Here is a 51,364-nt window from a genome sequence, read left to right as displayed (position 1 = left end):
CAGGGGATGGGATGCCGGTTGGGAGAGTTGAGAGACGCTGCTGAGGAGAGGGGTGTGGGGTAGGAGAGGAGGGGAATGAACCCACAGGCGCCTGTGATAAGGGCACACTATCAGACGATCCTGGTGACCTACTTCAGTGTATCTTCTTCTAAGACTCTCAGGGAAAGGTGGAAGTATTAAAGGCTCCCCACCCTTATTCCTTTTCCCTCCCTGTCCCTCTGGCCCTCATTCTTCACTTCCTGGGCCTCCACGTAAAGCTTCCATGGACTCCTTCTCAACACCAGGCTTATGAATGGACAGACTCCCATTTTTCCTGACCATCGGGTGTCCCTTACTTTCCAAAGACTTGTGCCTGTGTGGCAAAAAATGAGGACGCTGTCACCTCTCCACTAGAGAGGGCTAGTTTGTGACAAACTAAAAGAGTAAAATGAAAACATAATTAAGAACACATAATTAGGATACTATCTCACAATCTAAAATAAACAACCCTACTTCTACCCAGACAGCTAATGAGAGCAAAGGGGAGAGCCGTGAGGTGTGCAGACCATTATGAAATCCTTTCCTTAGACAACAGGTGGAGCTGAGCAGTTGCACAGTTGAGTTCCAGCCCGTCAACCCCACGCAGAGCGCCCATCCAGCTTCCTAGCCCACCTCACTGCCCACAGCAGCATCAGAGCCACCTACCCTCACTAAAGGAGGTCTGTAGATTGTGACCATCTCCTCACACCTTTGTAAGAGAAGTCCCATTTGCCCTAGGATATCAAGGTGATCCCCCACCGCCCATCACTTTCTGGGTACCTAGTAAAACCTAGAAATAATAGCACCTGCTGCATAGGTAATTGGGGAGTGAACCAGAAGGCAGAGCTCAAGACAACTGAAGCAGTGGACAGAAAACCCTGCATCTGCGGTCAGATGGAAATGCATGACCCTGGGCAATGCACGACCCTGGGCGGCAGGGCTGCACTGCTCCCTTGTCCCAACCTGGCCCCAAGGAGAAGGTGAGAGGAACCAGGTTCGTTGCTAATTCCCGTGATGCCCTAGGAAAGGCAGAATAACCTCTCAGATAAAATCCTGACTCCAGCAAAACCAAGTGGACAGACCTGGCTTACTAACTGTGAGGCCTCAGTCAGGCTACTTCTCCTCTCTGGAGCTTCCTCATCTCTATCAAAGTGTCCAGCCTCAAAAGGCTTTAACCAGGATGCAGGAGTCCGAGCTCCAGCTAAGACTTAGTCAAGCCCCTTGGATCCTGGGTAAACCATAGAACAACTTCTGAAATAGTTTCCCCTTCTGAACATGCAAAGGAACACAGAATCTTAAGAGTGCTCTTTAGGTGATGAAGAATCTTACTTATAAAGGCAAAGAATAAGGATTATTTTGTCCAGAGAAAATACTTGGGACCCCTTAGATTCATGTAGAGCTTTGATAAACAGATTGATTCTTTTCATCGTTTGTCACACTTGGGCTAGAATCCCCAGAAGGACAGTTGACCCAGAGATCTCGGGGATCCTGCTTTGGGGTCACTGGAGTAGGAGAATAGATGGTGGAGGTAAATTGTGGCCTCTATGGGGCCTGGTGAGCAAAGGCAGCTTGAGATGGAGTTTTAAACTTCTAGCTATGACTCTGGACAAAACGCATCAGCAAATGCAATCCTTAGCATACAGCAGGTGCTCAATAAATAACGTTTTTGGAATGAGTAAATGAACAAATGGAGATTTCAACCAGGTGACATGGTGTAAGTAGTTTGAGAACAAGAAAGAGGTCACAGTAAGGCCAAGCCAGAAGCCACAGAGAAGAGAGCTCTCTGGCGAAGCCTCATCTCCAAGAAACACATTCTTCCCAAATCTCAGTTCACCAGAATGACAATGGTGACATCAGTGACCCGTAAGTCAACCACTTCCCTTTTCTATTTTGGTGTTGCAGAGGGCAAATTCCATGCATTTGCTGAAGAATTGACAGATAATATGATACAACTATGCAAAGCATCCCCAGGTGCTGTTTGGGATGCTAAAAATATAAAGAAGTATGAGAATTCACAGCAATATGAGATCAGACACTGCTGTATGTTTAAAAAATGTAAGCGCTGTCATCTGAATATCACAGCTGGATTTAAAGGTCATATTGAGAAGAAATGCTATTGAGGCACATGGCCACAAAAAATTATTCAAAACTGGAGTACCAATATGAGTAGCTTCTTCAAAATTATGAAAAACACGCTAGAGGCTCCAGTATTTAGAAAATGGGACAACTACAGAGAAAATGTAGCAATGTGAACATCTTCATGTGTGCAGGGCAATGTTCTCAGAACTGGTACATCGCGGCTTGCATACAAGTCGTGTTCCATCCTGAATACACAGAACAGTCATTGCTATCACGTACCTACAGACCCTTAAAGGGTCCAGTGTAACGCTGAAACTCAGCTTTCAATCCCCAGCTTTTGGGTTACTTAATCGTGGTCAATATCAGCCAAGTAGTCATGAAATTTAGCCTTAGTTTGAAGATTCGGGGTGCAAAAAGCAACAAGCAAATATTGAAAATCAAGCTATGGGAATGGGGACAAAAACTAATACAGACCCCCTGTGTTGCTGTTCCCGAGGCCACCAGTGCTGGGGAAGGAGCTGGAGCCCACTCAGTCGAGTTCTGAAACCTGATCACTCAAGCTTTCCAACTAGATTCCCTGCCATCGTGGGGCTGTAGTCCACTTGGTGGAGGCCGAGACGGTGGAGACAGTTCAACAAACTTTCAGCTTCAAACCAGGTCCTCTTCATCAGCACTACAGCCAGGGAAGCAGCTTCTCATTCCTCAGGCATCTCTGCCCTACCTCTCGCAACCTCCAGGGGGCACTGATTGCTCTTTTCTGGAACAGCCATAGTGCAGCCTATCACCACTAGAGGTAGAGAAGGAAGGAACGCTGCTTTGACAGGAGGCTGCTTTCTGTGACAGGAGCTCACGTGACAGCACAATCAGGGATCCTTCCCTTCCATCCTGTGCTGACCCACTCAAGCAGCAACTACTCTATGGTCCCCCAGGCATCCAGGCAATCAGAGGAGACACAGATGAATCAAAAGCAGGGTTTATTTTTCTACCAAATCCCCAATCCATGTTCCAGCCAATGGATGAAGGGTAAATCAAAGCCCATAAAGGTTCTTGGTAAAAACAAGTGTAACTCTCTACAGGAAAAAGTTTGCTTTTTTTTTCAAAGTTCCTAGGCATTTGGGAACACATGAAAAAACTTCATACGCTGAACGGTCTGTGCTTGCTTCTACTATATATTCAAACGTTCCCTCCCCACTGCCTCTCCTGGGCAGATGAGGCCCCGATGACAGTTCTGGAGCTGCACTAACTGTCCTGTCTCCATGTCACTCTGTGGTCTGATAACCTAGAACCACAGTATGATTTCAATTTATAACGGCCCAAGAACAGCTGAAAAGATCTGAATTACATTCTTCAAACCTTCTTGGAGTGCCTATTAATTTGCTGGGCATATGGCCAGGCACTGGGCAGTGATTCTGCTGGTTCTCAGAAACAGAAATGGTGCTACAGAGAGGAGTTTTCCTCCCAAGTGGTAGGAGGATGTTTGCTGGGGATAAAAAGAACCAATTTCTCCTCTCCTTCTACCACCTGCGATAGGTATGGAACTCAGGTCCAGGGGGAACAGAAGCTGTGTTTCTCCTCACAGGTGCTGCCATGGAAGAACAAAGAGAACTTTCTAAACAGCTGTAGAATTTGCTCCACAATCCACATAGTGATGGGTCTCCAAGGAGCTCTGGGTCACATGGCCAATGTATGAAATCTTCACTGAAGTTCTACGCAAAAGAAACCAAGAAGAATTAATTCTGGTTTTTAGATGAAAAAAGTAAGAAAAATTACCCACATAATTTCTTGCAAGCTCAGGCAACAAAATCCAAGGTCCCAGATGCATATCTTTATGGTTATGTAACCAGGGGGCCAGAGGATCTTTCCACATCCACAGAGCTGCTATGGCATGAGGCGACCTTCTGAATAACTGATTCTCAACAGGGGACTTCTAGCAACACCTGGAGACATTTTGAGTTGTTACAACTGAGGGGGAAGGAGGTGGTGAGTGTTACTGGCATCTAGTGGATAGAGGCCAGAGAGGCTGTTAAATATCCTACAATGCACAGCACAGCCCCAACAACTAAGAAGTGTCTGGCCTAAAACGTCCATAGAGGCGAGGCTGAGAGACCCTGCTGTAAACTCTCATATTTCAAATATCTGCAGCAGACCCTGATCACTTGCAAATTTAACAGTCACGGTTCTAGGAATAACCCAGAAGTTCCGTGACATGGTAATTTGTGTGGATAGAGCGCAAATCTGGCCAAATGCCCAGTACTTACGACTTGAGAAAGCTTTTCTGTTCTTTACTAGCCTCATTAGGATTCTTAAGGGGTCACAAAATTAGACCCCATTTCACGGAGAAAATTATATGCCTAGCTGTTCACTGTGAAACTGATGATTTGTGAAAGGGACTCGGACACTGCATCTAGAGGACACCAAGGGTCCTCTGTGTCTGTGCCTGGAAGGCATCGGGCATCCCCTCTTTGGCTAGGTGCCTCCGCCTTGTGGGTCACACAAGATCTTCAAGCAAAGGTGGCGAGCTCACACAGCCTGACGGTCCAGGCTCAAACACAAAGGCCATGGGGACAGGGAGAAGTGTGACGTACCGCATGAAGATCACTATGTTGTGAATCAGGATATCCGGCAATGTGCAGAAGAAGCTACCAAACAGCAAATATGGAAACGGTCAGTGTGATTTAAAAAACGAAGCATCAGCAGAAGAGTCCTGAGCTACACTGTCACATTGAAGAGCAGTCAGCCCTGTTTGGGGGCCTCCCCTCCCCCAGATCTACCTTCTGATCTTAGTTCTGCCATGGCTCACTAGTTCCCTGTCCCCACACATGTCCTTTCACCCTCCCACATCATGATACTTTGGGTTTTTGTTTTTTCTTTTTTTTTGCTGAGGAAGATTCACCCTGAGCTAACATCTGCTGCTGATCTTCCTCTTTTTGTATGTGAGCTGCCACCACAGCATGGCCACTGACAGAGGAGTGGTATAGGTCTGCACCTGGGAACTGAACCCAGGCCACCAAAGCAGAATGCACTAAACTTAACCACAAGGCCAACAGGGCTGGCCCAATACTTTTGTTTTTTCATACACATCATATAAATGCTGGAGTGTGGAAATGGAAATGTTTCCAGTGACCCGAGGTTCTCTTTTAGAAATTCCAGCATTTCAGTTCCACATCAAACAACACATCCTCCAAATAAACCTCTAGACAGCCAAAGCCAGGGAACCTACAGGCCAAAGCCTGGGACTTGGGGCAGGACCAGCCCCAATCAATTGAGTATAATTCTGAATCCCTTTCACCCAGAGGAGAGCACACATATAAAGAATATTGTCCTTACTACACATAGGAATACGGTCCTCCCATCTCAGCCTTCACAGTAAAATTCACCTGAAAATAAGACACCAGAGTCAGTCTGTGACCAAGCGGGCTTGACATAGAACACTACTATCATTAGCAACCCAAAGACCTGGGAGCATTCTTCCATCACATATAAAATATTTCCCCAAGACTGTCCACCGTAGACTATGAGCTGCTAACAAATGCGTCCAGGCTCTCCCCTTTTGAGAGGCCAACGGACCTGAGACTATCATATTGCCTCTTCTTGATTTGCAGCAAATTGTTTCTCTTAGAAATTCTCTTGTTCACTTAATACTTAAATGCTAGCTGATTTTTTTCCCCAATTTTTCATAATTACAGAGCCCGTCAGGTCTTCCTCATCAACTAGTTCCTACAAATAGAAATGAGGAGAGGAAAAGGAAAGTAACGAGGTTCTGGCATCCCCACCACCCCTTCTCTGAGGCCTGTGGGGCAAGGATCCTAAAGGAACGGTATACCAGGTGCTCGCTCCGAGGTGGAATAAGGGAGACATTTGCTGTCACATATGACCCAACCACGGTGTTCATGTACTGAACCTGGGTGGACAGGCTGGTCACGGCCACAGAGTAGAAGTTGGAGTTCCTGATTTTCAGGGTGGCCTGGATCAGGGCAAAAGAGGAAACAAGTGGTAAGTGTCCTGGGTCTGAGACTTGCAGGTGCACAACCTGGGAAGGGAGGCCCAAAGTCTTACCGTGATGGCGAGGATCACCAGGGAGTCCTGCTTATTAAACGTGACTTTCACCACTTTGATGCCATCGTCATCCACAAGGACTGAATGTGGAAAGAGGAAGAAAACCACCAACCCAGATGCCAGGAGACACAGCAAGACAGACAGGAGTACATATTGCTTACTGCAAAGGACACAGTACATGAACGACCCAGGCAGTCAGATATCAAGGTCCAATCCGTCAAGATTAAGTGCAAAACCAGGAAGGATGGGGGAGGGACAGGAAAGTACAAAGAGCCAGGAATCACAGCCTATGCGGAATGAGTGGAGTGGGCGAAGCCTCTTAAACCCATGTGAATGCCGTTTTCAATGTGGGATGAGAAGCTGAAGACAGGAGTTGTGTGGACAGAAACACTTCACCTCCCAGGCCACCCCTTTTCTCCAGTTCCTTCCAATTCAATTCCTTCACCTCAGAATGTTTCCAGCTTCAAGTCTTCTTCCCCAGATTGCGATGGGGGCAGAGACATCTTGCTTGAGCAAATAGTATTAAAGGAAATAGGGAATTTACAAGACTAGAGTTTTCAAAAAGTTAACGGGCATTTGTAAGTAGAAAGAGACTAGGGACAGGTGTAGGTATTAACAGGAGAGAGGCAGGTGACTCACGTTCTCTGAGGGCGCAACCTCTGATCACTGTGTGGGATCAAAGCCACCAATTCATTTACTTGCTCTAGAAAAGAACCAAACAATTATCTTGGTAAAATAAATCCCAAGTGTTGGTAGCACTTCCCTCCACATCGCACACCATCCTGCCACAATATGCACGTCTGGAATTAGGCACTTCTAAGATACTAGCTTCACATTTTGGGTCTAATGAACAAGGAACAAGTAACTCAATAAAGAGTGTCAGACATGATGTGCCAGAGCAGTGACAAGGACGCTGAGAAATCCTGGAATTTGTCTGGCTTTACTGCATTGCCTTGGGGAGGTCATTCCCTCCCTAGGCCACTATCTCCTCATCTGTAACACAGATTCAGACTACATGGTTTCTAAGGTTCTTACCAGCGCTAAACCTCTGTGGCTCTTCATCGAAACTGTTAAGACTTTCTGAGAGACAACTTAGTAACAGACGATCCTGCGCCTAATCCAGGCTCCACTCCTGAGCAGTTGGTTTTTCTCTTCCCACTTGATATATTTTTCAGACCTTAGGTTGTTAATGATTCACAATCTGCTTCCTTGAAAAGACGCTTCCAAGATGGTTCCCACCACCCCCAAAGCCGTGCCAGGCCTGAACAAGTGAGAACAATAAACAAACGTGCCTGTCAACAAACCCCACAAAGAGAGCAAACCAAATGTTCCAAGCCGAGGAAACAAAGAACAAAAGAGTAGAAGTGAAGAAAAGAAAGGCTTTCAAATATAAGGAAATCAAGAGAAGTTGTGGAACCTGCCCACGTTTATCAAGTCAGCTGAGCCGGCTCCTGTTCAGGGCATGGTCTATGATTATGGTATTGCTGCCTAGAAGAAAACTCTGTCTAGAAAACAAGAGAAGCCCTGCGGTACCTTGGGATTCTCATTGGGGAATCATCCTTCCCCTGATCACCAAAGATTCTCACCTGTTGGAATGTAGCCGGTCCCTTGGCACGTGAGACAGGTGATGCTATCTCGACCGGTGAACTCCACATACGGAAACTGAGCGATGGCTTCTTCCTGCTCCCGTTCAGCCAGAAAATCCTCCCTGTCATCTTTCTTTCGCCTGCAGGAAGAGGGGCGAGCAGAGGCGGAATGCTGGGACCCCATGTCCGGGATGTGCCACTTGTGTCATGTCCTAGGATGCAAAGAGGAAGTGAGGGCCCGTTAGTGGCCACGCTGTGCCAAGAGAAAAAAAACTGCATCCTTCTACGAGAAAAGTGAGAACACAATCACGATCAAATTGCCAGCCTGCGTGTGATCCCAAACACCTGCACAATTTCTACCAGGACCCTCATTTTGTTCCAGTGCTCCCCACCCGCCTCCTACCCGCTACATACAGCTGGAGAAACAGGGCCCGCTTTCGCCAACCTGCCCAGCCTGGCTGCTTCCTGTCCACTACTTGCAAACTCTGTGCTTTCCTCGAGAAAACCTTCCTGGGCAAACCACCTGCACCAAACGGGTTAACAGGCCTTAGAGGTCCCCATCCCCCTCCACTCACAGCCCCGGGAGGCGGGCTCAAGTCACGCCCCCTGACAAAAAGCGACGCTCGGAGCCCACCAGAGTTGCCCAGGCGGGAGCGAACGCCGGACTCGCCGGACCTGCAGGGCGCGAACTCCCGGCAGCTTCTCGGCCCCCGCCACCTGTCCGCTTCGGCGGCTTTACCTGCCTCTTCGGTCCTCGGAGCTGCAGGCACTCGGTGCGCACGCGCCGAATGGCAAGCTGGCCGAGGTGGGGGGAGGGGGGACACGCCGGCGTGCGCTCGCGCGTGCGCTCTTCGCAGCCCAGCTGTCTGCGCCGGTAGAGGGCGGCAGAGAGCAGAGGAGACCTGGACCCCGCGCGGCTTGTGGGAGGGGGGCTCGGGAGAGAGGGTGATGCTCCGTGGTTCCCCAGAAACGCTGGGAAAGGCTCCAATCAAGTGTCCGAAGCAGAATGTCTCTCCGCCAAGGTGGGGAAGTGGGGAGGTGTGGCGGGGTTGGCGGGGGGAAGGAGCTGCCAGCGACCGAAGCCATTCTCAACAATTCTTTGAGCGCAGGGGCTGTGTAGACGCTCAGGGGACAAAGATGCAGAAGACAGAACCTGCCCTCATCCTGCTTCAAGGCCTCCCCTTCCCCAACACTACACACACACACACACACAATTAGAGATTAGAGAACTCTTTTAAAAGCGTGGGTTTCTTTGTACAGACTGCCAGGTTGAGCTTCGCCTGCAGCAGAAGGAAGTGCGGCAGACATTAAGCAGGTGAAGTTACTAAAGATGATGTTGGAGGCCGGCCGGTGGCATTGTGGTTAAGTCCGGCGCGCTCCGCTTCGGTGGCCGTGGTTCCAGGCGGGCGGCGGGCGGCGGCGGGGGCGGCGCGTATACCCACACCACTCATCAAGCCATGCTGTGGAGGCCTCGCACATACAAAATAGAGGAAGATTGGCACAGAGGTTAGCTCAGGCTAATCTCCCTCAAGCAGAAAAAAAAAAAGAGGCTTGGCAACAGATGTTGGCTCCGACAAAGACAAACCAAAAAAGATGATGCTGGGCGGGGGGGGGGGCGGGGGGTGGGGGGGAGTGGGGGGGAGGAGAGAGGAGAGATTCTTAACTGGGTGAGTGAGGGGCCTGCCTGGCAGGGCAGAGTGAGGTTGGCAATCTCAGAGGTCTCTCTCTCCTCATTCTCCTGTGGGAAAGGCTGGTGCCCCTGCAGCTGTCTAGCCACCCGCCCAACTGCTGGTCAACCCACTGAGCCTTTACAATAGAAAATGTTGAAGAGAAAAATATCGAATGACAGTTGTTGAAAATTGTAAGGAAGACTCTGTTCAAGGGGGCCATGTTAATAGTTGTAGGGACCAGGGCGATGGGGTCTTTGCAGTGAGAGAGAGAGATTGGGCTCAACTCTGAATACAGCATGAGCAACTGGGAATTTATAGCCAAGGGTAAGGGTCAGTGGACGGAAAATTACTAAGAGGAAACATCAGGGGTGAGGGGAATTCTGGCTAAACTGACCTAACAGGATTCTTGCTGAAGACAGGCCAGGCTGATCAGATATCACCTGGGGGGTGGTGGAGGATGAGGGACCCAATCAGATACGGAGGGTGACGATCAGATATGGAGGGTCGGGGGTTCTTGCTAAAACTGGATTTTACAAAGAAGCATGCAGATGGGCCTAGGAGAAGATTCAGGCGCCTGACTAAAGTTTGGTCAAGCAAAGAATCTTCGTGAGAAGCAACAAGGAGCCGTTGCTCCTCTTTTCCACCTCCACCCCACACCTTCTCCTTCCTGAAATCTAGTCTTCATCTCGCTCCACGCAAACTCTATACCAGTTTATATTCCTTACTAAAACAAATCTGCTTTTCTTGGGGACAGCAATATGCTCAATTAAAGACACTTCCCAGCCTTTCTTACCATGTGACACACTTCAAGCCAGTGAGAGGTAAGCAGAGATTGTATGGGACTTCCAGGAAAGCTCTGTAAAAGAGACGGAGACTTAATTGGTACTTTGACCTTCCTCTTCTTGTTTGGAATTTGGTCTTGATGTTGGAGATGGGACAGCCATCTTGTGCCCATGAGGCAAGAAGTGCATGCTAACTAAGGAAGGCTGGGTGGAAGGATGAAAAGGAGCCTGGGTCTCTGATGGCATTTGGAGCCACATGCAAGACCTGGATTACCTCGCTTCTGACTTCTCATTACATGAGAAAAATAACCACCCCCCAAAAATGTGGGGGTTTTAAGTGCCTCTTTTTCACAGTGGGGTGCAATCCCAGAAGATACAGACACAGAGCTAGAGAAGGGGAAAGCCTGGATTTTAACACCAGGAGTCTGACTGCTTTTACCGCACGCTGTGTAGGCCACACTTAGGTTTCTGTCCTCTTCTAACGTCTGCCCTTAGGGCACACACCCTTAGAGAGAGGGGGGGCCCTTTCCTGTCCGAGGCCTGTCTTCCAAGTTCGACTGGCTTGTCTGAGGGGAAGTCACTGGGAAATCTGGGGGCTGAGCCCATCCTTCAGTCACAGGGGTGTCACCTCACTTTGTGGCCTCTGTTGGAACCCTGCCAAGGACGGAGGGCATTAAGCTAATGTCTACACTACAGGTGGACATTACAGAGGGTTGTCCAGGCTGTTGCAGAAGCGGGGAAGGTGAGGAGGCAGCAGCCTGATTCATTCCACCCTAACAGGAAGAGGAGGCCCGAGGAGACTGAGGGCTGTGGGTGCTTTGGAAAGGACAGGAAACCCGCTAAGGGCTTTGGCCTGTGGTGAGGAAAAGACAGGACTTCGCCTGGCGGGGACTGTAAAGGGGGCCTGGGGCTTAGCCAGCAGAATCCTTGAGGCCTTCTGACAGCCTGCTTCCCGAAGTGTGTCTGGGACAGTAGACTGTTCTCTCCAGTGTGGCTCTTGTTCCTCCTCGTCTCCCCAGCACCCGGCTCCTGGTCTGGTGCATAGTAGGCCCTTGATAAATGCCCGCAGAACGACTCAGCCTGGAGGCGGGCCAGCACTGTGTGGGGGTGTAGTCCCAGCATCCGCCTGAGCCCTCCACCCGCCTGAGCTCTCCATCCGGGAGGCAGTTTTAATTGGGCAGCACATTCCTGAGGAGACACCCATCACTTCTCGCCCGTGCCTGCCTTCCAGGTTTGTCTCAGCATCCTGGTTATGAGCCGTGGGGTTGCTGCAGCCATGAGCTCACTGGGGCTCTCCAGATAGGCTGGGGAAGAGGGGGGCCAACTGGGGACCCCTGCACTCCCAGCCTCCTCAGTTTTTCTCCATAGGCATTGTGTACCCCTGGACCCTCAGACTGAGGGGAGTAGAGGCCCTGAAGGAAGGCCTGTGGTCCTGAAAGGCCCTGAGGGGTGGGGGATGGTCAGGGATGAGCTCTGCTCTGTACCCTGCCCCCTCACGCACAGGACAGGGCTGTGCAGGGGGATTTAGGACTGAGGAGACCTCCCTCTGCACTGACAGGGAGGCTGAGGGCTTAGATTGGAAATGTTCTTCATGCTCTTCATTCTGCCTCCTTTCTTTACTCCACAGTTGGGAAAACTTGCTTGAGGTTAAATGACACCTGGTAAGTGAAAGAATCGGGATCAGAACCAAACCCGCCACTTCCTTGTTTGGTATACTTTCCAAAGTGATGGGGAGACTTGCGAGAGCTCGGGGACAGTCCGAGGCTGAGCCAGGTCCCAGCCCCATTGCTGCAGCCTCTGTGACACACAGCTGGCGTGGAGGGGCACACGACCCTCTTTATTTAATAGATTCTATGTCTATTCTAATGTGAATCTGAGATCTCAGTGTGCAAAGCTCTGGCTCATGTGTTGTCCAGATAAACAGGAAACAGTCCCTCCCTCTGAAGTTCCAGGGCCAGGTCTCTAAAGGGGGCAGGGGCAGTCGGTCCCTTGCATTGAGAACCTCTCACAGCACTGGAGCCATTCGCCTCTCCCCATGGCCTCTCCCTGGTGCTTCCTTTCATGCGAAGCAGCTGTTATTTCCATTTCACACTGAGACCCAGGGAAGCTGATTGCCCCGGCTCTAGTGGTCAGGTAAGAACGGCATCATGGGTTTTCTGCTCCCAAGTCCTGTCTCTTTGTACTTTACTGTGCTGTGAAGAGTGGTAGTGGGAAGAAAGTTTACAGACCTGTTCTAGGAAAAGGAGAGGCACAGGGGCTGCTTATATACAAAAGGGGTCTAGGCACGGGCTGCACCTGTGGGCTGTGCCTACAGTGTTGGCGGCGGGGAGCTTTGCTCAGAGAGGTCATCTATGATGGGGAGACACAGTGAGGGTGCAGAGGCTTGTGTATCCAAGGAACTGACAGTCCACCACGACCTGGTAAAGGGGAACCCTGAAGCTACAGTCAACCAAGGTGGTCCACAAGGCCAGGCTTGCTTCAGCTCCTTCCCTTAGGGTTGTAGAGGCTGATGGTGGGGCTCACATTCACCTGGCTCAGGGATGCATCCTGGAACAGCCAACAAAGTGTTCTGAGTGCGGGCTGCAGTAGAAGGTATGAATCTTCCTCCATAAACCCAGGTGGACAAAAAGATGTCCTATTTGAAAAAACATTGTGACCAACCTAGCTCCAACTCAGAGCCCCATGCTGACTGGTTGGCAGGAAATTTAATCCCCTCTGTTACTGAGCTGCCTTCCCTTTCCCAAGGTCCCACAAGTGTCCTAGACACTTGCTCCTAGAGCCCAGGAAGCAGGAGAAGGAAGGAGCTCTCACACTCAGCCAATCGTGTCACGCTCTCTCCTCCTCGTCCAGGGCCCACAGGCCTCTGATTTGGGTGATGTTGATGCTTCCTTAGGGCTCAGGAATCCTTGCCCAGGCTGACAGTATTGGTGTCCAGGGTCGGACATGCCCAGTGCCTGGTGCAGCCACTTCCCACGGAGATGCCAGGGCCAGGGTTTCAAAACCTCACAGACCCGCCAGCAGGCTCGACCACAGAGGTCCCTTCCCCGCCTGGTACAGGCCCCGTCTCCCCCTGCTCTCACCTGGTTTTCCTTTCTCTCCTCGTGGCACCTCAGGAATACCCAATATCATCTCTCCAATGAGCTGAACCATCCATGGAAGATAGTTCAAGGGGTGGCCTCAAAGCAATCTTGAAGAGATATTTCTACCCTACAGAAATCAAAGAAAGCAAACCAAAGGGCTAGTATCTCCTTGGAACAGGGGACAGAAATACAGGGAAAACCAAAACACAAACTAACACCTTAAAACAAACCCCTGAACCAGACTCTCTGGTGTAGGGACTTGCAGCCAAGGATACTACTGCCTGGCCCCTGACTAGTGACAACAGTCCCCAGGATCCATGTGATGGCTGTGGGGGCCTTGGTCCTTAATAGTTGCCCAAAGTCCCTCCACAGCTGGCAACCTCAGATGAACACATGTTCTAAGTGGCACCCACAGGCTGCTATACACATGTAATGCAAACTGCGTGGCCTCCTCCCCTCCCAGGATTGCCAACCTTGAGCACCCCCGCCCAGAAGTTCTGGACGACGCTGTGAGTGGGATCTGTGTGAGGAGCTGGTGCCCTCGAGGCAGGTGAGGGAGGAAGGCTGCTGGGCTGGAGAATGTGGGAAGCCGTGCCTGAGGGCTCGGCCAGGGGGGCCTGCTGGATTTTTGCTCTGCAGTGAGCATTTGATGAAACCAGGAAGAGTCAGCCAGCCTTCCTGGTGGTCCCAGCCCTGCCTTTCTCACCCCCTCTGTCAGCTTCTGGGACAAACCTGGTGGCTGAGCACATCCACATCTGATTGTTGTCAGGAACCGCCATTAAACTTCTGTGTCTGCTGCTGACCTGGGCCTCATGCCTGGGGCCTCAGCCAGCAGAGCCTCTGCCCAAGCAGCTTCTGCTGAGACCCAGCCAGACAAATGAGGGGGGACAAGCATGGAACGAGTGAACACCCTGTGCAGAGCAGGCGGCAAGATGCACGGGACGATGATAGGAATGAGGAGCTGTGGGGCAGAGCCTGAGGACTGAAGGCAGAGATGAACTCCAGGGGGCTTTAGAAAAACAAAGTCCATACTCAACTCCATCCCCAAAGTCAACTGTCTGAACTAGCTCCTGGTGTCTTCTCCTCCCCACCCACAGTCAGCAGTTGAATTCAGGCCCTCTACATCTTTTGCCCAGGCAATTGCAATAGCCTTCTTAGTAGGCTTTCTGGCTCAAAAAAATTATAATTCACTGAGTATCTTTTATGTGTCTATTATGTGTGTTTGATGGATGAGGCGTCTGTGGCTCAGAGAAATGGAGTGGTTTGCCCTGGTATCACCCAACTGGAATACAATTGCCACACCATCTCTGGCCGCTTGCCCTTTGGCCCTTCCTCCACACTCCACTGGTCTAGTGGTCTGTCTAGTGGTCCTTTCCTAAAATGCAGATGTGGTCATATCACACTGTTTCTTAAAAACTTTGGTGGCTCCTCACAGGCTGCAGGAAAAGACCCGAACCCTTTCCACAGCTTGCGAGGCCCTTTCCACTCTCCTGCTACCCTCTTCCCGCTAACCACACACTCCGGCCACAGAAGACTATTTGTAGCTCCCTAAACATGCCAGTACTTCATGTTCTCGCTCGTTCTGTCCTCTCTGTGTAGGATATTCTTTTCTCCCTGCCCCACCCCACTCCACACCCCATTTCCTGCACCCAGAGAGATCCTACCCAACCATCAGACCAGCCCAGATGTTGCTCTGGAATCTTCCCTCAAACCCATCTCCTGCCACCCCTACACACACACACTGCTCAGTGTCGCTACAGCTGTTCCCACATCTGTCTCCTCTGTTGGACTCTCCTCTGGCACCTGTGCTTTTCCACTATATTATAATTGTCTGTGAACCAGCCTGAATGCCCTGTTAGACTGTAAACTCCCTGAGGACAGGGATGGCATTCCTGGTGCCTAGAGGAGAGCCTGGCAGACAGTCAAACTCCATAAATGTTTGTTGATTGAGTTGAGTGAATGAATGGGAAGCACCTCAGGACAGGGACAGTGTCACAGTCGTAGGACACAGTCTGTGTCCTCATCTCATGGCATGTGCCTGGCACCCAGTGGACGTGCAGTCAGGGTAAATGAATACAGGCGAGAGAGGATGGAGAGGAGGAGGGGAAGGGAAGGCTGGATTCAGAGGCAGTACAGGCACGGACACAGCTCTGTTCCTTCCGCCAGGGGGCGCGGGAGGCCCGGGATCTGGGGCCTCCAGACTGGAAGTTCTCTTCTCCCTGAGGCTCAGCTTTAAAACCTGCGGAGGTTTGGGTTGTTCACCTCTGCAGAAAGGATCTGAGGGAAGGAGCCTATCCCAAGTTGGGTTAGCGCAGCAGCAAGCCCAGGACTGGCCTGGCCTGCCCGTGCCTGGTGGGACAGGAAGGAGCCAGCTGTCCATCCTGGGATCTGGATGCACCTGGGCAAGGCTCACCTTGGGACAGGTAGGTGCTTGCAGCTGGAACCTATGGCTGGAGTTGAGTTGGTCCAGAGCTGGGAAGGCCTCAGAGCCCTTCACATTGTGGGTCTCGGGGGAGGTAGTTTGCACAAATTCCTGGACATTAGCAACCCATTGGAACTCAAGCTTTGTCTCCCCACCACTCCATGCCAGTCGAGGCCAACCCAGTCCCCCAGGGAGTCAGGGCGGGAGACAGTAACGAGCAGGACATAGTCCCTGCCTTCTAGATGCTTCCTCTGGATTGAAGCCCCCATGTTCTTCCAGTGGCGGCTGGAGATAGGCTGCCTGCGTGGGAATCCTGCCTCAGCCCCTCACTTACTGTGTGACCTTGGGCATCATCCTTAACTCTTTCTGTGCCTCGGTTTCCTCATATGTAGCATTGTTGAAATGAGGTAATAAGTTATTCCATGAGAGCCTCTGAGAATCGTGCCTGTGAGGGCATAAGTATTCAATCTGTGGCAGTTGAGATCATGGTGATGCTTCTCTAGCAACAGGCCCTTAGAAGCTTGCAGTTGAAGGCACACAGGAGACCGGCCAGGCCTGCGTCCTGGCAGTATTGCCACCATCTTTAGATCAGCCTCGAGCATCCACCCAGCTGGTCGTTCTTTGGCAAGTCGTTAGGCATGGAGAAGAGGACTGAGTACTCTGAGCTCACAGGGCTTTCAGACCTGAAAGAGAGCACCCCAAACTGATCCAGAGAGAGAACTGAGGCCCACAGATGCCAAGTGACCTGGAAAAGATCACAGAGACAAGTGGAGGGAGGGCAGGGAGAAGATGGGTCAGGTCCACATGGCTGTGTGGCCGCCTCCTGGGCCATCCATCCCAACCAGGACAGCCTGGTGATTTCTGTCTAAATTAGATGCTACCAAACATTTGTATTACAAAGAGTTTTTAGAGTGCTGTGACTTTTGTCTTTCCCTCATCCTCATGAGCAGGTTTGCAAGGGACCAGTACAAACAGAGGGAGAGACTTGAGCAGGCAGGGAGATGTCGGAGGCGGCTGAGAAAGCAGCCCGGGGTGCTAGATGGATGGACCGTGAATCTGAGTCACTGTCCACAATGGCTGAGCCTGGCCTGGCTGCTCATCCTTCCCCTCTGCTGGGCTACTGTGAGGACAGCCTCTCGAGTGATGGTGGTCACATGTTGGGAGCTGGGCCTCCTGGGTCCTGTTTTTGCCTCTGCTCCTGCCTCAGCTTTCTCTGCTATATGCCTTCTGGCCCTGGCCCTGAGCATAGGCACAAAATCCCCAAATTGCTTCCAGAAGCAGCACATATGTTACTTCCTCCGTGAAGCACTCCTAGATTCTGACCCTCTGTCAGAGACCATCTCTCCCTTCTTTGAATTCTCGTTAATTTGTTTATACTTCTCTCCTGGGGGATTGGCCCCCCTTGCATGATCCTACAGTGGCGGCATAGCACAGTGGCTGAGAACATGAATTCTGGCCTCCCTGGGCCCAGAGCCTGACTCCACCACTTACCAGCTGGATGATGGGGTAAGAATTTTGTAACTTCTATGTGCCTCAGTTTCCCCCTCTATAAATGGGGAGAACAATAGTACCTTCTTTATAGAGTTGATAGGGCTTTACATGAGTTCCTGCATGTAAAGTGCTTAGGCAGGGACCTCGTACTGTCTAGGAAATCCTCTAAGTGTATGCTGTTGTCGTTGGCATGTTTGTGTCTGTGCCTTACCTCCTCACTAGGCCTGCAGCTCCTTGAGGAGAGGGTCTGTCTCTTTAAGCCAATTTGTGTCCCCGCAGGGTCCCAGCACAGGGCCTGGCCACAGTGGGTCCTCACTGACTGTTTGTGGAGTGATGATGGGGTCCGGGTGCCCTCTCCCCTGGCCTGCTGTCTCCCGCGGGCCCCTGCAGAGCAATGCTGTCTCCGTGGCTGAGGCCCTTCCTCCCACAGCCCCGCCTGAGCTCCTTCAATTTTCCCTGGCAGCTCCCACGTTCTGGACTAACTTTAGGGTTGGTTTCCAGCTGTGGTTGGATTTTTCTGTTTGAAAAATATTTTAAGCAGCTGGTGGGGAAGGGGTGGAGAGGTGGGAAAAGAATAATAAATAAGCTTGTGAAAGGAAGATTGTCTAAATGGCTTGGAGCCACCACTGCCTGCAACTTGGTCTCTGGGTCGTGCCCAGGACTGGGGAGCTATCAGGTGGTTGGGGGTGGGGAGGGGGCACCCTGGTGGCTTCACAGGCTGAGGAGAAAGACTCACCGCCCCTCACAAGCACCTCTTGGACATGCTTTCACTTTATGCCCCGCATGAATTCTGAAAATGCAAGAAATAGACGGGAAAGAGTGGTTCTGCAGCAGCCAGGATTGAGGTTAGACACTGAAAAAAACTGACTGTCAGAACTATCCCTGAAGCCCCCCTTTATTTCACCCAAGACTGATGTTTCTCCAGAACTCAGCTTCCTTCTTGGCTCCTATAATGAGACCTCACATAGCCTCCCACCCACCCCAGCTGCTCTTCATTCCCTGACAACATCCTCTGCTCCTGAACTTCCCTAAAGGGAGGGTCCCTCCTCCTGCGCCCCAGTTTTCATCAGCTTCCTCTAAGACCCTTTTGGCTCTGCTCTACCACTGAGGCCCTCAGGCTCTTTTCTGAAATCTTCACCTCCATCGCCTCCCTGGGTCGAGGTGGAGAGACCTCCTGAGCGGGCAGAGGCTCAGGCCCCCCCAGAGGCAGATGGAAGGTTCGTGCTACCCCTGTGCTGGCTGGGGAGGATGGTAGAGACAGAGACCCACAGAAAATCAGAGATGGGAAAGAAACTAAATCATAGAGTCGAACAGAAGCCAAGTCAGAAAGCGAGTCAGATGTGGGGATAGGGAGTTGACAGTCACCAGGCAGTGCCCCTGGCCAGGCCTGCATGGAAATTCCTGTGGACTCTGATGGCAGGATGGGCTCAGCCCTGAGGGCTGCCTGGTGCCATCGTGTGCTGGGGCCCAGGGGTCTCGGGCCTGGGCGGCAGGGAGGCCCTGCCCTCCTTACCCAGTTCTGCTGAGGACTCCCTCCACCTGAGTCAGAGGGGAAAGTGGGTGATGCGCTTGTGCAGACGGGGCTCTGGAGCCTCGGGGAGCTATTGGTGGCAGAGCATCTCACTTAGAAGTAGGCGGCTGAGCTTCCAGGGGTAAGGCAGGAGGCCAGTGGAGCCGGGAAGTGCTGGGCCTGAGGACTGAGGATGGGGCTGTGCTGTTGAGGAATAAGGAGTGATGGGTGAGGGTGGAAGGGAGCCCGTCTGGGGATCAGGGAGCTTTGTGGGGGCGAGGACTGCCCCCACCAGGAAGTCTGGGTGGGGAGCTGTGCCTACAGTCCTCAGCAGCCTGCAGTGGGGAGGAACCCTGGGGAAGGGCAGGCTCCGTTTTGACTGGATTGAGAGCTTTCTTCAAGGTCTCCCCAGTAGCGATCCACACCCCTTCCTCCCCTCTGCCCTCCTAGGTTTCCCCCAGCAAGGAGGACAACATGGGTCTAAATCTATCACTGACATCTCTGCTTATTAGCTGATCCTTGCCACCTGGCTAACTCCGACCACAGCAAAACTGAGAGTTCCGAGGGCTTCTCAGAGGGTATGAGAATGGGGGTTGTACTTCCTAATACTACTTTTGCTTATGCTGAATGTGAAACTTTCCAAAGCGTTTTTTTCTTACTATGAAACATACCAGACATATATTAAATATAGATGTCCAGTTTAGTAAATAATTATAAATCACACATCTGTGTTTCCACAGCCCAGGTCAAGAAATAGACTACTGTCAGCACCCCAGAAGTCCCGTGTCCTTCCCTGATCACAGCCCCATCCTTCCGCCCTGAAGGGAACCAGTGTCCTGACTTTTGTGATCCTCATTTCCTTGTTTGTCTTCCAAAGCATTTAGTCTCTTAGATGTTATCATCTTTGAGTTTCACAATAACCTTCTTATTCCCATTTTACAGATGAAGAAACTGAGGCTCAGAAAGGTTAAATAATTAGTCCAAGGCCACCCAGCAAGTAAGTGGTAAAACCAGGATCATATTTGGATTGGCTGATGCCCAGGGCAGTTTCTTAGTCAAACCAGAATCCACAGGAAACTCTGAGACAACCTTGGTGTTGGAGCCCGACACCCCTGTGCCCCTGAGAAGGGGAGGCCACCTTCACAGCCTGCCCAGGTGCTCCCCTCCCAGATGTGTTGACTCACGTGACTCCGCAGGGTCCTGCTGTATGAGTACCTGGCAGGATGTGATAGAGCCCATTGGAAGTTGGGAGAGCAAGAGGAGCTGGGGGCTGATCTGGGACGGGACCGATGCCTAGAGAGAGCTTTGGGCCCTGCCTGACACATGCCCAGGGAACCCGGGACTGAGAGGATGTGCCTGAACCAGGTGTGTGCCCAAGTTTTTGCCAGAATTACCAGGTGCGCCCTCCTTGGTGGGCCAGGTGTGCTTGGTGTGAGCATGCAAGTGTGTTGTGCACCTGGCATGTCCGTGTGCATGCCCAGCTCTAGCTACACACTTGGATTGCTCTGAACCATTTTCCCCATCCTCATCTTTTTTCTGTTAATTATAAAATTATATGTGCTTCTTATAAAAAGTTCAAATGTAAAGTCTCTCCTCTTCTCTAATTCTAATCCAAATGATCCTAGACTTAATTTCTTTGAACAATTTGGCATTTATCCTTCTTTCTAAGCACATTCAAATATATAGTTATTTAGAAAGCCACATCCAAATGCAGTAGTTTTAGGTTTAATTATTTTTAACAAAATAGTATCAGAATCTACAGATTGTTTTTCACCTTTTTTTTTCACTTCGATTCCTTGGTCGTCTTCCCTGTCACTGTGTATGGATTTACTTCACTGTTTTTAACAGCTGAAGAATATTCCAGTAAATGGATGTTCCATCGTTCATTTACCTGGGTGGACCCCTCTGTGTCCTGACTCCCCTGTTCTCCCAGAAGCTGAGAGAGTAGGTGTAAGAGGAAGGGGAGGACAAGGAGACTGGCCCTGCCCTGGGAGGCAGCCCATCCCAGCTGCCCTTTGACCTCCTGCAAGTGGATTCCCTTACAACCCCCCCACCCCAAGTCCTCATCTCCCTCCCCTGTCTCCTGTCTCCGGTCCCCTTCCTTCTCCCTCCTGGCCCTTGACCTCTGTGCAGTGCTGCAGGTCTGCGCAGTGCTGCGCAGTACTGGGCGAGTTCCTGGCCTCTGAGAGGGTCTGATCTCTGAGGACTGGGAGGAATTTGGCTTGGGGGACCCAGAGTTCAGGAGGTTCTGCACAGCCAGCCTGCAGGACAGGGAGCGTGCCTCTTGTCAACGCTGCCCCTGGAGAGGGCACCATGCTGAAGGTGAGACTGGCACTGCCCCCTGCCCAGATGGCAGCTTCCTGCTTCCCAGAGGGCATGGGTGATGGGAACTGTGCCAGATAGGCATGGTGCCCCCACCCTGCACGAGAGTCATGGAAAATCCAGAGCCTTGATCTTTGCTCTTGATCACTCCTCCCCAGTTTTTACAACTGGAAACTTGCGGCCTCTTTGTTCAGGTCAGCTTGAGAGGGAGGTATTGGGCGGGGAGGTGGTTGAGTCAGCAGCGGGGGATACAGAACTTGGTGCTTCTGAGGACCAGCCACGACCCTTCTGTCACTCACATTCCAGTTTACCTGTAAACAGATGGCACTTCTGGGCACTTCTGTGCTGGGAGCAGAGGGGGCAGGGATGGGCACAGCTTCTGTGTCCTTGCTGGGGGAGTGGTCTCCTCTCATCCAGCATCGGACCCCCAGCTGTACAGAGCCATGATCCCCTCTGCTCCAAACACTGCTAATTCCTCCGACGTCCTGGTGGCACGTGGTTCCCGGCCCTCCTCATTCCTCAGGGCAGGTCCAGTGTGTCTGTTTGCCATGAGATCCTATTAGAAGTTTATGGTAAGGAAACCACTTTACGAGGTTGCTTTCTTCCTCCTGCGCCTTGCTCGGCTCCTGCTGCCCTCTCCCCCCACTTCTCCCTCATAGCCAGAGTTCATGGAAACTTCTCAGGTCACTGATTCTCACCTTCCTTTCCTCCTCAGGAGAGAGGGCCCAACCCCCTTCTCTGGGGCCTGCCAGCTTCTTTCCCCCAAGCCCTGCTCTTCTTGGGGGGATGGCATGCCCTCGGGGCTGGGGGGCTGAACCTAGAGCAGAGCGGTGCCCTCGGCCTTACCCTATCTTCCAGCATTGTCTGCTGGATGAGCACATGTGTCTCTTGCTTCCTGTGATCTTAGAGGGGACCCTGGGGAGGGGGAGGTGAAGCAGAGAGTTGTGGCAGCCTTCACCCTGAGGTGAGGGGGGACAGGGGTGCTGAAGCAGAAAGGGAGGTGGCCCAGATCCTCACTCGGCAGCTTCTGCCCTCAAAACCGACCCATCACTCAATCAGTTCACTGATGCTGTTAGATCAGCACCCCCTCTGAGGAACCTGTAATCCAGCGGTGTGTATAGGTGTGGTGGGGGGACATGTGGCACAAGCTTGTGGACCTCCGAAGAGGGAGATCTGAGAGAGGCTGGAGCAGTCAAGGAGGGCACGAAAGTGGGCTATGACTTCCAGCTGGTGTGGTCACCGAGGGGTGGTAAGTGGGGTTGAGGGAGGTGGTGCTGCTTATCTGGAACCCTCTGCTTAGGCCTTCCCTGCCTGGCTGGGGCTTGGTGGGGCTCTGCTCTGTCTGTCTGGGTGGTACGCTCACCTGGAGTCCAGAGCAGGCAGTGCAGGGCAGGGGCAACCGAGCTCCACAGGCCTGGGCTCTGAGTGCATGGCCTTAACTTGATGTTCTGTCTACGGGGAACCTAGGCTCCAGGCCTGGCCGGAGCAAGACTGAGAAGAGCACTACTCACCCCTGCAGGCCAGGGAGGGGCACTGGGGGCTGAGGGACCACAGGCCGGGCCTCTCCACCCCCCACATCCGATCCACCTGGCTGCCCAAGCGGGACAGATTATTTTTGCTCCTTCAGACTCTGCCGGTGCCTTTGCCCCCTTTCCAGGAGTTACTCAGTTACCAGTGTTGGTTTTCTATTTCCAGAACAAGGCAGGGCCTCTCCTCCCAGCTTCCTCCACCCTGGGCCTCGACATTTCCCCTCCATCCAGCCTGGGGAGGAGCCCTGTGCCTGTGTCCAGGCCCAAGGGCAGGGACTCCCTCCTCTCTGATGGGGAAGGCAGGGGAGTGAGGGAGGGTTCACCCCCCTCCCTCCTTTGTACCCCCCTCTCCTGCTTCCTCCCAGACCATTCCCATCGGCCAACGTGCTCTCTCTCTCTCTCTCCCAAGACCCTGGCCCCTCCAGCCACAGTCCCACTGCTCAACTCCTTTTGCAGCCACTCTCCTCACAAGAATGGTGGACACTTGCTGCCTCTGCTCCCTCTCCAGCCTAGCTTCTGCCCCACCACCCACTCCGCCGCCCCTGTTCATTCTAGATTCACCAAACCCGAGGAGTGCTTCTCGCCTCCCTCCCTCCCTCTGTCAGCAGCGTTAGCTCAGCCGACCCCCACCCCTGCCGCCGCCGTCGCCTCTCTGCCTGTCTGCACTCAGGGCTCTCCTGGTTTCCTTCCTGCCCACTGGTGGCTCCTCCTCGGCTTCTTCTCAGGTTCCTCTTCAGAGTGACCTGCTGCGAGTGCCCTTGGTCCTCTCTCCACGTCTCCGTGGCTGTAGACACCACCCGTGGTGGCAGCCTGCGTTTCTGAGTCTAGCCCAATCCTCCTCTTTGGGTGCCGACCTCCAAAAGCTGTGCCCCCCTGACATTTCTGCCTGGGGTCTCCTGGACCTTTTGAACTCAGCCCGTCCAGACAGAACCCTTGATTTGCCCCTGTGACCCCTAGGTTTCTATCACCTCCACCTTCCTATAGTTACTAAGGACTGATCCCTGAGTCCTCCTCTTCTTTCACAGCCAGTTTATCCTCAAGTCTAGCAAATTCTACCTCCAAAGTCTACTTCTAATTCCACCATTTCTTTCAATTGCCACCATCACCGTTTTTTTCTAAACTACCATCATCTCTTACCTGGATTCTGCGGTGGCCTTGTAACAGGTGGTCTGCCTGCTTCCAACTTGAGGATCCTTCATTGCAACCTCCACGAAGCATTAAGAATTGTCAGGTTAAATGTCATTCAGCCTTTTAGTGTGCGCGTGCATGTGTGCACGCATGTGTGTGCGTTCATGCGTGTGTGCATGTATGTGTGGGTGCATGCGTGTATTCGGAACGTTCCTATAGTCTATTAGGCCCTGAGTGATTCTGGACCTTTCCCATTTCCCCAGCTTCATCCTATGCCCTCCCCACCCGCCAGGCACTCCTTCTTCTTTCAGTCAAATTTCTTTACCTCCCTCACAGCCTAGAATTCCTCCCCTGATCCATAGCCAGCCCCCTTCTCATTCTTCAGGTTGGCTGGGGTGTCATCTCCCGAGAGAGATTTTCCTCACTGTCCTGTCCAAACCAGCCCTCTCCTTTTCAACAGTCCATTTAGTTTATTTTCATAATAGCACTTGTTACATTTGTAATCATTTCATTTATTTGTTCACTTACTTTTATTTTATTTTATTTTTTTTGGTGAGGAAGATTGTCCCTGAGCTAACATCTGTTGCCAATCTTCCTCTTTTTGCTGGAGAAAAGTTGTCCCTGAGCTAACATCCATGCCAATCTTCTTCTATTTTGTATGTGGGATGCCCACCAGTGTGGCTTTATGAGCTGTGTGTAGATCCGTGCCCAGGATCCAAACCTGTGAACCCCAGGCTGCTGAAGCAGAAGGAGTGAACTTAACCACTGCACCACTGGGCCGGCCCCCTCACTTACTTTTACTTTTGTCAATGACTAGAATGTAAGCCCCATAAGGGCAGGGACTATGACAGTTTCACCATTGTACCCACGTTGTACCCCAATGTTTAGCGGAGGGCTTAGTGCTCAGTAGACATGCAATACAAGTTTGTTGAATGAGTGAATGAATACATGAATGAGTGGTCTCAGCTGTTCAACTCAGTTAGGTTCTGGTGGGGCTGGAAGAGAGGTATGGAAGAAGGGAAGGCTATGGCTGGTAGAAAGATACTCCCTAGGTGGCATGGCCAGATTTAGTAAGTAGGATGCCCAGTGAAATTTGAATTTCAGATAAACAATCAATCCTTTTCTCTCTCCCTTTTTTTTTTTTTTGCTGAGGAAGATTCACCCTGAGCTAACATTTGTTGCCAATCTGCCTCCTTTTTTGCTTGAGGAAGATTGTCCCTCAGTTAATATCTGTACCAGGCTTCCTCTATTTTGTATGTGGAACACTGCCACAGCATGGCTAGTGAGTGGAATAGATCTGCACCCTGGATCTGAACCCACAAACCTGGGCCACTGAAACAGAACATGCAGAACTTTAACCACTCGGCCATGGGGCCAGGCCCAACAAATCATTTTTGTATAAGTATGTCCAAAATTAAAATTTAATTGGGCATGCTGTATTTTATCTGGTAACAAAGTGAGTGAGGAGAGTAGGGCGGGAGGGGGCTCAGAGCCTGATGGTATAATGGGGCTGAGGGACAGTATGCAGGGAGACTGGAGTTGGCTGGAGCTGTCCTGAGACCTAATCAGGTAGGAACAGAGCACGTCAACAGCACACCGGTGTGCAGGCCCTCAAGACGAGGGGAAGAGACAGCTCTGCGAGACACCGACTGAGACCTGGGCGGGCGTAGGGGAGCTGGTCCTGGGCTGGTGGTGGGGATTCAGGTCCTTGCCCTTCTAGGGTCACGGGCAGAACCTGGCAGACCCTCCCTTTTCCATGACCTTCTGACTGGTTCTCAAATTTAGTTCGTTTCCACACAGGTTTGCTGGATACCCTAGGGCATGCTGGGCACCGCGCAGGTGTTGAGGGCACAAGGATGGGTAAGACTTGCCCCTGCCCTCCGCTGTTCGCTGCCTGAGCTCAGGACAGCATGGTCCGGCTCCGGGAGGACAGCCACGACCAGCACCCACTGTTCCCAGACTCAAGGCTGGGCGCCCTCCATGCTTTATCTCATTTAACCCTCCAAACACCCCCGCAAGGTAAGGTGTTACTGCTGCCATTTCCTAAACAAGGAAATAAATGTTCAGGTGATTCTGTGACTTAGCAAAGGAAGGGAGCGATGCGGCTGGATACAAACTTGGTTTTCTATTCCTTGGAGAAGAACTCATCCGTCGTGGAGGGTCTCAGCTGTCAGAGCCAGGGCAGAGTTTGGTGGGGCTGGAGGAGGCGAGTGGAGGGAGGACGCGCCCGGACAGACCACTGCTGTCCTGCAACAAGGGGCAGAGCACAAACTTCCTAATGGCCTCTTTACACGCAGGCCCAGCAGAGCTGCTGGACACTTGATAAGGCAGCACACATCCCCTGGTGTCCTGGTCTCACTGGCCTCTCCTAGTGACATTAAACGTGTTGTCTAGTGACCTCAGTACCCTTGAGGCTTCTAAGCCTGTGGAGGAGAAGCAATATAGGGGAAGGCGCTGGTGAAATGCTAACCGCACCCGACCCTTCCCACCCCAAGGGCCCGCATCCCTTCTGCCTCTGGGGCTACAGCTGAGCTCACATTCCTTTGCTTGGAAATCCCATGTCTCATGGACTGTCGGATCAGGTGGGGCTCTGAGAGGGCTCCCTTGCCCTTCTCCCTCCAGGAAGGCCAGGCCCTTCCCCACTTTGACAGGTAGGCTATGGTTCGCAGAGATCCCTGTGAAGGAGAGGCCGCACAGCCCATCTTGCTCGTCCTTCCCAGGGTCTTCTGTGCCTAAGGAGTCGAAACTTCTAACCAGCTTTGTCCCTCCCACTGGTATTTGTGGCAACTTACAAAGCCCAGATCTCTGAGAATCTCGATGACCTTGGAAATTGCCGTTCAACGAATTCTTTTTCTTTAAAATTATTTTATTGAGGTCATATCAGTTTATAGCATTATGTAATTTCAGGTTTACATTATTATACATCAGTTTCTCTATAGACTACATTGTTCTCACCACCAATAGTCTAGTTTTTATCTGTTACCATATATGTGTGCCCCTTTACCCCTTTCTCCCACCCTCTACCCTCTTCTCCTCTGGTAACTGCTAGTCTGTTCTCTTTGTCCATGTGTTTGTTTATCTTCCACATATGAGTAAAATTGTACAGTGTTTGTCTTTCTCTGTGTGGCTCACTTCGCTTAACATAATACCTTCAAGGTCCATCCATGTTGTTGCAAATGGAACCATTTTGTCTTTTTATGGCTGAGTAGCAGTCCATTGTTTTATATACCCATCTTCTTTATCCAATCATCAGTTGATGGGCACTTGGGTTGCTTCCATGTCTTGGCTATTGTGAATAATGCTGCAATAAACATAAGGGAGCACGGGTCTCTTTGTATCATTGATTTCAAGTTCTTTGGATAAATACCCAGTAGTGGTATAGCTAGATCATATGATATTTCTACTTTTTATTATTATTTTTTAAAGATTGGCACCCGAGCTAACATCTATTCCCAATCTTCTTTTTCTTTTTCTTCTCCTTCTTCTCCCCAAAGCCCGGCAGTACATAGTTGCATATTCTAGTTGTAGATCCTTCTGGCTCTGCTATGTGGAACGCTGCCTCAGCATGGCCTGATGAGCAGAGCTAGGTCCTCTCCCAGGATCCAAACCGGTGAAACCCTGGGCCACTGAAGCGGAGTGTGTGAACTTAACCGCTGGGTCACAGGGCCAGCCCCTCTATTTTTAATTTTTTGAGAAATCTCCATACTGTTTTCTATAGTGGCTGCACTAGTTTGCATTCCCACCAGCAGTGTATGAGGGTTCCCTTTGTTCCACATCCTCACCAATATTTGTTATGTTTTGTCTTGTTAATTATAGCTATTCTGACAAGTGCAACATGATAGCTCATTGTAGTTTTGACTTGCATTTCCCTAATAATTAGTGACGTTAAACATCTTTTCATGTGGATGTTGAATATCTGTATATCTTATTTGGAAAAATGTCTGTTCATATCCTCTGCCCATTTTTTTGATTGGGTTGTTTGTTGTTGTTCAGTTGTATGAGTTCTTCATATATTTTGGAAATTAACCCCTTGTCAGATATATGATTTGCAATTATTTTCTCCCAGTTGGTGGGCTGTCTTTTCGTGTTGTTCATGGTTTCCTTTGCCTTGTAGTCTGATGTGTCTCATTGTTTATTTTTTCTCTTGTTTCCCTTGCCCAAGTAGACATGGTATTTGAAAAGATGCTGCTAAGATGCTAAGACCAATGTCAAAGAGTGTACTGTCTATATTTTCTTCTAGGAATTTTACGGTTTCAGGTCTTACATTCATTTAAGCCATTTTGAGTTAATTGTTGTGCATGGTATAAGATAATGGTCTACTTTCATTCTTTTGCATATGGCTGTCCAGTTTTCCCAACACCATTTATTGAAGACACTTTCCTTTCTCCGTTGTACGTTCTTGGCTCCTTTGTTGAAGATTAACTGTCCATAGATGTGTGGTTTTATTTGTAGGCTCTCGGTTCTTTTCCATTGATCCGTGTGTCTGTTTTTGTGCCAGGATCATGCTGTTTTGATGACTGTAACTTTGTAGTATATTTTGAAGTCATGGATTGTGATGCCTCCATCTTTGTTCTTTTTTCTCAGGATTGCTTTTGCTTTTTGGGGTCTTTTGTTGTTGCATATAAATTTTAGGATTCTTTGTTCTGTTTCCATGAAGAATGTCATTGGGATTCTGATTGGGGTTGCATTGAATCTATAGATTGCTTTAGGCCATATGGACATTTTAACTATGTTTATTCTTCCAATCCATGAGCATGGAAAATCTTTCCATTTCTTTATGTCTTCTTCAATTTCTTTCAATAATGTCTTATAGTTTTCAGTGTATAGGTCTTTCACCTCCTTGGTTAAATTTATTCCCAGATATTTTATTCTTTTCGTTGCAATCGAAATGAGATTGTATTCTTGAGTTCTCTTTCTGCTAGTTTGTTATTAGTGTATAGAAATGCAACTGATTTTTGTAAGTTGATTTTGTAGCCTGCAACTTTGCTGTAGTTGTTGATTATTTCTGGTTTTCTGGTGGATTCTTTAGCGTTTTCTCTATAAAAATTCATGTCGTCTGTACAGTGAGAGTTTTACTTCTTCCCTTCCAATTTAGATACCTTTTATTTCACTTTCTTGCCTAATTGCTGTGTCCCAAACATCCAGTACTACGTTGAATAGGAATAGTGAGAGTGGGAGCCCTTGTCTTGTTCCTGTTCTCAGAGGGTTGGCTTTCAGTTTTTCACTGTTAAATATGATGTTGGCTGTGGGTTTGTCACATATGGCCTTTATTGTGTTGAGGTACTTTCCTTCTATACCCATTTTATTGGGAGTTTTTATCATAAATGGATGTTGGATCTTGTCAAATGCTTTCTCTGCATCTATTGAAATGATCATATGATTTTAATTCCTCATTTTGTTAATGTGGTCTATCACATTGATTGATTTGCAGGTGTTGAACCATCCCTGCATCCCTGGTATAAATCCCAAATGGTCATTGTGTATGATCCTTTTAATGTATTACTGGATTTGATTTGCCAATATTTTGCTGAGATTTTGCATCTATGTTCATTAGCAATATTGACCTGTAATTTTCCTTCCTTGTGTCATCCTCCTCTGGTTTTGGGATCAGGGTAATTTTGGCCTCATAGAATAAGTTAGGGAGCCTTCTGTCTTCTTCAATTTTTCAGGATATTTTGAGAAAGATGAATATTTACTTTCCTATGAGTGTTGGGTAGAATTCTCCAGAGAAGCCATCTTGTCCTGGACTTTTGTTTTTTGCGAGGTTTTTGATTGCTGTTTCAGTCTCTGTACTTGTGATTGGTCTGTTCAGATTCTCTGTTTCTTCTCGATTCAGTTTTGGAAGGTTGTATGAATCTAAGAACTTATCCATTTCTTCTAGGTTATCCACTTTGTTGGCATATAGTTTTTTATAGTATTCTCTTATAATCCTTTGTATTTCTATGGTATCCATTGTAATTTATCCTCTTTCATTTTTAATTTCATTTATTTGTGCCTTCTCTCTTTTTTTCTTAGTGCATCTTGCTAAGAGTTTGTCAATTTTGTTTATCTTCTCAAAGAAACTGCTCTTATTTTCATTGATCCTTTCTACTGTTTTTTAATGTCTCTTTCATTTATTTCTGCTCTAATTTTTACTATTTCCCTCCTTCTGGTGACTTTGGGCTTTGTTTGTTCTTTTTCTAGTTCTGTTAGGTGTAGTTTAAGATTACTTGTTTGAGATTTTTCTTGTTTGTTGAGGGAAGCCTGTATTGCTATAAATTTCCCTCTTAGTACTACTTTTGCTGCATCCCATAATAGTTGGTATGTTATGTTTTCATTTTCATTTGTCTCCAGGTATTTTTTGATTTCTTCATTCATCCATTGGTTGTTCAGTAGCATACTGTTTAATCTCCACATATTTTTGCCTTTCCCAGCTTTTTCCTCATAGTTGATTTCTAGTCTTATAGCATTGTGGTGAGAAAAGATGCTTGATATAATTTCAATCTTCTTAAATTTATTGAGAGTTGCCTTGTTTCCTAACATATGGTCTATCTTTGAGAATGTTCCATGTGCACTTGAGAAGAATGTGTATTCTGCTGTTTTTGGATGGAATGTTCTATAGATCTTTTTTCTTTTTTTGAGGAGGATTAGCCCTGAGCTAACTGCCACCAATCCTCCTCTTTTTGCTGAGGAAGACTGGCCCTGAGCTAACATCCGGGCCCATCTTCCTCTACTTTATATGTGGGATGCCTACCACAGCATGGCTTGTCAAGCAGTGCCATGTCCGTACCCAGGATACGAACCAGTGAACCCCAGGCTGCCAAAGTGGAACATGCACACTTAACCACTGTGCCACCAGGCCAGCCCTAAGTCCATCTTGTCTAGTATTTAATTTAAGGCCCATGTTTCCTTGTTGACTTTCCGTCTGGATGATCTCTCCATTGATGTAAGTGGGATATTGAAGTTCCCTATTATTTTGTGCTGCTGTCAGTTTCTCCCTTTAGGTATATTAGTAGTTGGTTTATATACTTTGGTGCTCCTGTGTTAGATGCATATATATTCATGAGTGTTATGTCCTCTTGGTGGAATGTCCCATTTATCATTATATACTGCCCATCTTTGACTCTCATCGTCTTTTTTATCTTGAAATCTGCTTTCCGATATAAGTACGGCAGCACCTGCTTTCTTTTGCTTATCACTTGCTTGGAGTATCATCTCCCATCCCTTCACTCTGAGCCTACGTTTGTCTTTAGAGCTCAGATTTGTCTTCTGGAGGCAGCATATTGTTGGATCTTGTTTTTTAATCCATCCAGCTACTCTGTGTCTTTTGATTGTAGAATTCAATCCATTTATATTTAGAATGACTATTGATATATGAGGGCTTAATAGTGCCATTTTATCTCTTGTTTTCAGGTTGTTCTATATTTCCATTGTTTCTTTTCCCTTGTATTTCTGACTGCCATTTCAGTTTGGTGGTTTTCTGTGATGCTTTTCTCAGTTTTCTCCTTATCTATGATTTGTGGCTCTGCTCTGGTTTTCTGTTTTGTGGTTACCATCAGGTTGGCATAAAAGATCTCATAGATGAGATAGTCCATTTTCTCATAGCCTTTTATCTCCATTAGCCTTAGCAGGTTCCATCCCTAGCCTCTTCCCCTTCTGAGTTTTTGTCTTCGCAAATTCTTTTTGTTTTGTGAGTTTGTGACTAAATTGAAGTGTTTATACTTATTTATTTATTTTTTGCTGAGGAGTATTTGCCTTGAGCTAACACCTGTTTCCAATCTTCCTCTTTTTTTGCTTGAGGAAGATTAGCCCTGAGTTAACATCTGTGCCACTCCTCCTCTATTTGATATGTAGGTCTCTGCCATGGCATGGCTGATGAGAGGTGTAGGTGCACACCCAGGATCTGAACCTGTGAACCCCCAGGCCACCAAAGTGGAGTGCACCGAACTTAACCACCAGGCCCTGGGGCTGGCTCCTCTAGTTATTTCTGATGCTTTACTTCCCTTTATGTTTTATGTTATAATTAAGTGTTTGCTAACCTGTCCTGATAGAGAGCTATGGTTTTCCTATTTTGTCTGTCTATTTATCTCCTTGCTTAAACCTTTGTAGACCTTTGCCTTTTTGTTTCAGGTATGAGGGCATCCTTCATCATTTCTTGTAAAGTATGTCTGGTAGTGATGAGCTCCCTCAGCTTTTGTTTATCTGGGAAAGCTTTTATTTCTCCATTGTATCTGAGGGATAATTCCACTGGATAGAGTATTCTTGGCTGAAAGCTTTTTTCTTCAGTATTTTCAATATATCATTCTATCTCTCCTAGCCTGTAAGGTTTCTGCTGAGAAATCAGCTGAAAACCTGATAGGGGTTCCTTTGTAGCTTATTTTCTTCTTCCTTACTGCCCTTAATATTTTTTCTGTGTTGTTGACTTTTGCCAGGTTTAAAAATTATATGCCTTGGAGAAGGTCCTTTTGCATTGATGTAGTTAGGAGTTCTATTGGCTTCATGTACTTGTAAGTCCAGTTCTTCCCCCGGGTTTGGGAAGTTCTCAGCTATTATTTCTCTGAGCAAGCTCTCTGCTCCTTTCTTCCCCCTTCTCCCTCTAGAATACTATAACCCTTAGGTTGCATTTCCTAATTGAGTAGGATATTTCTAGAAGAATTTCTTCATTTAAAAAGAATCTTAGTTCTCTCTCTTCCTCCACCTGAAGCATTTCTCTATTTCTATTCTTTAATTCATTAATTCTATCTTGCATGATGTCAGCTCTATTTTTTTTTTTTTTTTTTGAGGAAGGTTAGCCCTGAGCTAACATCTGCCACCAATACTCCTCTTTTTGCTGAGGAAGACTGGCCCTGAGCTAACATCCATGCCTTCTTCCTCTACTTTATATGTGGGATGCCTGCCACAGCATGGCTTGACAAGCAGTGCATAGGTCTGTATCCGAGGTCTGAGCTGGCAAACCCCAGGCTGGTGAAGTGGAACATGCGAGCTTAACCACTGCACCACCGGGCCAGCCCCTGTCAGCTCTATTTTTTATGGTTTTTAGATGATTTTTTATCTCATTAATTGTGTTGTCATATCCAGAGTTTTGTTTGGTTTTTTTTAGAGCTTCATTCTCTTTGGTGAAGTATTCCTTCTGCTCATTAATTTTATTCCTGAGCTCACTGAACTGTCTTTCTGAGTTTTCTTATAACTTGCTGAGTTTCTTTATGACAACTATTTTGAATTCTCTTTCATTTAGATTGTATACTTCTGTGACTTCAGGATTGGTTTCTGGAGACTTGTCATTTTCCTTCTCCTCTGAAGTGTTACTATAGCTCTTCATGGTGTCCGATGAATTGAGCCTTTGCTGGTGCATTTGTGATAGTGTCAGATCGCAGATTCCACCTGCCACTGTTGAGGGGGCAGGAGCTGTGTTTTTTGATTCCACCCTGTCTGCTGCAGTTGTGCCACTAGGGCCACTCTGCATTTGCACAGACTGGCCACAGTCACTTGGCAGGTTGCATTCACATAGGTAGGGCCTCTGCACTTGGTGGGTGGGTTGTGCACTGCAGGCGGGAACTCTGTTCTTGGCAGGCAGGTCGCTCTTGTGGCGGGGGGGGGGGTGCCATCTGCACAGGTGGGCCCACTGCACTCAGCAGGGGACCAGCTGAGCTGCAGCACTTGGCAGGAAGGGTGCTTTGCAGTGACAGAGCAGCTGCCACTCAGTGGGGAGCGTTCCCGTGGGTGGGGCCACTGTGGCATGATGGGCGCTCATGTGGGCTAGGCTATCCCTCCAAAAGCATTCATGCATGGCCTGTCTGCCCCACTCTCCACTTACAGTTGCTCCAGGCCACTGTGTGAGGATCCAAGACCTGGATTGCTGCTGCTGGGGAGTCAGGTGGGTGCACTCACCTAGTTGCACCACTTCCTGGGGATCCAGTCCACCCACCTTCAGATGTATGGCTGTGTGGATCTCTCAGCTGTCCTTGTTGTGCTGTGTAGGGAATTTTCTGTTATTTAATGGATGTCTGTTTAGTTTTAACTTGGAGAGGAGAGACAAAGGGAAAAACTCATTCCGCCATGATGCTGAGATCACTTCTCCAAATAATTCTTTTTCTGTCTCTCCAGTTCCCTATGGCCCTACTTCTTTATTTTCCTTTATATCTCTATGCTTTTCCCCAATTAACTAATTAATTAATTAATTTTCAAGGAGATGTAGCTTGGGGGCTTCATTGGGCTGACACATGGGATTTCCTGGCATTGGATCCAATACCTAATGAATGAGTCTGGACACACACTTTACACATTTTCCCAATCACATTTGGTCTAATCCTAGGGCTACTCCCCACATGTGTGTGCACACACAGTCACATATATAGATGTTTGCATACTCATATTCTCCCACACATGCTGGCACATATATTCACACACAGACACCAGCACCTGGATGCTGTCCATCTATTTATCCTGTAGCAGAAGGCATCGGTGTATCAGGACAAGCCCTCTGCCATTGGCAGTCTATGGGAGAATTCATCCTTGGGCGCTTTCTTGAAAAACATCATGATGGACAGTTTGGATCATGGAAGGCAGTCCTTGAGTGGGATGGGCTTGAATGAGATGAAGATAATCGACATAGGAATTTGTGGGTGAGGGCTGTTTAACTTAGAAGAAGTTTGGATGAGAAAGGAGCCACAACATATTAGGAGGCTTGAGCCCAAGTAGAAGACAATCCTCCATGGTGGGCATGTGGAGAAAGGGAATCATTGAAAGATTTTTAAGGACAAAGATTCTGTTCATCAACATGATGATCTATTTGATTTTGTGGCAAAGAACTGCCTCTTAGTTTCTTTCACATCTATAGGAAAAGTCTACTGCAGCTGCTTAACTTGGTGAGTGATGTTTTGGAGAAATCATGAAGACTGGACTGAATTAGATGTTTAATTCCATGCAGGTGGAGAGTGGAAACAGGACATAAGAGAGAGAAAATTCCACAGAAGCAAGAACTTGGAGCCACAAGTGACTATGGGAGGTGGGGACGCAAGGCCAATTGCCTTCCCACCCTAAACATTCCTAGAGATATTGGGAGAGACCCTGCATTTCCCACTGCCGTGGGATGAATGTTTGAGTGGATATTATTTCCTCTCGAAGAACAAAATGACCTAAGCTGAGTTACATTGTCAATGCACATATTAAAACAAGTGTGTGTTCACACTCACATGATCATTTCTTTCTCCTTGATAGAGTGTGAATGAGGCAGTGATTTGGCAAGTGTCAGGTTAACTTTATAAACAAAGAGAGCCAAACCAGAATATTTAGGTTCAAAAATCTACTGGTGGCCTGAATTATCCGGTTTGGCCATCTAGACTCAGCAAGTTAACCAGAAAATTGCCAGGATCCTCATTTGTGCTGGACAGACACGGTTTTAGGGTGGCCTGCCTCCATGCAGATACATAGATATCCCTCCACACATTATTATTAAGTGTATCTCTCCACATGTTATTATATCTAATATATATTTGTAACCAACTCAATAATGTCCCAGATTATCTGGAACCAATCTTTCATACCAGACTGGTTTTCTACAGCTACCTATCGTGTGAGTGAACCAAACACTGAAAAACTAGGACATGCTAAACAAAGAAAAGGCCATTACTGCTTCTCTTCTCATTATTGTTTTCATTCTCTATTAACGTGAGCTCAGAAAATGCAATGAAATCTATTACCCAAATTACATATAACTGGCAAAGAAAGCCTACTTTGAAAACAGAACCCCAAATAAAAAACACCAAATAGGAAAATTAAAAAAATGAAGGAAAAAATAGGAAGAAGCCAGGTATGATGGAAACATTTTGAGCCTAAAAAGAGGAGATTCAGGTTTGCACCTCCATTTTGCTAGGGCCTTGTGTTTGAAAATTTCACTGTTATTGCTGTTACCCTGATGGAGTGGGTGTAGGTGCTTTTGAGAAGTTCCTTCCAACTCTAAAATACTGAGACCCCAAGAGTATAGAACTCAAGTGGATCATCAGATGTTTGTGAGGAGTGGTCTGATATGGTGGAAATAATGCTTCTCAAATTTTAATGTGCATATTAAAAGTTAGTTGTCTGAGAATCTTGTTAAAATGCAGATTCTGATTCACTAGGTCTTACTTTGAGATTCCTTATTTCTAACCAGCTCCCAGGGTAGGCCGATGCTGCTGGTCCGTGGACCACACTTGGAGAAGCAAAGGCATAAAACATGCTGGGTCTGGAATGAGAAATCCCAGGTCTGCCCATAGTTTCTTATCTTTGCTGAGCCTCGGTTTCCTCTTTTGCAAAATGAAAGCAGTCTTAAATATATACTTCCCAGAGGATCTTGTGAAGCTACAGGAGATAACACATTTGAAAGCCGTCTCTATGTTGTAAAGTGCTTTACAAATGTTTGTTGTTATTGTTTCAGGGTTGCTGGCTTTACCGGGTGTGCTGACACGGCAGGTGGACTGATGGAGCGATAGTGGTGCGCATCCCCGCATCCGCTGCATGGCGCACTCACGTGAAGCTGTTTCCTTGGAAGCTGTTATTTACAGCACCAGATGCTCTGTGTGTCTCCCTCTGCCCTCTGATTGTCGGTCTGCCTATGTTCCTGGCCCAGGACCCAGAGAGGCCGCATGGCTTCCAGCTGTGCTGGGGCATCTGTTTGCGTTCCTCCCCCTCCCAGCTTGTGGGCTCTCACCGCACAACCAGGACTGGCCCTGAGCAGAACTCTGCACTAGGCAGTTTTTCCTCCCTGATTTCCCCTCAGGCAGCCAGTGCCATCACGCCCTCATGCCCTCCTGTCCTCAGCTCACTCCACCCAACCCGCCCCCATCAAACCTCATGGTAGGAAAGCATCTGCTGCTCAAACTCACCGAGTTAGCAATGGCTGATAAGGCAGGGTGACCTCTCCCTAAGGGACAAAGCCAAGCTGGGGGTGAGAACCACAAAGCAAGGGTTCAGGCCACAGTGCCTGGAAAGGGCAACAATTTTGGAAGGGGTTAGGAGGCCTTTCCAGTACCTCTGAAATCTGAGACTTCTGTGTCAGATCTGTACGCCTTGCCATTTTCCATTTCCAGCCAGAAATATCCCAACCTTGTGTTCCTGATCTTGCTCCTGACCCCCTTGGTTCTTGGCCACATAGAAACCTGGGCCCAGACGTCCACGGGGGTTCTCAACAACCTCGGCAATAGGTACTCACGTGAGGGCACAGTCTCCTCCAAGTCCACTGGGCAATGAGTACCACCTCTCAGCTATAACTCTATCCTTTTCTTTCTTATTCAGGCCAATTTCATCCAAATAAGGGAGGAGAATATTATTGTAAAGATAACCTTGATTTGCTCTGATTATTAGTTTTTCAAGTACAGTGTTCCTAAACTTCGATGCTTTATTTAACATTAATAACAAAACGGTGACATACAAATACTCCGTGGAGAACTAGACTCTGTTGCTGAACATTGAGGCCCCGGACTGCCCGCTCGTGAAGGGGATTTGACTTGATGCAATAAACCCACTGCATATCTATTATGTGCCAGGCTGCCAGCCTTTAAAGGTACAAAGGTAAATAAGACATGAGCACAGTAGCCAGCTGGAAAGGGAGGCAGCCCTGCCCGCCCCGGGACACGGCATTCTCTCAGGCTTTTATCTTAGGACACTACCTTGGGTCGCCACTAAGGCTGTTTCTAACACCTCTTTCATTCTTTCTTTTTTCTTCCTTAATGGATCTTGCTATTTTATTTTTCTTTAAGTTTGTCAGGTTTAGAAATCTTCTCAGAAACCGGCATCTGAGTTTGTCAATTATGGCTTGTATCCGGATTCATTAATTTTTGCTTTTATTTTTATGTTTCTACTTTCTTTGGATGTCCTCTTGATTTTTTTAATTGAATATTAGCTCATTGACATTCAGTCTCATTTTATTATCAATGGATTTTAGACTATACATTTTCCAATAAAGACAATTTTCACTGCATTCACAAATTTTGGTGTGTATTATTTTCGTTATTATTGTGTTGTAATTTTCACAACTATAATTATTTTTCTTTGACCTGTAAATTATTTAGGAGAGCACTTGAAGTTTGCCAAATAAAAATTTTATTTATCTTTTTGAAATTGAATTTTTATTTTACTTCACTGTGGTCACAGAACATATAAAAAATTTTTTTGGTTTTTTTTTGAGACTTGCTTTATGGTCTTTTGTAAATATTTTGTTATGTGTTCTTGAAAAAAATGTGTATTCTCCAGTTTGGGCATGCAAAATTTTGTATATGTCCTTCAGACCAAGACTTAATAGTAAGTTCTATTTTAATGATTTATGATTTCTGTTCTTATTCAATTTTTGACTTCTTAAGCTTTGAGTTTCTGAAAAAGATGAAAGGAAATCTCTTACTCTGGTTGTGGGCTTGTTAATTTCTCCTTGTAATTCTGTCAATTTTTGCTTCGTGTATTTCAAGACTATATTGTTAACTGCATGCAGATTTAGTTATTATTGTATCTTCTTGATATAATATCTTTAAGTAATGATCCTCTTTAGCCCTGTAATGGTTATTTTTTCCCTTGCTTTAAAATGTATTTGGTATTAATTATGAATTAATAATATTATTATTGCTGATATTAACATTGCTACACCAATTTTCTTTTTATAGCATTTCACTTTCAACACTTTTGTGTTATTATGAATTATGAACAAAATATAGACTGACTTTTAAAAGTCCAATCCGAGAATCTCTGTCCTTTAGCAGATCCATTGTATCTATTCGCACTATATACATTTAACTTTTAGTATCCTTGGGTTTTAAACAAGAGATATCCAGAGGAACTGAGGATGCCATTGCCATTCCCAGGAAAATGAATGTGAGTTCTTCTCTCACAACTCTCCCGAGTCCTGGCCCTGGAAGCTACCTTACCTTGCAATGATTTTACCTTTATCTTCCATCAAAGGTGCGTCATCTTCAGTCCTGTGTACCTCTGTCCCCCACTGCTTGGTTCACACAATCCACAGGAGGATATTTCACTGGGGTGTGCATTTCCTTCAGCACGTAGGAGGGATGCACAGATGGGTTGACTTAGTTCAGCGCAGTGAGCCCCACTGGCATCAGCAAGTCTGAGCTAACCTCTCGGCTCTCCCAGCTATTGTCCACCTGGGTCTTCTTCCATCCTCTTCTCCCTATGTCACTGTGCTTTCTGCTATCTCATAGTTCCCGCCACAATCCTCCCACCTTGAATGTACAGGCAGACACACACATGTGCCCAAAGATTCTCAGTATAAACTGACTAGGGAGAATTTTACTCTGGTCAGCCCTGTTAGCAGGAATATCTCTGCTTTTCTTTGAAGGCAGCAAAGCAGATATTCTTGTTTAGGGGTGTGAGTGGAGAAAGGGGAAGTGTAGGTGGGGACGTTGATCTGTTGTCCAAATGATGTTGGTGGGGGAGATTTCAGAAGCACCCATATTTACTCAGTTGGGAGTCCTGTGTTTCCTGCCCACAACAGGGTTGAGCTTAGGGTGTCCAGGCTCTCTCCCCGTCCAACCTGCTCTTAGACCTCAAAAGGCTGCACAGAGCTTGAGTGGGGAAGTGGTATCATTTCTGAAAGTCCCACTCTAGTGGCTTGGGTGTTGGAAAGTGTGGAGGCTGCGTGAGTGTCTGTGGTCTGGGGAAAGCCCTGAAAGGTAGGAGGCAAGGACCCTGACGTGTATGCAGCACATCAGAAGTCTGCAGGTGATGCAATGTGGGCAAGTGAAGGGAAGCCCCAAGAGACCTTGGGAGCAGAAGAGCCACATTACCACTGTGGGTGGGAGCAATGACGGGGACTTTGTGATATAATCAGGGCCATGGCCACCATCCAACCTTCACAGAACAGGCAGGATCTGAAGATCAGCTCATCGTAGACCATACTGGGGGTGGGCACAGGGGATGGCTTCCATTGCTTAAAGGTCTTCTTGCTGGTGGAAAACATTCAAAGGAACCAGGTATTCTTGGTAACAAGAGAATTCCAGAAACTCTAGCCTATGCTTAGGAACCAAAAATCCCATTCAAAATGTATGTTCACACAAATCAACGACCCAAATGATACATTGAAACAATTTCTAAACAATGTCCTATGGCCAATCATCCTCGTTTTCCAAAACTCAAGGAAGGGATAAAAGACAGTGACGGTGTGGGTGGGCATGTCTGTACAATACCTTCTGCTGCTTGAGTTAAGGGATCAAAGCTTCCACATGTGCTGATGGCAAGTGAGCTCTTCGGCCCTCTCATCTACAACAGGAACGGGGCGTAGTCTCATTTGGTAACTTCCTCCTTTACTTCTGTTCCTCCACAAGCCCACCCAGATATAACCAAGACATCTAGCATCAGCTGGTCAGTACTGACCTGGATGGACAGAGCTAGATAAGGACAGTGTTCTTGGCCCTGGGAGCAGGGCAGCAAGACCACTGGACTGGGGGCAGCAGCCCACAGCATAGGGTAGTATGGGTCTTAATTTTAGAATCCCTTTGTCACCGTGGATCTCAGGTTTTCTCCAGGCAGCTCAGCACTAACCCAGATCTTTTGATTGACTCTGTGCAGACGTCACCCCTGCGTCACCCACTAGCTCAGCTGAGACAGACTCAGATTTGTCTGTAGCATCTCGGGGCTGAGGAAGTTCTCCCTGTCCCCTTTGACTTGCCTCAGGTCCTGTCTCCTCTCGTAGGGGTGAGGAGGGGAGTTGCCGGGATCAGTGGGTACACTGAGTTCCCGGAGAGCACCCAGGTGTCAGCCCCACTCAGAGCTCTGGAAGAAAGTAGCTCAGCAGTGGGTGTGTGAGTGGGTCCCTTCCTCCCCAGCACCGGCAGTTAAAGTAATTGGCTCGATTACTGATTACTGCCATGGCAAGTGAGGTGTGTAATTGTGCTAGGGTGGGTGTGTGCTGAGGGAGGCCACTCCTGAACCTAACAAAGAGTTTAGGAAGTTGAAAGCTGGCTTGTTGACGGGGAGGGCACTGCTGCACCTGGTGCCTCCAGGAGGAAGAATCTGCTCCAGCGGGCCTTGGGCCATGCAGTTGGAGGGTAGCAGGAGGATGGAGGTACTGGTGGTACCCAGAGGCCCCAGCTTTGGGTCACTTGCTTACAGTGGGTTTATCTTGCTTATAGTGAAGCTGATAAACTCTAAGTCATGTCTGGCCCTTAGTTTGCCTTTGGACATCAAACCAGGGAGGATCTGATGATGACTGCCATCTCTGCCCAGCCCGCATCACCACACTCAGCTTTCCAGCCTGCACTTCATGGGTACAAAGTCTGGCTGAGGGCTTCATGCCAAGCTCATGGGCTCCAGGAGTCCCTGGGGAGCCGTAGAAGGCCTGGACAGCAGGAACTCTGACGCCTCTGTGTGTGTCTCGCCTGTGGTCTCAGGCAGGCTGCAGATACCACAGGACAGCGTGGTCTTGGGCTCAGCTTCCACCCTCCCCAGAGGCCACACTGACCCGGGTCTCCCACCTCCACCTTGGCTTGGTCTCCCTATGTCTGGGGACACAAGAAAGAGGTCCTGACTGTGCAAGTGTGGGGACAGATCTCTGCTGTGGGGGCTTTCTCTGGGCTCAAGAGGGAATTTGGACCACGGGGTAGAGTAAATAGGCTGTGTTCCTGGGAAGAATTGCCCGGACCAGCCGCTTGAGGTTGAGGGAGAGGGCCCAGCGTCCAGACCCAGAGAATCTGTGTCTAGGCCACACAGAATCATCTGGAGTGAGGAGAGACTGCACTCAGCCAAAGGGTGAGTCTTCTCCTGTGCCTCACATTTGAGACTTCAGTCTGTCTTATCTTTGCCCAAAATCGCTGACCTGGTCCTTAAAGTCCCATAGGGCTGCAGAAACTGACAACAGTGAGGTCAGGGACTGGGCCGGCTGTGGGGTTAGGCCGGAGGTGAGAGATAACACTTAACCTTTCTGAGCCAAACATGGAGAGGGATCAGGGGGTTGCCCAAACTGGGCAAGGAAGCCTGGTGGTGCGTGTGGTAGGATTTGGGTGGTGCAAGGGCTCCATCTGTCCTAATAGTACTGACTTTGACTCTTCACCAGAATTAATTTTTAAGTCTCTGGTTGGTCAGAAACTTTCCTAGGACCGTTCTAAGCCTAAGGAGGGTATTTTGGGAAAGGAACGTCCTTATTTAAAGCTGAAAAAACCAGTGTAATTCTTGCTGTTCTAGTAAATTTATCAATCCCCTATAATTTTCTTGACCCAAAAGATAACAAACTGTGCTCTTAAAGAAGGACTTAACCACATCCTTCCTCTGTGCAATCTCTTTGCTGCCCCTCTCCCTTCAAAACACAGCCTTACAGCCTGGCAGAAATGGTCAGTCCATCCCACAACTCTAAGCATGGTTTCTCACCACTCTGAGTATATCAATCCTAAATAGTTCAGGCTCCCATCTCTGGGAAGCCCCTAATGTCCTTTTGCTAGAAGCTCCCACAATGACATATGATACCCCTGTGTTTTTCCCCCCAGACTCTCTCCTGCTCTGGGAGGTGATTGCCCTCATAGAAGGTCCCAGAACTGGAGGGCCAAGAGGTGAGCTTTGCTGTCATGTGGTCTTTCCCCCTTTCAGATTGTCCCTCCTCTGGGCCCCATCAGCAAGAGTATAGCCATAACAAGAGTCCCAGGGTTAAGAGCGGGTATGGTCGAGCCCATACATGGCCCAGGTCATGGCCCAAGTCAACATCATGGCAAGGCCAATGAGCCTCTTGGTTCCCTTATGTGCTGATCATTCTCTGTTCCTCACTCTACCTCTCCCCTAGACCCATTCTCCACCTTTCTCTGCTCTGTTCTGTGCTGACCCTTCTGGACTCCGTTTTCCTGCACTCCTGTGCCAACTGGCTTATGATTGAGTCCTACAAGGGGAGGCACTTTCAGGAGATCAGAGGGAGGAGAGAGAGGTTGGGTATTTCTCCCTGCTCCTCCTTGTTTCAAAGTAATTCTTTGGCAATAGTTTCACACCTCCATGACTACAGTTCCTGCCACGTGGCCCATTCTCCATGGTTCTAGCTCTCATGGAGATCTGCCTACTATTTCTTCCCTCATTTCTCAGGCCATCGAAGTCAAGGTGGTAATGATTTCCTGCCATTCCTACACTCCATTTTCATTCCCCTAACCTTGCAAACACATCTGCCAATTGACTTTTCTTCAAAATCACTTCATTTGAAGCCTCTGGGATAAATTGTGTTTCCTGATATGCCCCTGACTGATACATCTCACCTCCTCCATTTCCTAAATAGACAATGCTTATCTGACTAATAGGATACTTGGGTCAGTGCTCCACAGCCTTGTTCCCCACACTTCTTCCAAAACTGCCTAAATGAGACACAGGATCTGGTCTACTCTGTTCTTTGCATCTGGAGAAGCTGATTCTGCTCCCTCTCACCATCAGCCAGTCCCTTTGGAAGGGCCCAGTGGTGGACTTTGATGGACATTGTCAAGGCTACAGCCACACAGCTATTCTTCTTTTCGCATCCTCAGACAGAACTCCTGGGCATCCTCCTACCTGAAGGGGACAGTGCCAAGAGTGAAGAGCAGGAATGATGTAGGTGGATATTGAACAGAACAGAAAAGAAAAACAGAAGCATAAAAAACTGTACGGACATTCCAGACATTAGTCAAATAAGAGAAGTAGTTCCATGCTGGGCAGGAGATGACGTAGCTGCTGAGGGGAAGGGGAAGGGAAAACCTGGTCCTCGAGAATAAAGCCCAAACTCCTTGACATGCATGAAATTCGTGACTTTCCCAGGCTGGCTCAAACTCAACTTTGTAGACTTTCCATGCCACTCCTTCACCTTCATGCACCCCAAGTTTTCCAGTTATTTGCTTTCCCCTGAAGTCTCTGAGCACTCTAACATCGTTGTGCTCATGCTCTCCCCTCTGAATAGAAACCTCCTCTGCGTTATTTTTCTATTGCTGTGTCTTAAGTATCACATACATAATGGCTTAAAGCAACACCATTTATGATCTCACTATTCTGTAGGTCAGAGTCCACATGGGCTCCACTGGGTTCTCTATTTAGGGTCTCAGGAGGCCAAAATCAATGTGTCCTCCAGGGTGGGCTCCTATCTGGAGGCTCTGGAGAAGAATCTGCTTCCAGGCTCATTCAGGCTGTTGGCAGAATTCATTTCCTTGTGGCTACAGGACTGAGGCCCCTGTTTCCTTGCTGGCTGTGCACGTCAGGTCTCTCTCAATCTCACCCACGTCCCTTCTCATGCGGTCCCTCCATATGCAAAGCTGCAGTGGCCCATTGGGCCCTTGTCATGCTTCAGATCTCTGACTTAGCCTTCTGCCATCAGCTAGATAAAAGCTTCCACTTTTAAAGGGCTTGTGTGATTAGATTAGGCCCACATAGATTATTTCCCTTTTGCCATATAATTATAAGAGTAACGGGGGGTGAGGGTGGGGGTGGAGGGTGAAGGTCATGGGGCTATCTTAAAATTCTGCTCACCACACCTTCTCTCCTTGGTTCAAATGTTACCACCACAGTAAAGCCTTCTTGATCGCTTCACTCAGCATTAACCACTCTCCTGGTACTTCACTAACATTCCATTCAACCTCTTATCACATTGTATTATTGACCAATTTGAGAATAGGAACCATGCCTTACTCATCTTTGTATCTTCTATTGCTCCAATGCCTACCCCTTAGGGGCTCCATAAACATTTGCTGAAAGGCAAGCAGACAGGAAGGAAGGAAGGGAGGGAGGGAGGGAGGGAGGGAGGGAGGATGAGGTAGAGGCTATAAGGACATAATGACAAGCACCTGAAAAGTCACGTGGTTTCTATGAAGATACTGAGGATACTAGGATCACTTCATTTTTTTTTTAAAGTTTCCTCTTCCTCTTTCTCCTTCTTCTCTTTCTTCTTCTTCCTTCTCCTCCTTCTCTTTCCAAACTTCGTTTGGAAAAGTTTCAGACTCAGCAATTACTTACTACCCGTGGGAGGCAAGAACTAATGTTTTATTCCTTTATTTCCTACCAAAGTCTATAATCTGTTCATCAAAAGAACAATTAAAGAAATTCATCCTAAATCGTATAAGCCCAGTGGTCATTCCCTCTCTCACAGGACAGGAACCAAGAGGACAGGCCACAGAGGAGAAAAATCTGGAAAGTGTCAGGATTTTTCCAGTTCAAACAGATTTGAATGAGGTGAGGTCTCTGGGTTTAGCACCAAGGTTTTGAGGCGAGTGAGAAAAATCCAATCCTTTCTATTTGGAGAATCATACATTTCAATAATACGGTATTAGATTTCTTGCTTGTATTCCACCAGTTGAGGTGTGGGGGCAACAATCCCATTAATGTGGTCCTTCTCTTTCTTTAATAAGAAGGCGTGGCCTGCCAGGTACTTCAGATAAGGCAAGTAGCACCAAACTCAAGGGTTTAGCCAAGCCCCAATTCCGCCTGCAGGAGTCCAAGTCGGCCCTTTCTGGCTCTTCCCACATGTTTCCAGTTTCTTCTTCTTGCTACCCCAGACCCAGGTACCAAAATGGAGAGAGGTGACCCAATTAAGGAAATGCATCCTTTTCATGCATTGACATGAAAAAAATAATAAATGTAATACATGTATATGGCAAAAACCCAAGCTAAACAAAAAGATTAGATGAAAAGTAAAAATCTCCCTCCACACATTGCTCACCCACCCCAAGTTCCTCTCTCCAAAGGCTGTCATTGTTGACAGCTTCTTATAACTCTTTCCAGAAAAAATTTTTATGAACCTGCATTTTAAGGTCGATCGTAATACTTCTGCAGCAAGTACACAGTTTAATTGGGGCCCGATTTCCGTAAAGATCATTTTCTCTCCTCTGAACTATTAAGCCAATTTACAAGCATTTAGCAAAACCATTTTTCAAGCAAATTAAAGTATTGAACCTGTTTACAGTTCACATAAGATGAAGATGAGGTGTTATTTTTATTCCCCCAATGGCAGCTTCCTCTCTTCCTGCTCACCACCATGCCCTTCTCATTTCTCAGTTCATCTGTCTGCTACCCGGATGAAGGCGGTCAACAAGTTCAGAAAGACATTTTCAAAGACGTTTCAATATTTTCTCTCCAAAAGACAGAGAGTGGACAAAACCATCTCCCTGATGTTTTCCCTGTCTGCCCTGACTTCAGCTGTTGATGGATGCAGCAAGACGGCAATTACCGAGATATTCAAACAAGGAACAGCGATAATGTCGGAGAGGCAGGAATCCTCGCTAGTTACAAAACAACATCCTTGCTAGTTACAGTCTAATTTACCTGTTAGGATGTAATTTGGAGCATTTATTGAAGTTGTGTATGTTGTATGTTTCTAGCTGTTTGAACTGAAGGTGGCAACGTTTCTGTTTATAAATAAAGATTCAGCAGAAGCAAGTGAGTCCAACGCTAGGACTAGCTGAGCTGGGGTGAGCAAGACTTTAATTCAAAGAAATATCCTAAGAGAGATCTAAGGATCTAGATGTTGGGGTCAACCGGGGGCAAAGGTGTCCATCTGCTACTTCTGGGATCTTTTCCATACCCACTCCCATTATCTGTGTACCTTCACTCTGTTTATGGCTTCACAGATCGTCTTGACTCTCCAGCCCTCTAAACCAGCATTCAGACAGAATCTAAAATTCCTTTAGGTATAGAGTCATTTACAAAACCTAAAGCAGTATCTCCAAAAGGATGAACAATGAAAAAGTTTTCAGTAGATGCTCCAGGGAACACGCAGGTTTGGAAAACCCTGCATGCTGTGTCTCCTGCTTGAAGAGTTCCAACACAGACTCACACATGGAAGGCCCTGAGAAGTCCTATGTTGAACAAATCTGTTTGACGTTGGTTCATTCATTCATTCAAATATTTGTTGACTTTCTACCATGTTCCAGGCATTATTCTAGACACCAGAGCTATGGCAATGAGTAGGATAGATATGGTTTTTCATTTTAATTGGGGGAGCAGAAAACATACAAGCAAAAATGTTAAAGATTGTTATGAAGAGTGAGGTGGTGGGGGTGGCGGGGTATCTACATTAAATGGGAAGACCCTGTCAGGGGACGTGACATTTGAACTGAGACCTGAACAACCAGAAGATTTGATGTGAAGATCTGGGAAGAGCATCCTTGAGAGAGGGGCTAACAAATGCAAAGATGCTCAGGCTGTGGTGAGTTTTGCATGTTTGGGATCAGAAAGATGGGAAGCAGGTGCACCTGGACTAAAGAGAACAGAGTGGTACAAGGTGTGATCTGAGAGGTGCGAAGGAACCAGATGGATCCGGATCTTGTCGTCTACAGCACGGGATTTAACTTACCCAGCATTTCCCAGCCTTATTTGATCAAAGAACTTTTTTTTTCCTGATATAAAACTATCTGTTAACATCACATAGAACTACGGTGCTGTGCATCACGGTTTGCAAAACCTAGCCTAAAGCATTATCCCTCTCAGAATGTTCGCATCCTCCTGGAGGAATTGTATTCTAACAGGGATTTATTGTAACAGAATAAAGCTCTAAAAGTGTTTTAGATTCCAGCAGCACACTCCCATTAGCAAATGGGATAGTATTTTCTCTTCTTTCCTCTTTCGATTTTATTTTAATGATAATACATCTCCTGTTATTTAAAAAGTTTATAAAAGGTTATTTACATAAATTATTGTTTTTGCAAGTTTTAAATATTTTAATACCAATGCTCCTTGAATGTTGGCTTTTTTATTACATCCTAAAAATGTTTTGAAATCAGTATGATTGAACAACAGAAAGGGGGTGGGGGGGACAAATAAGTTAAGATTCTTCTGTGTGGAAAAGAAAAGAGCAAGCAGGACGTAGAGTTTTCAGCTATTATCATAGAGTTCAAGATAGAGGTCAGTTATTCCTTATCCTCACTGAGGGGTGAACAAGCAGATGGATATGAGCCCAGTAAAAGGAATTGAAATCAGAAATGAGGAAGAGCCTCAAGAGCAGCAGCAGAACGTGGCACTGTGAGGAATTACTGAGAAAGAGCATAGAATGTTCTGGCCACTCAAGAGCCTGTCAGGGCCTGGACAGGCTCCCCATCTGCCTGGGGAGATTTTAGTTTAACTTCCTGGATTCTCATTTTGATGCCAAGACAGTGGAATTGACAGTAGGGGGGTAAGAAATTTGGAGAGAGGACTGTTTTAGGGTCTAATAAAGTTAACAAGAAATAGTTTCACCATGAGGAAGAACTCAGCTTTCAAAGCAAATCAATAATATTAAGACAAAAAGCAAAGGAATAATATCTGATATTTATTGAGCACGTGCTGCATTTCAGACAACCTGCTAAATGCTTTGTATGCATTATTGAATTTAATGTTCATGATACCTCTGTGAAGTAGGAAAAAAAATTATATAAACTAAGAAGCTAGGGCTTTGAACAGTTAAGTAACTAGCTCAGGGTCATGCAGTTCCTAAATGTCAGGTCTGAGATTCAGACTTAGCGTGAGTCTGGAATCATAATCCTTAATCCCTACTCTATACTGCTAAAACATAGAGGCAAAACATTGATCATTAACTTCTTGAATTTGAAGGTAAGTTGGGGAAAAGAAACCTTTTTATCCTAGGTTGGGATACAGACCTCTAAACTAAATTTCTTTTCTTGTCTTCAGAGGAAAAAAACCATGAACAGCAGAACAATTAGAAGAAAACTGGGATGCTGTGGGTGGGCAAGATTCCCACCAGAAGTTCACATGAAACATGGAGACCTTCAGCCTCAGGTAACAGGATGGATTTGGAAAGTAGAGCCTGAGGCCTGGGAATGAGGGTAGAGGTCCAGGCCTTAACAAACCCGGTCCCGATGGGAATGGAGTCAAGCAGATCTGACCATGCAGCCTCAGCAGGATGCATGTGCCCAGGAATGACAGGGAAGGTCAGAGAGTGCTGATGAAGGAGACATTCTGACAATTGCCTGGAATGACCAGATGGAAAATGAGAAGACTAAACACAAATTTAAAATGAGAAATTGAGTGGACTGGATAATGGAGTCAGCCTTAGTGAGGAGAAGCTGGAAAGGGATTCTATCCACTGAATGCTCCCAGCTCACTCCCACCACCAACAATATGACCACATAGCTTCTGCATCAGCACACCTTTCATTGAGTGAGTTAGTATTATTGGCTAATGTGAATACATATAATACACAAAGAGCATATTATGACTACACTCACAGGTAAATACTAATATTACAGTGAAGACCCATATACCTAGAGTAAGAAAGAGAACAATATCAGCTCATCAGAAGCCCCTGTATGCTCCTCCCCCTACAGATCACCATTATCCTAAACATTGTGTTAATCATTTGCTTGTCTTTCTTTATAGTTTTGCCACCTGTGTATGTATCCCTAACTATTAGATGATCTACTTTTGCTTGTTTGAGCATTAAATAAATGAAACGATTCTGTATATATTCTTCTGTCACTTTCCTCTTTTGCTCAATATCATATTTTTGAGATTCACCCACGTGGATGTGTTGTTGTAGTGACTTCATTTTTCACTGCTGTATGGTATTCCATTTTGGAACATACTACAAGTTACCTATTCATTATAGCATTGATATATATCTGTTTTCCTCCAAGATTTTTTTTTAACTTTAGCTACTATAAATAATTTTTAAGTGAAAATTTTTAACCTATCTCCTGGTGCACACAAACAGGAGTTTTTCTAGAGTACCTATCTAGGAGTGGATTTGTTGGGTTGTAAGTTCTGAGCATATTAAACGTCATTAGGTAGTGGTAAACTGTTCTCTATGGTGGTTCCAGTTTACCTTGCCTTCAGCAGTGGATGAGAGTTCTGATTGCCCCACATCTTTGCTAAAAGTTGAGTTGACTGACTTTTTAATCTAGGAGATGGGGAGTGATTTGGTTTTAATTTGCATTTCCCTGATTACTAATGAGGTTGGTCTTTTTCCCTCATATGTTTATGGACCGCTTGTGTTTCCTCTACTGTGAAATGCTTATTCAAGGCTTCTGTTTATCTTTTTACATGATATTTTTTGGGGTTTTTTACATTGACTCATGGCTGTTCTTTATGTATCCTTGATACTGATCGCTGGTTGGTTATCCGTGTAGCAAACATCTTGTTCTACTCTTCGGCTTGTCTTGTCTCTTTTGACAATGTCTTTTCAAAAATAGAAGTTCTCCATTCCAATGCAGTCAAATTGGTTAGTCTCTTCCTTTTAGTTTACCCTTTTTTTTTCTGATTTAAGAAATATCTCTTTCTAAACATTCAATAGACTTTTAATTTTAGAATAGTTTTAGATTTATAGAAAAGTTGCAAGAATATTACAGACAGTTCTCATATAACCCATACCCAGTTTCCTGTATCGTTAACATCTTGCATTACTATAGAACATTTGTCACAACTGATGAACCGATATTAATACTTCATTATTATCTGAAGTCCATATTTTATTCAGGTTTCCTTAGTTTTGCTGTTCCAGGATCCCATCAAGGATACCACATTACATTTAGTAATCATATCTCTTTAGGCTCCTCTAGACTATGACCGTTTCTTAGACTTCCCTTGTTTTTTATGATTTTGACAGTTTTGAAGAGTACTGGTCAAACATTTTGTAGAATGTCCTTCAATTTAGGTTTGTCTGATGTTTTCTCATGATTAGACAGGAGTGATGGTTTTTCAGGAAGAAGGCCACAGAAGTAAAGTGCTATTTTCATCATATTAAGCCAAGGGTATATGCTATTAACATGGCTTATCACTGACGGTGTTGACCTTGATCACCTGGCTGAGGTAGTGTTTGTCAGGTTTCTCCACCGTAAAGTTACTCCTTTCTGAACTGTACTGTTTAGAAGGAAGTGATAATGTGCACACCATGCTTAATGAGGAGGGAGTTATGCTCCACCTCCTAGAGAGGAGAGTATCTAGACATTATTTGGAATTCTTCTGCGTGGGAGAGTTGTCTATTCTCCATTATTTTCTTACTCAATCACTAATTAACATTTGTTTATTTATCATGGATATTCATTTATGAAATGTGGGGGGTGGAAGCCAAATTTCTCACTATTGGAGAGTGAGTTACAGATAAGCAAGGGACAAGGCTGGAATAAACCTTGTGGTTCTGGATTGAGATTTGGAGACATTAATATGAACTCATGTTTAGCTTAATATAGATCCTGATAGATATAGAAATAATTATAGATGTGGGTATGCACATGTGTAGTGTACACATAGATGTTTCCTAGCTCTGTCTGTTGAGAGGGTCTACATGGCCCAATAGCAATGAGCACACTCAGCACCCAGATCTTGATTTATAATACCATTCTCTAGAAAAAAACGAACCCGAGCTCTTTGGAGAAATGGTGGATTCTAGGACTGAGCAGGAAATATATAAAATGAGCATGGAGCATCTTATAGAGCCAGAAAGTAAGGAAGTGCTCAAAAACCCCATAATGATGAGAGTATGTCAAAAGGACACAGAAGCCTTCAGAGCTCCCTATGGCCAAAGCTGGAATAATTTGAGCACAAAATAAAAGACAAAGTATTCGATTATAACCCAAAGTATAAAAGAAATCCTTTTTTAATATCAATATTCTCCTATAATATCTGTTGAGAATTTTCTAGGTTTACATTTTCCCTATTTAAACCCCTAATCAACTTAGAAGGGGTTTGTGTGTATTGTTTGAGATAGAGATCCAATCTTATCTTTCTCCAAATGATGACCTACTGTTCCAGCCTCATAAATTGAGTAGACCATCCTTGCCCCACTAATATGCAATACCCACTCTGTTACAAATAAGTGTCCAAA

The 51,364-nt window shown here is 47.0% G+C and overlaps 1 protein-coding gene and 1 long non-coding RNA gene across 6 annotated transcripts; one reads left to right on the top strand and one right to left on the bottom strand.

Annotated features, from left to right (window-relative positions):
* Positions 1–3,054: 3,054 nt before the first annotated feature.
* TMEM106C (transmembrane protein 106C) lies at positions 3,055–8,607 on the bottom strand. Of its 4 annotated transcripts, none has more exons than XM_001490227.5 (8): positions 8,479–8,607; positions 7,740–7,951; positions 6,793–6,856; positions 6,154–6,313; positions 5,921–6,061; positions 5,425–5,474; positions 4,683–4,736; positions 3,055–3,803 (listed from the first exon to the last, which is right to left on the bottom strand). In XM_001490227.5, the coding sequence occupies exons 2-8, from the start codon at positions 7,921–7,923 to the stop codon at positions 3,707–3,709; spliced, it is 750 nt and encodes a 249-aa protein (XP_001490277.1). In that variant the 5' UTR covers positions 7,924–7,951; positions 8,479–8,607; the 3' UTR covers positions 3,055–3,706. The 4 variants fall into 4 exon arrangements, with proteins under 4 accessions (XP_001490277.1, XP_005611181.1, XP_005611179.1 ...); XM_005611124.4 differs by having other exon boundaries at positions 8,483–8,593; XM_005611122.4 differs by having other exon boundaries at positions 8,374–8,563.
* A 63-nt stretch (positions 8,608–8,670) lies between these two features.
* On the top strand, positions 8,671–38,348 carry LOC111773971 (uncharacterized). 2 transcript variants are annotated; one of them, XR_011439754.1, is made up of 6 exons: positions 15,485–15,694; positions 17,112–17,199; positions 25,474–25,692; positions 33,469–33,526; positions 34,580–34,657; positions 36,065–38,348. It is a non-coding gene; the product is annotated as an uncharacterized lncRNA (long non-coding RNA). The 2 variants fall into 2 exon arrangements; XR_002808739.2 differs by lacking the exons at positions 15,485–15,694; positions 17,112–17,199 and adding an exon at positions 8,671–8,761.
* The last annotated feature ends 13,016 nt before the right edge of the window (positions 38,349–51,364 follow it).

Source organism: Equus caballus, chromosome 6, assembly GCF_041296265.1.
Source record: "Equus caballus isolate H_3958 breed thoroughbred chromosome 6, TB-T2T, whole genome shotgun sequence".
NCBI lineage: Eukaryota > Metazoa > Chordata > Mammalia > Perissodactyla > Equidae > Equus > Equus caballus.
This window is presented reverse-complemented; position numbering and strand designations above follow the sequence as displayed.

Bases quoted from the DNA above. Each gene is read 5' to 3' on its own strand.
- TMEM106C (XM_001490227.5), bottom strand. From the start codon at position 7,923: ATGGGGTCCCAGCATTCCGCCTCTGCTCGCCCCTCTTCCTGCAGGCGA. The intron at 5,475-5,920 runs GTATACCGTTCC...TCTTATTTTCAG, and splicing joins CACCTCGGAGCGAGCACCTG to GTGAATTTTACTGTGAAGGC. The intron at 3,804-4,682 runs GTACGTCACACT...TCTTTTGCGTAG, and splicing joins AACATAGTGATCTTCATGCG to AACTTCAGTGAAGATTTCAT.